Here is a 61,232-nt window from a genome sequence, read left to right on the forward strand (position 1 = left end):
TCTTTCTTTCTTTCTTTCCTTTTTTCTTTCTTTCTTTCTTCCTCCCTCCCTCTCTTTCTTTCCCTCCCTCCTTCCTTCCTTCCCTTCCTTCTTTCTTTCTTTTCTTCTGTTTCTGTCTTAGAATCAATATTAAGTATCAGTTCCAAGTTAGAAGAGCAGAAAAAACTAAGCAATTGGGATTAAGTGACTTGCCCAGGGTCACACAGTTAAGAAGTGTCTGAGTTCAGATTTGAATTCAGGTCCTCTGAACTCCAGGCCTGGATCTCTATCCACTAAGCCACTTAGCTGCCCCTCCTTATTGTTTTTAAAGTCTAAGGTCAGGTGCCACCTCTTCCATTCAGGATTTCCTAATTCCCCAAGTGCTCTCTCCCTCCTCCAATTAGCCTGTATGGTCTCGATACATCTTTATTCTCTCTCTGTAAAAAATAAACCTTTTGAAACAACTGCTTTGCTCATGTCCTTTTATTCCCAATATTTTGCTCAGTATGTAGCATAGAATAGATGCTTAATCAATTTTTGCTCAATTGAATTGAATTCATCTTTAGGGAATACATCTTCCACTTGGACTTTGCACTAGGTATCCTCCATGACTGTGGTGAACATTTTGATGAATCTTTTATGATTTCACAAAATATTTATAATCAGATGATCATTAAGTAGTTATTTTTTTGTGGTCACATTTATAAAGGAAAATCAAATGTTATCAAATGCATGCTACCTTGTAGGAGATCCTTTAGGGTTGTGTTGTACTCTACAAAGTAAAATGCATTTATGGGGGAAAAAAAGCAAATAGTAAACCCAGTCTGACCTTGTATTTTAAACCTTGGCACCATAGGATAGGTGCCCTTTGTGAGTACCATGGACTGGTTTCTGGTTTGGGGGCTTCTCTCACAAATTTCTATTGCTTTGATCTCCCATCCAGGTTTTACCTGTGAACATTAGAATTTAACCCATATCTAGGGCTCAACATTAAAGGAGTTATCAATCCCTTGCAAACACCCTGGTTGAAAAGATAGGGAGCATAGGACCCAAAAGAGAAAGAACATGAATCTGAGCTCATAAACAGTCAAGGTACTTCTTCCCTCCTAAATGAGTTCTTGCCTTCCCAAGGTGCCAATATAGATGCTTATTTTGTAGGACTACCCAGTGGGTGTTCTCCCAAAGAGGCAAGGGACTCTAGAGAATCAAGTAAGTCTCTCCAAGAACTTATATTGTCCTCCAGATTCAGAGTCTAGACAGAGATCTGAAACAGGACCCCTACTTGACAAGAGAAAAGTGTTTGGAATTGATAGGGAATGGTTTCCTCTCTCTTGGACTTCCACAGTTCATATATATTATAGGATCAGGATAGGGCAAGTTCCGAGTTTGCTTCTCTTCATCATAACTTTGTATCTTGGTACCCCTTGATCTGACTCTCATTTAGTTCTAGAACTCCTTTTCTTGGTTCCCTTCATCTGGTGTGAATTCCTTGATGCATATGGCTCCTGGAAGGGTCATGTGGATGTACATATAGTGTTCTGTCCAGGAGAATGAGGAAGAATTTGAATGTATCCCCTTTCCTTTCTATCCTCTATATCCTCTAAGCTCTTGTATAGCCACCTTTCAAATCACAAGGGCATAGTTTAGGTATACAAACTATATAGCCATGAAAGAGTATGTTGGGTAGTGAATAGGTGAGGGATTTGGAACCAAGAATAGATGGATTTAAATTTTATTTATTGTCTCTTGGTCTTGGCTTTCTCATCTGTAAGATATATATGTATGTATATATTTTATATATATGTATATATATATATATATAAAATTACAGTACCTGATTCACAGGTTTATTTTCTGAATCAAATGAGATAATATATAAAAGAGTTTCACAAATTTTAAATTTAATATAAATGTAAATTACTTTTATTAGTCATCATAGATCCAGAGTAGGAAGAGATCTTAATGGTCATTTAAGCCAAACCCCTCACTTTAAAAATGTGGAAACTGATGTCCAAATGTCCGAAGTCATATAAATTATCTATCATCAAACATCAATTATCATCAATTAAAACAAATTGGCAAATAAGAATTCTGGGTAAGGCAAGTTTATATTTATTCAAGTCAATATAATAAATGTCAGAAAAAGGGTCCCATCATGGGACAATAAGGATCTGAAGCAATGTTTCTGCCCTTAGCCAATTATGTTACTGTGATGAGATAGTTTACTGGAGAGATTAATGTACAAAAATCTGTTTGTGCCTGCCTCTAACTTTCATCAAGGATATTCTTAATATACAGTTTGTTGTTATTTAGTTGTTTTCACTTGTATTTGACTCTTCATGATCCCTTTTGGGGTTTTCTTAGTGAAGATTCTTCAATGGTTTGCCATTTCCTTCTCTAGGTAATTTTTCAGAATAGGAAACTAAGGCAAACAGGATTAAGTGAATTGTCAGGGTCATACAACTAGTAAGTGTCTGAGGCTACCTAGCAAGACAAACCCAGGAACTATATAATCTATAATTGGAATTCTATAAATGGATCTTTATAAAGAAATCTTATATCTATACTTATATCTTGAGGCTATCCTAAAAATATAGATTGTAGTCATTTTAATAATAAAAAAAGTTGATCAGAAGAGAGTCGCACAGAGGGGTCTGATTGGGTATCCATCCATCCTGTGGCCTCATTTTCAGACAATAGGGATCAATGTAAGACTTTGCTGTTTTCATTGACTCGATGGACCCTGATGGAGACCCTTATTTTTCTGATGGGCTCCCGGCAATAAAGGAATGGTTGAACAAGTTGTGGTATGTATTTGTAATGGAATACTATTGTTCTATGAGAAATGACAAACAAGATAATCACAAAAAAACCTATGAAGACTTATATGAAGTGATACAAAGTGAAGTGAGCAGAACCAGGAGAATGTTGAACATAGTAATAGCAAAATGTATAATGAATGACTTAACTATTATCAGCTGGGGAAGGCAAGACAACTCCGAGGGACTCATGATGAAAAAGGCCATCCACTACCAGAGAAGGAACTGATGGAATCGGAATGCAGATTGAAATATACCATTCTTCACTTTATTTCCTTCATGAGTTTTTCTCTAGTGTAAGTGATATGTGTTTTCTTTCATGACATGAAGAACATGGAAATATGCATTGGATGATAACACTCATATTGTTTTACCTGCCATCTTGGGGAAGGATTTGGGGTCAGAGGTGGGAGGGAGGAAGAGAACATGGCTTGCAAAATGTCAGAAAACAATGATTAAAAATGGTATCTACATGAAATCTAGAAAAAAAATAAAACATAATACATGAAAAAAAGGGAATGTCTTAGGCCAGTAATAGATTTTTCTGTTGAAGACTTTAGATTGGGGAAAATAAATAAATGAATCTTATGGTATTGTTTTTTTCGTAATCACATTTTATGGTGAAGATATCAGATGGCCTTTCACATTTTTAGATGAAAATTTTCCTTTTTGAATCATGAAAATTGATCGTTGGTTGCACCTCCAGCATTGATTTCCTCCAGATACATTTTGCTAGATCAGGTCTCTTGAGCACAATTTCTATTTTCCCCTAGAACATATTGGTTTCTAAGGTAGTAGATTCCACTTGTGGTGAATCCACTGTGGTTGATAATGAAAATAACTTGTTATCGAAATGCTGGCACATTTGTTCCATTTCACATCTATTTGTTGTCCTCCTTTCAGTTTTATCTATAAACGACCTTGGACTGATTTCATTAGGGTGGGTAGATCCTCCATTGGCTCATTTTTTCTTTCATCAATTTTTGCTGTTTAGTGAAGAGCTGGCACTCATAATTTTCCATATCCTCCCCTTGATAACACACTTTAATTCTAACCCTGGAGTGTTCTTGGAAAGAGAGAGAGAGAGAGAGAGAGAGAGAGAGAGAGAGAGAGAGAGAGAGAGAGAGAGAGAGAAATAACCTACTTGTCCAAAGATCTTTCTTTTTGTAGTGGCAAAGAACTGGAAACTGAAGGCACGTCTATTAACAGGGGAATGGCTGAACCAGCTGTGGTGTATGCTCATAACAGAATACTATTGTGCCATAAGAAATGATGAACTTTGAGATTCATCATAGGAATTGTTTTTATATCATCTAAAATTCTCTAGTAAATGTCTGGAGGGGGCCCTTTGGAGAATGCCCGGATTGCCCAGCATGGAGGCACACTGATGGGTATTGCCTGGGTATGCCCAGAGCTCCTGACATGGAAACACTCTACTCCTGGCAGAAGTTGTTCTACCCCACTCTCAGCCCCCCTCCACACCCCCAGTACTCTCATTCTCTCACACGGGTAGGAGTAGCCTTCAAGAAATGGGTCTGGGGATGTTTGTGTCTGTTCTGTATCATTTGTCCTCAGTTTTAAGCATCCGGTTGTCAGCCCATCAAGCCTGACAGTTCACACTCCGGTGACCTTGGAGCCAGGATCCTAGGAGGAATATTGTAGACATCCAGCCTGGCAGGAATATTCTGAGAAACCACAGTGCCTGCAGCTCAGGGGATTTTGGCTGTGGAACCCTAACTCTAGACTATGTCATAGAGACACTGAGCTATGCTACGAACCTAATCTCCTTCCCAGAGACTGAGGTGGTTTCTCTAAGAGAAGAGGGAGATTATGCTTCTTGTGTTGAGGAATAAGTTTGTGTGTTTGTGATTATAACTTCTGAAGTAAAAGTTAATCCAAATGTTAGTGCTTAAATAGAACTGAGGTGCAGGGGAGCACCCCTTACCTTTAGGGTAGTGCCATTTGCAGGGTTGGAGCCATTGGCTACCTAAACACTCTAACCCTCTTTATGGGTACCTGAGGGTTCCAGAGAAGGGAATTGGGATCTGACCCATCTGGTCTTCTGGCCATGAGAGCCAGGGTATTCATAAGGGGCCGCTGGAGCATTCCTAAATTGACTTCTTTCATGCCAATAATCAGAATTCATGTTATTAGTTACATTCATTCCTCATTTTTCAGAGTCAACAATTTTGAACAAATAGATCAGTTTGGCACAGTTATGTACAACGTCTTCTCATCTTTTTTTATTCTTTTTTCTAAATCATTATCAATTTTGACCTTTTCTCTAACCAATCGATGATCTCACTGCACAGACCCATGTTTCTGAAATGGCTTCCATATTGAAAACCATTTGTTTCCTGTCTTTTAATACATTGTCAATTTTATTTTTATGGTTGTGATGTTTGTCACTTGCCACGGAGAGTACTTTCCAGTTAGAGCTTTCTTGAATTAAGTAGTAGTGATCCTTTTTCATTTCTTAATCCTGAACCATATTTTCCAACATTTTTTACTAGCTTTCTCCTGAACCTTCCTTCATATTGCTATCAGCAAATATTAAGACATATATTGATTAGATTTAGAGAACTGGTCTATGAATGTGATGGACTACTATTGGGCTATATATAGAGGCAACTAGATGGTGCAGTGGATTGAATGCCTGGCATAGAGTCAGAAAGATCTGAGTTCAGGGACAGCTGGGTAGCTCAGTGGATTGAGAGTCAGGCCTAGAGATGGGAGGTCTTAGGTTCAAATCTGGCCTCAGACACTTCCCAGCTGTGTGACCCTAGGCAAGTCACTTGACCCCCATTGCCCACCCTTACAACTCTTCCACCTAGGAGACAATACACAGAAGTTAAGGGTTTAAAAAATAATAAAAAAAAAGAAAGATCTGAGTTCAAATCTGATCTCACTAACTGGGTGATCCCGAGACAATTACTTTGCCTTGTTTGCCTCAGTTTCCTCATCTGTTAAATGAATTGGAGAAGGAATAGCAAACCACTCCAGTATATTTGCTAAGAAACCCCCAAATGGGGTCATAAAGAATTGGACATGGCTAAGAACAACTCAGTAACCACCACTGGGCTGTAAAAAAGTGAAGAAACATGATTTCAAGAAGAAATGGAAAAACTTTAACGAACTGATACAGAATTGAGTGGAACCAGAGGAACAATTTAGACGAGAACAGTAATACTGTGAAAATGAACAATTTTGAAGATGCATAAAATGATGATGAATGAAATGAGTAGAATCAGGAGAACAGTTTACCCAATAACAATGTGAAAACAAACAACTTTGAGTCCTCTAAGTCAGTGATAGCAAACCTTTTGGAGGAGGGGTGGGTGATGTGAGAAATGTCTTCAGACCCCTGTGGAGATGGGGAGGGGAGCAGCCTGGCCCCGGGTCCCTCTGGCTTTCGAGTAGTGAACTTTGGCAACCCTGTGCTGGGGTGACAGCATGCTTGCCCAGAGAGAGGGCTCTGAGTGCCCTGCCTCTGGCATGGGTGCCATAGGTTGGCCACCACGGCCCTAAGACCTCTGATCAGTGATAAGGCGAGACTACTTCTGACTTTACAATGAGAATTCCAGGTATTCCAGTCATCAATTTTAGGTGATATAAGCTCTGCTAAATCCTCCCAGCCAAATACAATACTTCACAAGTTAGAATTTACAGTCGTTTACACAGATTTCAATCTGTGTGACAGTTCTTCTATTCCAAGCCTATTTGAATTCTACCAGTAACATTTTCAAACACTGATTCAAATGTGTTACTAACATCCACACATGTAATTTCTACTGTATCCCCACCAATTTAAAAGCCATCAAAACAAACTACCAAGTGTTGCCTGGCATAGTTTGTTTCTATTTTTATAATGCAGGATGTTTAAAGCTCAAGGCTTTACTAGCCTAAGGAAATTTTACACCTTTCTCCCATTTTGTGACGGGAACTTCACTAATATTAACTACCTTTCTAAAGAAGCAATTTATAGCATCGCACACTTGTCTTTTAAAATAAATAAGCATTCTAGTCATTTTTCTTATACTTCTCACATTTTATGATTGCATCCATGATGCCCAAATCATTATATATGTCAAGTAGGTGGTACAATGCAGAAAACGCTGATTTTGGAGTCAAGAAGACTTGAGTTTGAATCCGACCTCAGACTCTTCCTAGCTGTGTAACCCTGAGTGTTACCTGATTCCTGTCTGCCTCAGTTTCCCCATGTATAAAATGGAGACAACAATGGTGCCTACTTCTCAGGTTGGTTGTGAAGATCAAAAATGATGATATTTGTGAAGCCCTTTGAAATCTCAGAATGCTAAGAGCTCTTGAGAAGTCCACCATATTATCATGATACTTTGGGCCCAGAAAGATTCACTCATGGAGAGTGAGTCTTGAACCTCCTAACCCAGGAATCTGTTTGTGGTCATGAAGTCTGGAGACATCTTTGAGGTTAAAGGCTGAGAAAACAACACTTGGAGCTTATCTGGCTCAGGACAAGCAGGATTTTCTAGCCTGCTGGGATGGTGCTTCAGTTAGCCCACAGAAGAGGATCTTTCAATCCAATACTTTTATTCAAAATTTACATAGATTTAAAAACAAAAAAAAAAAACCCTTACCTTTTGTCTTGGAATCATTACTGCATAGGCAAGAGCTATAAAGGTTAGGCAATGGGAATTAAGTGACTTGCCCAGGGTCATATAGCTAGGATGTATCTGAAGTCATATTTGAACCCAGGACCTCTAGTCTCCAGGCTCTCTATCCACTGAACTACCTACCTGATCCCTAAATAAGTAAAAAAAATAGTCCAACTATGCAATAGTCCATAGAATAATGAATGTTGAGGAATAATATTATTATTTTTTAGTAGGATAATAACTGGAATAGCTAGGTGGCTCAGTGGATAAGAATGCTGGACCTGGAGTCAGAAAGATTTATCTTCATGAGTTCAAATCTGGCCTCAGGCACTTCCTAGTTGTATGACCTTGGCAAGTCATTTAACCCTGTTTGCCTCAGTTTCCTCATCTGTAAAGTGAGCTGGAGAAGGAAGTGGTAAATGCCAGGAAAACCCTAGAAGATGTCACAAAGAGTCAAACATGACCGAAAATGACTGAACTATGACAAATTGGAAATATTATTAGAAAATAGGATATTTTTCTGGGGTTGGAGGCCAGATTTGAATTCAAGTCTTCCTGACTCCAGGCCTGGTATTTTATTCATTGTCCCACTTAGCTGCTCTAAATCTATAGACCTAAATCTAAATCTATCTATATTTATATACCTATACTTTCCCCAAGCTAGATGGTTAGCCAGATAAAAGGCCTTAATATCTTTGTGTATGTATGTATGTGTAAGTAAAAGCTTAGATAAAGGCCTTATATCTAAGATTCACACACATATTTCCATATAACTACAATATAACCATTATACTATATAGAATTATTATAATATAGAAACATGTAAGATTTATACTTATAATGCAGAACTAAATAGAAATAATAATTATCTATATAATATTGCTGATAAAGACTTCATATACTATATATAAACATCTATGATAAGAGATATTATATAACATATCTATATAATCTAACATTATATATTCTTGTCAGAGATATTTGGTACAAAGATTTTCCTTACTTGACAGCTTCTATTCTTTATTGATTTTACTCATGCTTTTCAATTTCTTATAATACAAAAAATCCAATAAAATTTTGTGATCTCCTCTATCCCTTGTACAGATAATAATTCTTCCCCTAGACAAAGCTATGAGATTGCCATTCATTTTCCTTTCCACTTATTAAAAACGATGTGACCTTTTTTATTCAAGTTGAATATTCATTTTGTGGTTACTGTGGCAAATGGCATAAGATGCTGGTCTAAATTAATTATTTGCCAAATTTTTTCCCATTTTTTTACTACAGCTCTTGTCTAAGAGGAGTAATTCTCTTGCACATAGTTTATGATTTACTGAACACTGTGTCACTGAGTTTGATTTTTTATTGATTTTTCCTTATCTAATCTATTTGCTGATCTACGTTTCTATTTTTTTTTAGGCCATTACCAAATAGTTTTCATGGTTATTACTTTAGAAGTCCTGAAAATCCTATTTTTTTCATTTGTTTTCCCCCCATTCTTTTTCTTTACTTCCTAGATCTTTTGTCACTATTTTTCTAACTCTAAAAAGTAATCCCTTTTATTTTGATTGGTATAATGCTAAATCTGTAAATTAATTTATGAAATGTTTCCTTTTTTATTAGACTAGTGTAGCTCAATCATGACCAAAAAATAGGGATAGAAGTAATCAGTCAGTGCAAAAACATTTATTAAGTGTCTACTATGTACAGGCCCTTTGCTAAGACTGTCCCTGTCCTCAAGGAGTTCACACTTTAATTATAAGGGGAAGGGGAAGATAATAAACAAACAAATATGTATGAAGCAAGCAATATATTAGATAAATAAGAAATAATTTAAAAAGTGATGGCATTAGAATTAAGAGGGCTGGGAATGGTTCCTTGTAGGAGATGAAATCTTAGTTGGATAGCATTGATTACATTAGATTTAAAAGGTTTTGCACAAAAAAAATTAATGCAACCGAGATAAGAAGGGAAACAACAAACTAGGAAAAAAATTTTTTAGACCAAGTGTCTCTGACAAAGGCTTAATTTCTCAAATATATAAAGAACTGAGTAAAATTTATGAGAATATAAAGCATCGCCCAATTGACAAATGGTCAAAGAATGTAAACTGGCAATTGTCAGATGAAGAAATCAAAACTATCTTAATCATATGAAAAAAATCACTATTAATTAAAGAAATGCAAATTAAAACAACTCTGAGGTACCACCTCACACCTATCAGATGAGCTAATATGACAGAAATGGAAAATTATAAATGTTGGAAAGGATGTGGGAAAATTGGGACACTATTCGATGCTGGAGGAGTTGTGAACTGGTAGAACCATTATAGAGAACAATTTGAGACCATGTCCAAAGGACCATCAAATTGTGCATACACTTCGACCTAGCAATACCACTACAAGGTCTGTATCCCAAAGAGACCAAAGACAGGGGAAAGGGTCCTAATCTTGTAAAAAATATTTCTAGGAGTTCTTTTTGTGGTGGCAAAGAATTGAAAATTGAAAGGATATCCATCAACAGGAGAATGGATGAACAAGTTGTGGTATATGTTTGTAATGGAATACTATTGTGCCATAAGAAATGATGAACAAGATGATTGCATAAAAACTGGGAAGACTTCTATGGTAATGTAAAGTGAAGTGAGGAGAACCAAGAGCAGGTTGTACACAGTATAAGCAATAATAGACAGTGACCGACTGTGAAGGACTCATATAATCAGCAATTTAAGAATCCAGGACAGCTCCAAGAGAATCATGAAGAAAATGGCTATCCATTGCCATAGAAAGAACTGATGGAGTCTGAACAGAGACTGAAGCACTCTGTTCTTCACTTTATTTCCTTTATGAATTTTTCTTTAGTGTTAGTGATGTGTCTTTTTTGACAACATGATGAAAATGGAATTATGTATTACATGACAGCACAAGCACAACCTATATCATTTTACCTGCCTCCCTTGGAGGTGAAGGGTGGGAAGGAGAGAGAGTGGATCACAAAATGTCAGAAAGAAATTCTTAAAACTGTATCTACATGTGATCTTAAAAAAAATCATATTAACCAAAAAAATACAAGGGGAGAATAAGGAATAAGGAGACTGGAAAGATGTGTGTGTGTGTGTGTGTGTGTGTGTGTGTGTGTGTGTGTGTGTGTGTGTGTGTGTGTGTGATATCAGTTATGAAAGGCTTTGAACTCCAAATAGAACATTTTGTATTTGATCCTGGAGGTCAAAATCTCATGCCTGGACTATTTCATGCTAGAGTCTCCTGAGGAACTTTTATGTTGGTCAAGAAGCAACAGCGAGAATTGAACACGGAATAACTGATTGGTTTCAGATTGGGAATAGAGTAATGGCAAGGTTGTATATTTTTACCTTATTTATTTAACTTGTATGCAGAGTACATCAATGCTAGGCTGGATGAATCCAAAGCCAGAACGAAACTTGCCAGGGGAAATATCAACAATCTTAGATATGCAGATAAAAACTCTCTGATGACAGAAAGCAAGGAAGAATTTACATTCCTCTCAATGAGGGTGAAAGAAGAGAGTGTAAAAGCTGCCTTGAAGCTTAACATTAAAAAAAAACAAACTAAAACACTAAGATCATGACAACTGGTCCCCTCACTTCCTAGCAAATGAAAAGGGAGAAGAAATGGAACCAGTTTTAGATTTTTAAATTCTTGGGCTCAACGGTTACTGCAGATAGTGACTGCTACCATGAAATTAAAAGATACTTGCTTTTTGGCAGAAAACTATAGCAAATCTGGACAGCAGACTAAAGTAGACATATTACCTTTCCAATTAAGGGTCATAGTGTTAAAGTTTTGTTTAATGTATGGCTGCGAGAGCTGGATTATAAGGAAAGATAAGTACAACAGAATCTACACTTTCAAATTGTAGTGCTGCAGAAGATTTTTGAGAGTCTCTTGGACAGCAAGGAGATGAAATTAGACAGTACTTAAAGAAATTAATTCAGACCATTTATTGGAAGGAAAAAGACAAGAACAAAGAGAATTCAGGACTCATTGGAAGACTCTGATGTTGGGAAAGATTGAAGGCAGAAGGGGAAGAGGAAGAGGATGGAAGAAGATAAGATGGATAGATAGTGTCTTGGAAGCATCGAACATAAGTTTGGACAGATTTGGGGGGATAGTGGAGGATAGAAGGGTCTGGTGGGCAATGATGCATTTCATGACTGAATGACTTGAACAACAACAGTTATTTTAAATGTTTTTTTTCTTTCCATTTCTTCCTGCTGAATTTTGTTGGTAATATTTAGAAACAGCGATGATTTATGTAGATTTACTCTATATTCTGCAACTTTACTCAAGTTGTTAATTGTTTCAACTAATTTTTAGTTGATTCTCTAGGATTCTCAAAGTATACGATAATATCATGTGCAAAGAGTAAGTTTATTTCCTCATTACCCATTTTTATTCTTTCAATTTATTTTTCTTGTCTTATTGCTAGCATTACAATATAATATTGAATAATAGTGGTGACAGTGGACATCCTTACTTCACCCCTGATCTTATTTAGAAAGCTTCTAGTTTATCCTCATTACAGATGTGCTTAATTTTGGTTTCAGATAGATGCCACTTATCATTTTAAGAAAGGCTCCATGAATTCCTATGCTTTCTAGTGTTTTTAATAGGAATAAATGTTGTATTTTGCCCAGAGCTCTTTTTTCTGCATCTATTAAGATAATCATGCGATTTTTCTTGTTTTTATTATTGATATGGACAATTACACTGATAGTTTTACTAATACTGAACCAGTCCTGCATTCCTTGTATAAATCCCACTTGGTTATTATGTATGATCTTTGTGATATATTGCTGTAATCTCCTTGCTAGCATTTTATTTAAAATCACTGCATTGATAATTATTAGGGGAATTGACCTACAGTTTTCTTTCTGTTTTTGCTCTCCTTGATTTAGGTATCAAAATCTTATTTGTGTCATAAAGGGAATTTGATAAGACTCCTTCTTTACCTGTTTTTACTTAAAAAAAAAACCATCAATAACACAAACTCTTACCTTCTGTCTTAGAATCAAGAAGAGGGCTAAAGGTTAGGCAATTGGGTTAAGTGACTTGCCTAGGGTCACACAGCCAGGAAGTATGTGGGTTCAGATTTGAAACCAGCTCTTCTTGACTTCAAGGCTGGCACTCTATCCATTGCAGTACTTAGCTTCCCCTTTTACCTACTTAAAAATAGTTTATATAGTATGGGATTAAATTTTTTTCAAATATTTGGTAGAATTCACTTGTAAATGTCTGGTCCAGAAGATTTTTTTGGAGATCATTTATGACTTGTTTAATTTCTTCTTTTTTCTAATATGTGCTATTTAAGTATTCTGTTTCCTCTTCTGTTAAACTGGAAACTTTTTGTTTTTGTAAATCTTCATGCATTTCACTAGATTGTCAGTTTATTGGCATGTATTAATTGGGCAAAACAACTCCTAATAATTGCTTTAATTTCATCTTCATTTGTGGTACATTCACTCTTTTCATTTTTGATACTGGTAATTTGATTTTCTTCTTAAATTAACCAAAGGCTTGTTTATTTTATTGTTTTCCCCTATAAACCCAGATCCTGCTTTTATTTATTAGTTCAATTGTTTTTACTTACAATTATATTTAGCTCTTTCTTTAACTTTATTATTCATCTCTTTCTTTAACTCTTCCAGGAATTATTTTTAGGATTGTGTCCAATTAGTATTTTTTTTCACTTTGAGGGTTCACTTGTAGCTGTTTTCAAATTATTGTCTTCTGAGTTTGTGTCTTGGTCTTTCTTGTCACCATAGTAGACTTTTATTATCACGTTTTTTTTTTTTTCGCTCATTTTCCCAGACTATTTCTTAACTTTAAACTTTATGTTAAAGTTAGCCATTGCTTACTTGGGGATGAGGAGACACTCACTGAGCCTTTAGGCTTTTTCGTATTGCTATTTTCAGAGCATCTCTTTTTGGTCAGTTGTCCAATCGTCTAAATGTCTCTGGTCTGAAAGCTCCTGAAGCTTCTGCCGCTGCTGCTGTTGTTGCATTTGTCTCCAATGTCCACAGCTGGTGTTGCTGTGTGTGCTTCAGTTCCAACTACACTCGAGTGCTACAGACCTCTCCTATCAAACTCCTAAGTTGTCTTGGGCTGGAAAAATTTTTCATCATAACCCCCTTTTGGCTATCCTACTCCAAAATTCAATCTAACACATTATTTTAAAGTTCTTTGGAGGGGAATGTTGGGAGGACTCAGCTGGGTTGCTGCCTCTAATCTTCCATTTTGGTTCCATCCATCCTATCATTATCTTTAATGAAATTATTGATTATTTCTATGATTTATTTTTTGGACTGTCTTCTTTAAAAGAGGTTTTTTTGGTGTACATTTTGTTTTAACATATTATTCACTTCTCTATAAACAATGTGTTTCATTTAAAAGCAAAACAAAGCTATCCAATAAACAACTGAAATGGACAGGCAGAAGAATGAAAAAAAGGCTAGGCATTGAGGTTAAGTGATTTGTCCAAGATCACAGAGTTAGGAAATGTCTGAGGTCAGATTTGAATCTAGGACCTCCTGTCTCTAAGGCTGGCTCTCAGTCCATTGAGTCACCTAGCCGCCTCCCCTTTCCCTGGAATTCTTGACCTGTTATTTTCCCAAATACATTGTATACTCATTTTGTGTAATTCTGTAAAGTAGTTTCTGGGTAGTTTGATTATTTTCTAAAAATAGCACTAAGTCTGTAGATTGATTTTACTCAACATCATTAAAAAAATCATATTGGCGGGTATGTTGAATATCTCTTTAATTATTTAGACCTTCCTTTATTTTTTGTAGAGTTTGCTTTGAAGTTGTAATTACATATAAATGTTCAGTATGTGTCTTTGTAATTAGCTTTCAAATATTTTATTCATTTTGCAGTCTGAAGTGGGATTTCTCTTTATATTATTCCTTCTGGTTTTCATTAGTAATATAGAGAAATAGTGATGATTTTGTGGATTTATTATGTAGCCTACTAGCTTGTTAAAATGATTAAATTTGGTTAGTTTCTTCCTTGATTCTCTAAGGTTCTAAGTACACCATCATCTACAAATAGGGATACTTTTGCCTCCATTTTACTGGTATTTATTGCTTTAGTTCTTTCTTTTGTTTTATTGCTAGGTTTAGTTATTTTTACTGCTAGAGCTCCATGGTACAATAGAAAGAGCATTGACTTTGGAGTTAAAGGACTGGAATAAAATCTTACCTCTGATGATTATGTGATCATAAGTCACTTACCCTCTCTGGGTCTCCATTCATTATTCCCTCATCTATAAAATAGAGGAGTTAGACTAGCTAGCTTCTTTTTTACCTCTAGCTCTATTGTTCAAAAAGTGGGGAAAGAATACTTCTATTCCTAGCTCCCAAACTTGCTAGGAAAGTTTACAGGGTTTGTCCATTATGAATAATAGTTATTAGTTAATGCCCTTAAATTATTTTTAGCATTTTAAAAATGAATGAATGCTGTAGTTTTCACACGCCTTTTCTGTATTTGTGAATAGGAATAATATAGTTTTGTTTTTACTTATATGATTACTTATGCTAATTGTTTTACATCCTTGTAACCTTGGTATAAATCCAGACTGGTTATAATGAATAATTTTTGAACTCATTTCTTTAGTCTTTTGCTAAAATTTTTTTGAAAACATTTGCATCAGTATTAATTAGAGATTTATCTAAAATTCTTTTTCTGTTTTACCCTTCCCTGTTTTGGGTATCCTATCATGTTTATTCCATATAAAAGGAGTTGAGTAGAGTGTTTTCTTTATTAGTCGGAATAATTTATATAATGTAGGGATTATTTATTTTTTAAGTATTTGTTAAATTTCACTTACAAATTCATCTAGATCCACCCTTGTCCCATTGGAGATTTATTTTTTGCTTGTTCAATTTCTCTTTCTGAAATTGGTTATTATTTTTTTTTTCTGTAACCCTTACCTTCTATTCTAGAATCAATACTATATATTGGTTCCAAGGCAGAAGAGTGGTAAGGGCTAGGCAATGGGGGTTAAGTGACTTGGCCAGAGTCACATAGCTAGGAAGTATTTGAGGCCAAATTTGATTGCAATTGGTTATTTTGGAGATCTAGGTTCAAAACCCACACACCAAAATTTACTGGGCTGTGTGATATGAGGCAAACTGTTCTTCCCTGAATCTCATTTGCTTTATCTGTAAATGGGGATAATGCTACTTCTGCTATATACCTGTTCTCTTTGGTGTGAGGAAGTTGTTTTGTAATTCTTAAAGTGATAGGGAAATAGAGATTACTATGGTTCACAGTCACATAGCTATTTAAAACTAGGATTTGAACCCAGTTCTGTCACTATTATACAGTACTGCCTTCATTAGTTAGATAGGAACAATACCCCTTTAAGCAAGATTCTATTTTATTTCATTTTATGAGACACAGAAAATAAGGCATATATTTTAAAAAAAAAGCAAAATCCGTCAGTGTTCTATTATTTATTATTTAAATCAGCTGCCGTTTTATGAATGACAGAAACAAGTTAAAAATTACCCAAAAATATTTACATCATATATAATAAATACAAAGCAGTACATAGAAAATCCACTACAAATTCAGACACCGAGGGCTACTTTTCATCTGAATATATTGGAATTGTATTTGCAAGTTATTCTACTCCTAATGAGCTGGAATTAACCTGGTTAACTCTAGTCTCATCTTGTTGAGTATTTTACCAATCACTCTTCCAGTTTTTGAAAAAAATGTGACAGCCTCTAAAGAAAGACTTTGTCCAGTATGACTTGATTTGTTTATAAAATCTTTCTGGGTGCTTGCATGATTCTTGAGAATGACAGTTGAGATATGGTTCAGCCAGGGGTGTGCTGGAAAATGTTTAGCAACTTATTCCTTGCAAAATTAACAAAAATGTACACAGGATATACTTTTAAATTTAATCTGAATTAGTAACATTTCCTCCATCACTTTCTTTCGTTTAAACACAATTAAGAAAACAATAAATTAATGCCTGATTTGTAGGGGATGCTAATTTCCAAAGTATAAGTACACTCACTGAAATTTAACAATTTAACAATTTAAGCAATTTTAAATTAAATTTTAACAAATTAACAAAACTAAATTTTGACAAATTTAACAATTTAACAAATTCAATGACCCAATTGCTGGTTTCTTTGCATTATACTACAGTACCTCCCTTTGACTTGGCCAGGATGTGCTAGGAAGGTGTGATTTCCCATTTCAATGGTTCAATGTTATTTAATGAAGATTGTTAATTGGATAGCTAGGTCTATCCTACCATTGGCAGGTTTCTGCTAGGATTATTTACAACAACCTTTCCGGAGCCTATGACCAAAGATCTTTGGAAAGAAATTTCAAAGAGCGAAAAGGGATTGGCTAAGGGCATCCATGATGTCACTTTTCTGCAACTCTTTCTCTTTCTGTACTCTTTATTCTAGAACTGGATATCTTAGCCTGGGGACCATGAATATGTTTAAAAATTATTTTCTATACATTAGAGAGGTGAGGAAGTGAATCAGGAGTGTGGGAAAGAGAGAATTTAGAACTCAAAATGTAAAAAAAGATTGTTAAAATTGTTAATTCATGCCATTGGGGAAAAATGTTAAAATTATTATCATAAATGTATTTTGGTGTACTTGGTTTTATTTTTAATCCTATTATGTTTTGTTTTATGCATTTAAAATGTTATTCTGAAGAGGGGTCCACAGGCTTTACCAGACCCTTCCCAAAGGGGCCAGGATACAACAAAAGAGCAACCAAAGTACATCCATAGTATAGTGAGAATAGGGGTGACTGTATTTGTAGGGAGAGTCAAGGGGTGCTCACAAATCTTTATGGTTACTAAGTCCCTCTTGGGAGCCATAGTGTTGGCAGATCTTTTAGAGATCACACACCCAAACTGCACCTTCAAGTGGCCTGTGAGCCGGCCCCCCCCCCCAACCCTATTACCTCAGAGGGCAAAGGGAGGAAGTGCTTGCATTGGTCTGCTGGACAGGGGGGCTGGACACAAGGGCAAAAATGTCCTTGGGGAAGTGGAGAAGGGGAACAGTGCAGCCCCTTCTGTGCCCCTGGGGCATGTGGGCAATATCTTTGCCAACATAGCCTTAAATCATCAATTCTGTCATTCTGTTTCAGTTTGGAAAGGTCAGGACAGGATGACTCAGATGAGGAACCTACTCTTTTTTGTCCTGGTATAGACAAAAGTCTGGATAAATAAGACTGGGAACAGTCAAATCTGAAATCAGAGCCATAACATGATCCAGGAAAGAGAGAGAAATATTTTATGGAAGCAACACCTTATGATGTGAACAAAAACCATTCAGGTAACATTAAATAAATAACAAAATTAATATTTATTGATAGCTATTTATCTATGTTGTAAGTGTATGTACAGGCTTATCATCCACCAATATTCTGTACATGTTCGTCATCATGTGGAGGTGAGCCTGGAGTCTTACAGGATGACTTGGTAAAACATTAACTCTGGGAGTTCCTACCTACCTGGAAAGATTTCAGGAAACAGTCTTGATTTGGGCTGGATACACTGTGTGGTCTTGGGACCAGCTTAAGTTTAGAAGGACTCATCACCAAAGGTTGGCCACAAAGTGATGCATTTTTTTTTTCTTCAATAACTCCTTAAACTGTTTATATTGCAATCTGGATTGGTAGACAAATTGACTGTTCTGATAAATAATGGATCTTTAAAGTAAAATGTATGTATATACATATTTATATATGTATATGTATATGAATATACACACAGACATTCCTATATATGTATGTATACAAATCTGTAATTTCAAGTCCATACAAATATATACAATAACAGATCCAAACAAAAAAACCCAACCTGTGTGTATATATATTCACATATGTACATGGCTCAATGTTTTTTCTACTTCTTCCAAATACATTAGACATTTTAAGAATCGATGCAAGTCAAAAAGAGGCCAGAGTACCACCGACAATGATCAAATAAGTAACCAAAGTTAAGGAAGATCATAAGAAAAGTAACAGTAACAATGACAAAAATGACCATGATTGTAACAACAGTTAAAAAGATGTCACAGCATTTAAAATGTCAAGATCCATCAAGGGTATAAGAAGTAAATGGCAACTTGAGAAACACAAAAAGCATATGAAAGTTTACCTTTCTAACTAAGTTTAACTAAGAATCTGACTTCTGTCTGGGAGATGGGAGAAAGAAAAGCTTGATTGGCAGCAGACTTTTCATAAATCATCATGGAAATATGCTCACATACACTGAAATATATACCTAATAAGAAAAAAAAATGAAAATGAAAACTGGACACATAAAACACCATCACAAAGAATTCTCCTATGTTGAACTGGTTGAAATCATTGAGAAAGTCACTTAGGAAAAAAGAAGTGTACAAGAAAGTCCTCCTTTCTCTTGGTGGCGCTTCCCTATTAAAATAGCATAGAAAACATCTCTGGTGAGGGATGATAAGAGACTATATACCTATAAAGTAGAGACCCTAAAGGAGGGTTTTTGCAGTTCTGTAACCCTAAAGTCACATTGGCAGTCACTCCCAGCCTAAAGCACCATTTGATATCTATATAATTCCAATACTAATTAATACCAAATAATAAGAATTAAAATATTCTGACACTGATTTCAGAAGCCTGGAAGAGAGAGACTTCTGTTTTATGTGGCACAGGAGGTGGAATCTCAGTATTATTGATCATTGGATGATTGATAGTTCTTGTGAAAAAGCCTAACTCGCAATGATACAACAAAGTGCCAAATGTTTCACACTACTGCACTGATAACAAGACCTGACTTAGAGGTTCCCTCTAGGGAGCAAATGAGGACACTTGATAATCCTGACTATTTTCTTGACAGAGTAGAAAAAATACTAGACCTAAATGAGGGAGGCATAGGTTTGTATCCTGACTGTGCCATTGACTAGTTGGGTGATCTGAGCAAGACATTCCTTCTTGAGCTTCTGATACTTCATCTGAGACAATTGAAAGTGACCTTAGAGGTCACGTAGTCTGACCCTTTTCTTCTTTGGTCGAAGTCACTGTGTCCAAAGTGGATGAAGTGACTTGCCTAAGGTCATCCAGTGAGTTTGTCTCTTGATTCTTGAGTCCAGCACTCTTTTTATTCTATTATGGAAAGATGCTCAGAGTGTATTCCAAGTCTAGAATGTGAAGTAATACATGATGTTCAAACTTTAAAATCTGACAGAGAAGCTTAAAGACTTCCTAACAACATGAAGGAAAAGTTTTTTTTCACTGATAGGTCAAAGGAGCAATGACTTGGCAGACATTGGGCAGAAACAAAAACAAGCTTATGGAAACATAATATGGTAAATGTATATCTATTGAAAGACTCTATTTCAATGTAAGTTTTAAAAGCACCAGGCATGTCCAACAGGAAAACAATGCTGTCCTACCACTTTGCAAGAATGGGTTCTTGACTGCATGGGAATGGCTTTATATAAGTAGAAAATAAGGATGCTTACTAAAGAACCCAGGGGAACTCAAGGTTTGGGGATGGGGGAATACCGTGATAGGGATAAAGGGGGGAGAGGACTAGAATCATGGGCAGGGGAAGGAGTGAAGTGGCAAAAAGAATAGGAAGGGGAAGTTATATCCACCAAAAGAGAAAAATAATTAAAGAAAAGAGCAAATAAATGATGATAAGGGAAAGGAAGTTGAAAAATTAGGAGAAAGGAACCAAGAGGAGTCTGGAGTGACAGAGATAAAAGCACCACCATGTATCTGATGGGTTTGGATGCCAGGCCAAGTGATATGCCTTAAGAAAGCCATCTTTGTATGCCTCATAGTCATAGCTAGAGTATCTAGAGTTCTTTGTAGGGCTGCCACATAGAAAGATTAGACTTGTTCCACTTGGCCCCCAAAAGGAAGAAGCAGGACAAATGGGTAGAGATCTCACTAAAGGACATATTTTGGCTTGATCTAAGGAAAAATGTTCCAAGCCATTAGTTGTTCCAAAGTGGAATGGGCTGTTTCAGGAGGTAAGAAGTTCTTCATCATTGGAGATCTCCCATTGTTGACCACTCTTCAAGGATATTGGAGAAGGGATTCCCATTTAGAGAACAGATGGGACTGGATGACCTCTGAAGCCTCTTCCAGTTTTGAGAGACTAGATTTATATGAGATGGTGTCAGGAGTTGGGACATTTTGGTAAAACAATGTAAAACAAACATGGCAGGCGTCTGCAGCCTTCCCCTATTTCTTAGCCTCTGAGAAGAGATGGTCACTTTGGTTGTTGCTTGATTGAGGTGTGAAACTAGAAGAGAAATGCCAGTCTCTGGTTACTCAAATAAATACTTTTCCATTGTACTAGATATTTTTGTGTTCATTGGAGAAAATAGGGGATGGAGGCCACCATAAGAAGTGTGAACAAAAGCAGGTCTGGGAGATATCTGGGGTGAGGAAGGGTTGTGATGTCCAGATTCCAAGAGACTCTCTTTGCTACCCGTTGGAGACAGGATGCAATCCTGACATGCTCATTCAACACATTATTTACAAAAAAAAAATGCTGTCAGTGGAGAATGCAACAAGATATATACATTGATCTCTTGTCTCCAAATTGATCAAAATATTAATAACAAAAACAAAATGTAACATTTCCAAATTATGTATGGTTTCATTGGCTTATGTTTTCATAAAAAGGCACACCGCCGGCAGTTCTGCTGAGATCCTTTACACAAAGTTCTTACAAAGGAAAAAAAAAAAGAGAGAAAATAAATTAACCCTTTTACCAACCCTGACAAAATTCTTCAAAACATTTTCCCAGAGTACAGTGTGCTGTACCAGAGACCTTTGTAAAATAACCACAAAATAACCTTGAAAATGAGGTTAAATCTGATGAGTTCAACCCTTTCCTCACCCATATGTATATACAAGCATGGCTATATACATAAACACACATATGTATATATGTAATACACACATTTTATATACACATATAGTTGTTGTTCAGTTGTTCAGTCATGTTTAACTCTGTAGAGCATGCAATGCTGTCCATGAGGTTTTCTTGACAAAGATATTGGAGAGGTTTGCCATTTCCTTTTTTAATGGATTAAGGCAGAGGTTGTGACTTGTGCAAGTAAGTGACTTGCTCAGGGTCACACAGCAATTGTCAGAAGCTGGGTTTGAACTAAGATCTTCCTCATTCCAGGCCCAGTGCTCTCTCTAATTAGCCACCTCACTACTTTTTTATATGTGTGTGATACATACACACAAACACACATACATATATACATATACCCATCCACCAACAAACACACACATATTTATATTTACCAATATTTCTCAAACTTCTTTATATACGCGCACACATATTCATACATGTTTGTGTGAATATATGTAGGTGTGTATATATATCATATGTTGTATATGTATATATATAGACTATATACATATATGTGTGTGTGTCTATATACTTGGTTCACCCAAATCCAGCTCCCGTGAATAAGAATTCTCTTTTGATGTTGCGTGGAGTATACCCCTGTCTTCTTTCCTTGAGCTCCTCCCTAGTCTGAAAAGTCAGATGAACTTCTGGGGACTCAGGTAGATCGAGGGACCCCTTAGACAGGGGAAGAGGAAGAGAAGAACATTTTAGAACATTTTTAGCCAGGGTGTGAAAAACTTGAGAAGGCAGAGCCCCAAATGAAAACAATACAAACAATCTTTCATGGACATCTGCACAGGAATCTACATGGACACGTCCCCAATTTGATTCTTGATCAGTCCTCAGTTTGTCCTTAGAAGCACTGTCCAGGATTTAGGGAGAGGCTTACTAACCAGTTGATGACAGTCTTGAAAACAAATGCAAATGTCAGGATCAGCCAAAAGCAGCTACAAAATTCCCATTTGTGTTATTTTACATGAGTGTCTTCTTGGTTCTGATCCTTTCCGTGTGGTTCTAGCAAGACCTTTTCTGACCTGGTTAAAATCCTGCTTAGCAGTTCAAGGTCACGGGCTTGATCCTTATATATAGGTCTGTCAGTTTGGTTTGTTTCTTTGGCTTTATCTAGCCTTCGTCAACAAGGAGGTGGTTGCGGCCACGTCAGTCATTTCCACCAATGAAAGATCAGCACTGCGTCTCCTTTGTCTGGAGTGCCAGCATGTCCTTAGAATAGGGCCAGCCTCCAAGTCTATGGCAGTGTTTTTCAGAAGAGTGGTTTCTGGTGATACTACCAACAGAGCTCATCTCAAGAAGTGGAGCATTTCAATTCTGCCAGCCTCGTTTGTCTAGTGATGGAAATGGGGAATACCAACCTTTTAAAATCATCCTAGACTTGGAAACCCCATTCATCAAGAGTTTAAAAGAAATCTCACCTTCTGGGATCCATCGTACCAATCCTCACACAGTCCAAGGGGGGGACATAATTTTTTAAAAAAGATAGCAAAATCTCCGATGGTCCAAGGGCATGAAAAAGTTGTTAAGGCTTGAGGTGAGGAAATAAAAAACTATGGAGGGTTAGTGTGGGATTCTAGGAGGAAAAAGAAAACAATGGGATGATGGATGAAACATTTCAATGCAAGAAAAAACAAGACAAGATAGCTAATTTCTAGTTAAGTCCCAAGAAACTCTGTTCAAAGAGAATAAGGCTAGCCAGTGACCTGCTTGCAAAAATGGAGAGTACTGACTGTTCCTATGTCCTCCTAGTCCAAATTCAGGTTCAGACAGTACACCTCAAGGTAATAGCACCATTTAGCCATTGGGGCCCAGAGCACCAACCAAATGGCCCCTCAGTGTGCCAGCTTAGGTACTGGCTTTGGAAAGGATTCACTCTTCTACTCACTCCATACCTTCCTTTTTCATCCAGAAGAAAAAATGTCTTCTAGTTTTCAAGGCTAGTTTAAGTTGGTTTATGTGTGTCATTTGGGAGTTCCTGGACACCAAAAGGGTCAATATTGGAATCATCCAAGAAAATTGAAGTTTGTCAGCAAGGAGGCAGGAAAAAGGCAGAAGTCACAACTGCAATATTCTGGAACTCCTCTCCAAAAACAAAGACAGGAAATCACTACCACCACCTTTATGCAAGAGCTGAGGATGTCCAAGAAAGGACCTTCATCCTTCAGGAGGGCTTGGGAGCCCTAGCAACTAGTACCACTGCACAGGGACCACAGAACACATACATTGGCTTCCAGAGAGTCAGCTGAAAGTATTATCAGGCCAAGGACACAAGGCTTCTAAGATGGTGAGGGTCATCTTCCTTTTCTAGCTCCTCCAGCTTCTTGGTGGAGGACACAAAGGAAAAAACAAAAGAAACCCCACTCTCGAACCATCAGGTGTCAATAGTAGCCACCTCCTGAAGTTATACCCTGTTCTCCCGACCAAGACAAATTCTTGGTGGAATGGGTGTTGGACTGTAGGGTCTCCCCTTCGAAGGGCAGGTCTGTTTTCTCCCTTCAGGCGTCTTCCCCAAGGCATTTTCACTGGCTTGCTTCACTTCTTGGCAATCAGCCACGGAGTCTGGCCCTTGAGATGGTAAAGAAAGGGTTATATTCCAAAATGAGCTGCTTTGACAATCAGAAACACACAGAAATGTCTTTGTAAACCTCCTCCTGAAGGGAAGAGCCTGCCCTATTAGACTGACCCTGCTACCTGGCCGGACTGTCCTGTGTCGTGGATATAGAGCCTTTACCAGTGATGCTTATCCAATGAGTGGAGAAGCTTTAGAGATTGTGCCTTTCCCTCTACCCATCCGATTCATTCTCAGACATAGCTCCAGCCCAGGTTTAAGTCCCCCCTTCTCCGGTCAGTGGTCCCTGACCATCCCAGCACACAGAGATCACTCTTGCCTTTGAAACTCTATATAATTTAATTCCTGTACACTTTATTTAGCACTTACCGTAGGTCATTTGGCTTTAAAGTGGTGTGTGTGTGTGTGTGTGTGTGTGTTGTTTCTATAATGAGATCATGAGCTTCATTAGGGCAGGGACTCATTGTTGCCTCACCCATGGTACCCAGCTCAGGGACTTGTACAATGTACTTTTTTTTAAACCCTTACCTTCTGCATTAGAATGAAGACTGTGTTTTGGTTCCAGGACAGAAGAGTGGTAAGGGCTGAGCAACAGGGGTTAAGTGACTTGCCCAAGGTCACACAGCTAGGAAGTGTCTGAGACCAGATTTGAACCCAGGACTTCCCATCTCTAGGTCTGGCTCTCAAACCACTGTGCTACCCAGCTGCCCCCTACATTGCAATTTCCTGATAAATGTTTGTGATGGATTGAGAATATTTTTTAGCCATACGATATCTCATGGCATCCTTCACTAAGTTAACAATATCATCTGATTCTTGGCTGTTGCCTAGCTAGAGAATTTCTCTAAGGACTAAAGTGGTGACTTCCATGTTACTTCTCTGGGAAATATAGCCAATCCTCTTTTCTTCTCATTATGCCTGATCCTACAGATAAAGAAATTGAAGCCAAAAGATAGGAAGTGATTTACCCAATGTGGCAAATACGGACAAGGTGGCATAAAGGACAGAGCAATGAACCTGGAGTCAGGAAGACCTGAGTACAAATCTGGCCTCTTGACACTTAGTAGCTGTGTAACCCTGGACAAATCATTTAACCTCTAGGTTTCCTCAACTGTGAAATTAGGATAATAATAGTACTTATCTCCCAAGGGAGTTGTGAGGATCAAATGAAAGGATATGTGTAAAGCACTTAGTCAAGTGCTTGGCACATAGTAGGTGGCATATAAATGGATGTTCCCTCCTCTGCTATGTTACACAATTAGTCAGTGGCAGACCTGGAAATAGATCTAGTTCAGGTCTCTTTTTGGCTATATCATGCATCAGAACTATAACACACTGGCAGATTTGGGTATACTGTCCTATATGGAGATATATAACTCCCATTTGAGAACGCTGTCTCCTAGGCAAGAACTTTTTATATTTTTATATGATCCCAAACTCTTTCTCAGCCTGTATTCATATAAAATTCCTGTATGCTCTTCACAGCATGGTCTTAATTGGTAATCAGCTATTATTGGCACTTGTACTCTTTGCTCCCTTCCTTGTTAACCTTGGAAAGTGTCTGATGTTCTGTGGACATATTGAAAATTTATTAAGATCCAACATGGCCAAGGTTCTGGGATACGTGTGTAAATGAGAGAGAGAGAGAGAGAGAGAGAGAGAGAGAGAGAGAGAGAGAGAGAGAGTAAGTGAGAGACAGAGAGAGACAGAGAGAGAGATTGAGAGAGATTGAGAGAGAGAGAGCCAGACACACAGAGAGACAGAAATAGTTGGGATGAAGGATACAGAGACAGAGACACACACACAGACAGTGTAGAGGGACAGAGAAAGAGAGACAGTAAATATAAAGAGAGAGCAAGGATAAATAAGATCCCTTGGGCTGAAATTCTGGTTGAAGTCTGCCTAGAAGAGATGGGAATCTCTTAACAATAGAATTCTAAAGTTAGAATGAGCAGTAATACTCAGGAAAAGGAAAAATAGACATTGTCTACAGAGAACTGTATAGAGACATAAGGAACTCACTCAACCTATTTGGATTTTCAAAGCTAAGCACATCTGAAGGATGACAGGGTAGGTAACAGAATGAGCACAAAAATGTAACAAGGTCCTGTAAGAATAAAGTCTTGAGGGCGGAAGCTTAAAATGAACTGGGGCAGGTGAGGAAAGCTAAGAAAAAAAACATTTTTGAAAAAGCTGTATTGAGGAAAAGAGAATGATCAAAGAAAGGAGAGAACCACTGAGAAGGGTGGATAGGATAATGATAATTGATGGCAGAGAGGAGGTAGAGTCATTCATTTCATAATTTGCCTTTGTTTTCTCTGCCAAGGAGAACAAATTTTGGACATGAAAGGATAGAACAAATCTGGCTAATAAGGACTTGACATCCAAGATAAATAAAAATATAGTAAGAGAACACTTCCTTCTGTGCTCTGGCAGATGGGATTGCAGTCAATGATCTTCAAATGATCAGAGAACATGGAGGGAAGAAGATTTTCTGGACTGAAACAGGAAAATTTCTGATAAAAAAAAAAGACGAGAGACTAGAATAAAAGTGCAAACTCTTGGCCAGTGACTGGAATGATTTTTGGCAAAATTGGAGAATGCACTAACAAAGGGATGGTGTTTAAACATCCTGAAAGTGACATGGTGGCTACAAAGAAATAACCCGACCTCCTGGAGAACAGTCATTGCTTTCCTTTTTCACAGGGAGATCACAGCCAGATCTAGGGAATTCTATAGATAGAATCAAACTGAGCAAAGCAAAGCATCTGATGGTCTTTTAGGCTATAGTTAAGTACCGATTAGTGCAAACAATGGATCCCTTGAAGTGGTCGCATTATTCAAAATCACTGCATATTTCCATTTGCTGGAACCAATGATCATATTTACATAATGATAACTTCTAATAGCGGGGGTTCACATACATGTGACCACTTCAGGGAATTCATTACTGGGTCCTAGCTATATTCTTGTGGAAAAGATGAATAGAGGTAAGCTAGATGAGGGGATAATTAGGTGAATTGAGAACTGGTTGGGTCAGCTGACACAAAAAAAGCAGTCATTAATGCAAAGTGTCATCTTAGAAGGAGCATGCTAGCAACAGCCCTAGGGATCAGTTTTCGGTCCTGTGTTTAATATTTTCCCATTGACTAGATGAGGTATAGCTGGCATAGTTGTCAAATCTGCACATGATAAAAATGAAGGGGTGAGGGGTGGGGATAGTCAGGCTCCTGAAGAGCTTGACACACTGGAACTCTGGTCTGAATGGAAAAGGATGAAAGGAAATAAGGATCAATGTAAAGTTTTACTCTTCGGTTCAAAAATTCAACTGTACTAGTACAGGATGGTAATGACATGGCGAGCCAGTAGTTTACTAAAAAGCTTTGCTCACTGAAAGCAGTAGCTCATATAGAAAAAGATGTAGGTGGTGGAGAAAGCAAAAGTGTTCTCATTAAAGGACAGGTGGCATCTGGGAATAAGGAGGTGCTAGTCCTGTTCAGAACATATCTGGAATCTGGGTTCAGTTCTGGATGCCACATTTTAGCAGGGATGCTGATAAGCTAGACGGTATCCAGAGGAGGGAAACCAGGATGGTGAGAGGCCACGAGATTCAAAGCAGGGAATGGGAATGTTTAGCCTGAGAAGAGAAGACAAAGGAAGGGTGTGTCTTCAAGTACTCCAGGGTTAAGTGTCTCTGGGAAGAGGGACTTGCTTGATTTTACCCCAGAGAGCTGAACTGGTATCATGTGACAGCTTTCCAACAACGAGAGCCCTCTGAAAGTGGAGTGGGCTGTCTTGGCAGGTAATAGGTTCCCTTTCTTTGAGCAAAGGCTGGCTAACTAGTTGTTAAGTCTATTGTGGAATTAATTTCTTAAATGATATTCTCAGGTAGATCCCTTACAACTTTGAACTTCTATGATTCTGGGGGAGGTAGCTCTGAGGACAGTTGAGTTATGCCAAGAAGCACATATAGACGGGTCTTTCTTCATGGCTGAAAAATTGTAGGAAATTTCAATCTCTGAGGATCAAATCTCTGAGTCTTCAAATGTTAGTTAGTGGCCGGAGGGACGTGAGATTACCTCGGTCCATCCCATTATTTTCCAGAGAAAGGAGCTACTGTATATACAGAGCACAGACAACCTCTGGGATCCAAACCTGCCCAAGGTCACACATATAGCTAGTAATAGCCAGAGCTGGGACTCTAATTGAGGTCTTGTGATTATTAGTCCCATACTCTTTCCACCTCACCAAATCTTGGTCTCATTTTAAATGCGCATTAAAAGAAAGGTCAGTTTGGAAAGCCATTCTCCGGAAAAGGGATTCCCCGCTGGATATCTGGGTATTGGATTTGCATCATCTTTTTGGGGGGCGGCAAGGCTTTCGTTTGGAAGCGCAGGGAAGTGGACCCCTCAATCTCTGTTTCTTTCTGTTGAATCCTGGATAGCTGCCTCTTGCCATCTTGCTATGCTCCAGGGCTTTTGGGAACTCTCTCCTGGGTGCCAGATGGCTCAGCTTATATTGATTTCTCTCCTACAAATTCATCAGCTCCGAAGATGGTGTGAGAAACAAGCCCCATGGGACACACTCATGCTCGTACCCCATCCCCATGCATTGAGAACCCATGCCTGGCTTTGTTATCTAAGATTAAGAAGCACACACACGCCCTGCCACATAGATTATTTTTATTTTTTTTTTTTGGGGGGGGATTTGGAATCCATGCAGAATATGATCATAGGCAAATAGTAACCACATCTATTGGGGAGGAAGGGGGGTTGGAGGTATGAATAGAAAACACACATCTATAAATCTCCTAGGAACTTATCAGTGTCTGGTACTTAATTACAGCCTTGAGCACTCCTGTTTATGGAGCCAGAATGAAGAGGGATTCCCTCAGCCCATCCTATTCCGTGAGATCAATGCCAAAGAGAGGTATAATAGGCTCTTTGTGAGGGGTCAGCCACAGGGGTCGGGGGAGGCAGCTATTCCTACAAAGATCTGAAGCAGAAAGGCACTCCTGGCTTGAGGTGCTAAGGCTAGAAGAGAACCACATTTCGGTGACCTTTCTTAGAGCTGATCAGCTCTAAGAAATTCAAGCCCTGTTTTCCTGTCACACACACGGTGGCTTTTTCCCCCCAGGACAGTTTGTCAGGCCAGGTGGTCCTCTATCTTTGGTAATTAAGGTGGCACTGAGGCAGCTGGTTCCCCTGAGATGGTGGGGGCATTCAGAGCAGCTTGTCAGCAAAGGGAGGGCAGCCACATTTGCTCTCTGGGCACGTAGAGTACCCAGGTATACAAGTAATGCATTTTCCTAGGTCTGTAGTGACATAGTGCCACCCGTCTGAGGTGATGGTCCCAGAAAAGCCCAGCCCAGTCCCTTCTCTGCCAGAAAGTCTCTCCCCTAACTACTTAGCTATTTCTCCTTTTTCTGAACAAGATTTGGAATCAGAAGTTGGAGCTGGTCTCTGTTAATTACTATTCATGTGTCCTCTGTCAAATCACTTCCCTTAACTATCTCCCAAAGGAGGCAGTTGGACCAGATGACCCCTAAAGTCCCTTGTAGCTCTGAATCTTTTGATCTTATATTTCCTTTTTTTTAAAACCCTTAACTTCTGTGTATTGGCTCCTAGGTGGAAGAGTAGTAAGGGTGGGCAATGGGGGGGGGGGGGTCAAGTGACTTGCCCAGGGTCACACAGCTGGGAAGTGTCTGAGGTCACATTTGAACCCAGGACCTCCCATCTCTAGGCCTGACTCTCAATCCACTGAGCTACCCAGCTGCCCCTGATCTTATATTTCTTAAGGTGTCATATATTTAATGCTTGCTTGTGTTCCTAGATTAGATTCAGTCAAAGCACTGTGTTTGGTATGTTTCTCTAATAGGGTAAGGAACTGTTTTAGGGGCTGCTAGGTAGTTCAGTGGAGAATGCTGGACTTGGTGTCAGAAAAACCCAAGTTCAAATCCTGCCACAGACACTTATTAGCTGTGACTCTAGGCAAGTTATGTTAACATTTATTAGCCTCAGTTTCCTCATCTTTAAAATGGGGATAATAGCACCCACCCCATATATTTGTTGTCATTAGACAGTGGTTCCCAAACTTTTTTGGCCTCCCGCCTCCTTTCCAGAAAAAATATTACTTAGCCCCCTGGAAATTAATTTTTAAAAAATTTTAATAGCAATTCATAGGAAAGATAAATGCACCTGTGGCCATCACTGCTCTCCTGGATTGCTACAGCACCCACCAGGGGGTGGTGGCGCCCACTTTGGGAATCACTGGATGAGTTGACATGTAAAATGCTCGGCAAATCTCCAAGCATCAGATAAATACTGGTTGTTATTGTTATAATTCCTCATCACTGGGGGTTTTCAGGGAGAGGCTTGAAGACCCCTTATTAGAGATGATGTAGAGGGATTTCCAATTTTATGAATCTTTTTCTAGTATTAAGATTTGTTGATCAGTGACAGTCTTATGTTCCTGGCTGGATTGTGAGTTCCTCTAGTAGGGAAATAATTTTTTTCCCTTTGTGTTATTTGGAATTTTGGGGGTTCTTTTGAGGGTTATTTGGGGTTCATTTGAGTTTTAAATATTTAAATATATGACATAAACTTCCTGTGGACATTTAGGGGACTTGGAAACTACATTTCCTATGATTCCTCTTGTAATACAGGTAGACAGGAAGTAGAGAACAGTATAAGACTCCTGAGGTCATTGGGGGAGGGCAGCCAGGTGGGCAGAAGGTATGGTGGGCGATTTGAATTAGATCTTAGCAGGCGCGTGATCTATTTTACCAACATGGCTTTAATTAAAATATTAATACTTCTATTTATACCCATCTATATCAATTTTATTCGTAACACCTTTATGGAAGGAGCAAGAGTTCTATACTTAGAGTCTCAGAACAGGAGCACAATTACTTGCTCTGCAACTTACTGGGTAAATCACTTACCCTCTCTGGGACTCAGTTTCCTCATGGGTGAAATGAGATAGTTGGACTAGATGGTCTCTAAAGTCTTTTCCAGTTCTGAGTCTATGATCTTTCTATTTTCATCAATTTTACTCTCAGGATAGAGCAAAGAATTAGTTGTTACACACACATAACATTCCATCTTCTGACTCCATGCATTCATAGCTGCTCTTGCCCATGCTTAGAAGGTTTTCCTTAACTCTCTCAGCTTCTCTAACTACCTTCAAGGACTCAGCTCAGCTCCTCCCTACTGTAATTCCCAAATACCAAATTACACCCTATATCTTGTACATAATTGCAGTTTTGCACATCATCTCCCTCTATTAAAATGTGAGCTCCTCGAGGGCAGGAAGCATGTTCCAGTTTTGGTTTCGTAGCATCAGTGCTTAGTCTAGTAGCAGTGATGATGAACCTTTTAGAGCCCGAGTGCCCAAACTGCCACCCTCACGCTGCATGTGAGCCAACTCCCTCACCCCAGACAGGAGAGGGAGGAAGCACTGCCATTGGGCTGCTGGGCAGGCGATGAGAGAAATGTCCTCAGGTGCGTGGAGACGGGGAGGGGAGCAGTCCACTCCGGCATGCATTCCACAGGTTCACCAACACCAGCCTAGTGTCTGGCACCTAATGAGTGTGTGATGAATGGTTGTTGATGGGAGGACTGGCACACAGGAGTTGCTTAGTGAGTGCTTACTGAAATGCTGAGCCAGATGAAAAGGGATGAATCAAATAAATCCCCAGAATGTTTCCAAATCTCCAGATGTTTGGCCAAATTGAAAATGTAACGATGACCACATTTTTTACCTTTTTTTCAAATAAGCCCATGAGCCTGAGTTAGTGGTCAAGTCCACAGAGCCTAGCAGCAGAATAGACCTTGATGGGCTCCCGAGAATGCCAGCGGCAAAGTGTCTATTTCTGGGCTCTTTGCTGTTTTCTTTCCCCCTCCCAAGTGACCCACAAAATGAATAGAACCCAACCTCTTCCCTTCCATGCTCACCCTCCCGAGCATTCAAGGGGGTCTGTGTGTCAGCCAAAGCCCTTTAAAACTGAGCTGTTCTCCTGAATCGAAGCTGATCCTCATCCGCAATGAGAGAAGTTTATCTTTGCATCTGCCCTCCCACACAGAGAAAAGGTTAGACTTCTCCTCTTCAGAGAGAGCTCAAGGCTGCTTATTAAACTGTGCGGCTGCAGGCCAGAATCAGCGTGATGCTGTCATTGTGTCCTGAAGGGAGGTTAGGATTGAAAGTTCCCAAGGGGTCTGGGGCGCGCAATTAGGAATTGTTAAAGCACACACCAGCCGGCTCGGACATGGGCAGAAGGGCTGATGGCAGAGGAGCTTCGGGGCTGCCCAAATACAAATGTCCATTCCATTCAGGGCAATGTGAGCAGACAATAGGCACACACACACACACACACACACACACATGCACACAATTATGCACGTACACAGCATAGCCTATAATATGAGTGCCAGACTGATGGAGGAGGAAACACAATGACTTGGAAGTCAAAGAGTCCCAGGTTTAAATCCTGGCACTGCAACTGACTTAGGTATGATCAGCCTTTCAAAACTCATTTCCTTTTCTGTAAAATGAGGGCTCTGCCATTATATCTCTCAGGTCCTTCCCAGCTCTCATCTCATTAGATTTGGAAATTATTTTAGAGTTTATCTAGTCTAGGGGTTCTAAACTTGGGGTCCAGGTACCTCTTGTCCCCCAATCCATATAGATAGGCTTCAAAAGGTCCATATAAATCTCTTTAAAAAATTTTGATAACTATTTCTTTTCTTTCCACCTTAGAATCAATACTGTGTATTGGTTCTAAGGCAGAAGAGTGGTAAGGGTAGGCAATGGGGGTCAAATGACTTGCCTAGGGTCACACGGCTGGGAAGTGTCTGGGGCCAGATTTGAACTTAGGACCTCCCATCTCTAAATCCATTGAACCACCCAGCTTCCCCCCCATTTCTTTTCTTTAAACCCTTATCTTCTCTTGGAATTGATAATAAAAATCAGTTCCAAGGCAGAAGAAGTAGTAAAGACCAGGCAATTAGGGCTAAGTGACTCTACCCACTGAACCACCTAGCTCCCTGATGATTATATTTCAATTTAGTTGGTTCTGTGGTATTTTATTTTACACATCTTACAACATGATTCTGAGAAGGGGCCAGAAGCTTCCCCAGACTGCTAAAGGAGCCCAGGACACAAAAAAGATGAAAAAACTTGGATCTGGTTCAGACTATAAATTTAGAATGTGATAAATCTGAGACCTGGAATGAGAAGGATATAAGGACACACAAATTCTGGAACTCGAACTCTAATCTTTAGACTCCCAGACCACTCAATACTCCTTCCAAATATAAACATACATATGTGTCTGTACATATTCATGCATCAGTATAGTATTTAGTAAATAGATATAGTAATATGTAGGATATACATATATGTGTATACACATACAATATAATAAAACATTGAGAAATTGGAAACCAAGAAAGAGGAATCCTAAATTAATCAGATGTCTGCCCCCCCTCCCACTGTCAATTTTGTTTTTAGAAGAAAAGCAGATCATTGGGATAGCTAGGTAGCACAGTGCATAGAGTGCCAGGTCTGGAGTCCAAAGGATCTGGGTTCAAATTTTATCTCAGACACTTAGCCAGCTTTATGGCCATGGGCAAGTCACTTAACCCCTGTTGCTTAGCCCTTACCATTCCTCTGATTTAGAATTGATAATTGTATCAATTCTAAGACAGAAAGTAGGGTTTAAAAAGAAAAGAAAATCCTAAGAAAAACCAAATGGCATTAGGAATTTATTTAAAAAATAAAACAGTGGCTCCCAGGATTTACAGGGGAATTATTCTATATTTAGCTTAGTCTCCTCCTTTGCCTTCATCCACAGTTTTGGACAATATCCAATAGCTTAGGTTGTTTAGAATGGTCCACAAAGCATTTTGCAACAGCCAATCAGAATGATGACTTTGTAGCCCTGCAAAGAACCTCATTCATCCAGGCCAGATTTAGCTATGTCTGCCTTACTGCACTTAACTGAGGCAGGAAATGAAACTTGGGTCTGAGCAAGATTCTCACTAATGGCTTTTTGTTTAATCCTCATGTAATTAGTCCTGGATTTGACTATTGCCTCAAGCTACCGTCCCATATCATTCCTCCTTTTGTAGCCAAATTTCAAAGGGGAAAAACCAGTGTAGACATTTGTTGCTTCTACTTTCTCACAACTCGCCTCCCAGTTCACTTTTTTACCCCTTGTATTCTAGTCTCCAAATGGACCATTTGCCCTTGCCAAGGTAACCAACCGTCTCTTTCATATAATAGTCTCTTTGCTAAATCGACTGGCTTTTTTTCTTGTACTTCTTTTTGACTTCAGCAGCATTTCTATTGTTGACCACCCCCTTGATATTCTCTCTTCTCTCCTCCTTGGGTTTCCCGACGCTCTTCTTCCCTGGTTTTTACCTTTGCCCAGTGTCCTTACTGGAGCTGGGAGGGGGTCATTATCCTCCACGAGTTGATATGATTCAGGGCTCTGTCCTGAACTCTCTTCTCTATCTCTTTTTCTGTGATCTCTTTTCATGATTACATCAGCTACCATGGATTCAGTTATCGTATCTACCTAAACAGATGATGCCCAAATTCTATGGACCCAGTTCACATCTATAAAGTCTTGCATTTCCAATTACTTTCTGGACATTTCTACCTGGATGCTTAATAGACATCTCTAACCCAATATAGTACACAGAGAACTCATTATCTTTCGCCTTAATTCTCCTCTGTGCCCAAATTCCCTATTTTCGTTGAGAGCATCACTATTCTTCTAGTCATCTAGGTTCATAACTTCATTCTCCCTGACTTCCTACATTCATCCCATTGACAGGTCTTACTGATTCTTCTTCTCCAGCTCCCATATCTATCCCCTTCTCTCTATTCATATAGCCCCCATCCTAAATCAGGCTTTTATCACATCTTTCCCAGACTATCGTAATAGCCTCTTAATTGATTTTTCCTCTGGCTCTCCTTTCTCTAATTCATCCTCCACATAACTACCACATTGATATTCCTAGAAAGGAAAGAGGAAGGGACTAAGCATTTAAACAGAGCCAGGTACTATGCTAAGTGCTTTACAAATATTATTTCCTTTGATGCTCACAAGAACTCTGTGATGTAGGTGTTATTGTCATCCCCATTTCAAAGTTGAAGAAACTGAGGCAAGTAAAAGTAAAGTGACTTTCTCGGGGTTATGAAAGATAGTAAGTGAGGCTGGTTTTGAATTCAAGTTTTCTTGATTTCCAACTCCACTGCACCACTTAGCTGCTAACCTTCTGTCTTAGAATCATTACTAGGTATCCATTCCAAGGCAAAAGAGTTGCTAGAGCTAGACAGTTGGGGTTAAGTGACTTGCCCAGGGTCACCCAGGTAGGAAGTATCTGATGTCATATTGAACCCAGGACCTCTCATCTTCAGGCCCGTGTCTCTATCCACTGAGATATCTATTTGTCCCTTAGCTGCCTTTTATTTATTAAAAAACCCAACCAAACAACCCTTACCTTCCACCTTAGAATCAACACTGTGTATTGGTTCCAAGGCAGTAAGGACTAGGCAATGGGGATTAAGTGACTTGCCTGGGATCACGCAGCTAGAAAGTGTATGAGGTCAGATTTGAATTCAGGACCTCCCATCTCTAGGTCTGGCTCTCAATTCATTGAGTCACCTAGCTGTGGCTTTTTAAATATAATTCTGATTGGGTATATTATTTCTCTACTCAAAAAGCTTCAAAGGTTCCCTATCATCCAGAAGAAAATATCAGCTCCCTTTTAGCATTTAAAATTCTTCATGATCTGACTTCTATCTCTCCTTCCAGGCTTGTCATACATTACTCCCCCTCACACACTTTCCCTTCCAGTCAAACTAGTCTACTTGCCACTGCCTGGTATGACATTCTCCCAACTATGGCTCTGCCACCTTCTTTCCTGAGAGGAAATTTCTCTCCTCTCTCCTGCTTCTGGGGGGGCCTCACAATCTTTAAGATTCCACCAAAATACCATCCTTTGCAAGAGTGGCACAACTAGGGTGAGAACATCTCCTAACGCCTGGTCCAACAAGCTTTCCCCTAAGCCAGACTCTCTCTGCTTTCTAGCTAAAAAAAAAAAGAACCCTTACTTTCTATCTCAGAGTCAATCCTGCATATTGTTTCCAAGGCAGAAGAGTGGTAAAGGCTGGGCAATGGAGGTTAAGCAACTTGCCCAAGATCACATAGCTGGGAAGTGTCTGAGGACAGATTTGAACCCAGGACTTCCTGTCTCTAGACCTGACCCATTATCCACCGAGCCACCTAGCTGCCCTCTCCTTTTTAGTTCTGAACCAATAAGGTGAGAGAGCCTAGCTGCATAGTGGTTGCTGGTAGAAGAATTAATGAATGTAGCTTTGCTCTGAGAAACAAACAGAATGTGGGTGAAAAGGTCTTGGCTTTGGGTGAATGCCAGACACATCTTCTGTATGGTCTGCTCTTCAGAAATCCCTTTATGATCCATTAGATTGTAAGCTCCTTGAGGGCAGGGATTCGTTTTATATCCCCAGAGCTTAGCACAGTGCTTGGTGCTGTAATTACTTAATAAATGTTGATCGAACTGAACTGAAATGAACTTTGCCATTTGATGGAACATTTGGAGGATGGCTGCTAATGCAACACAGCACCACTTCACTCGATTGTTCTATAATATCTTTAGGAAACAAATTTGTTTCATTACAACATGTTACCTTAAAAACCAGGGAACTTTCCTGATCTAGTTCCATCCCCTCATTGCAGAAAAGAATCACAGAGCTCAGAGAGATCAAATGACTAACCCAGGATCACCGAGCTAATAAAGAGGCATCTAGGAGAAAAAACTTGGTTGAAAAGCGTGCACTTAGACGAGCCAGGAGGCTTCAGGAGGACTGCTGGATGCTGGGGCCCTGAAGAATTTCGGCTCATTGGAGGTGAGTGAATTCTTATCGATTACTTTGTTTGGGAGCAATATGCAATCCTATTAACATCGTGGGATTCAGATGGGACTTTATCATGATCTTACTATAGAAAGAGAAGAACATATCGTGAACTGAAGTCTACTCATAGGGAATCTGTGGTCAGTCAAGTAGAGTCTGAGTTAGAGTTTAGTTTTCTATGATCTATGACAAAAGGATTTGCAAAACAAATGAACGACATAAACAAGTCCATGGCAGAGATGGAGATTTTTAACCTACCTAGTGAAGATGAAACTTGAAAGCATTTAAGAAGCTTCTTTGTACACACAAATAATTAAAACAAAACTTCTAGAGCACGGCTGTTTATCAAGTACAACAGATCCCATGGAGACCTTTACTAGGCAATACTTTGTTATATTTATTTCTGATTGAACTATGTACATAAAAATAATAAAACTGAGGATTATAGGATTTAAAACTGCAAGGGAGCAGCTAGGTGCATCAGTGGATAGAGGGCTAGGACTGGGGACAGGAGGTCTTGGGTCCAAATCTGGCCTCAAACATTTTCTAGCTGTGTGACCCTGGGCAAGTCTCTTCACCCCCATTGCCTAGCCCTGGAGTGGCTATTCTGCCTTGGAAGCAATACACAGTATTAATTCTAAGACAGAAGGTAAGGGTTTAAAAAGACTGGAAGGGTTTAAAAATCATTGAATTCAATTCTCTCATTTATAGATGAGAAACTAAAGCCCAGAGAAGGGACTAGTTGGCGATGAATTCTATTGCTGGTTCTCCAGCTCCAACCTACTCTCTTTGGGTTTTAGATACTGTGTGTGTGTGTGTGTGTGTGTGTGTGTGTGTGTGTGTGTGTGTGTGTTCTCCTCAAAGCTGAAGTGTCCAAGGTTACATGGATAGGAAGCAGAGGAGCCAGGATTTGAGACCAGGTCTCTGGTCTCTGAATTCACTGAACTTTTTACTCCACTGCCTCCAGCTGTTCTATCAGTCCCTCATTAGCAGGGACAGGAGTCATTGTCTTAGGACTGTAATAATAATAATACCTTTCCTCTGTTAGAATGTGTAAACTCTTAGGAGGCAAGGGTTGTCTGGCTTTTGTATTTTGTGCCCTTTCCACAATGTCTGGCATGAAACCAACAATAAATGCTTTTTCATTGAATCTCTTCTATTTGCATAGCCCCAATTCTACACTAGCATTCTACACTGGTACATAAAATTTTTTTCAAGTAATTCAGTTGTATGTTGGTTTTCTGAACTGTTCTTTGGATACAACAAATGGTAGGCTAGACAAGTCCTGCTTTAGCAGTCAAATTAATATCTATCTAGCTCTTTCTCTCATCTATCTCTCCATCCATCCATCCATCCATCCACCCACCCATCTATCTATCTATCTATCTATCTATCTATCTATCTATCTATCTATCTATCTATCTATCTATCTATCTATCTATCTATCTATCTATCTATCTACCTATCTATCTATATCTGTCTGTCTATTTATCCCTCCTCCCAATACACACACGGAGTATCCAAAACCTAAGGAGTCAGTAATCACGATGGTGACCAAACATTACCAGCATTAACCAGGGCATAATATAAATGGAGCAAGGAGAGCAGATTGTTCTGTGTGAGCCTGAATAGGTATTAACTATGACATGTGGATGGCTTCCCAACTGCATCTCAGGAGCTTAGTTCTGAAGTGTTCTCTCTATTCCATATAGCCAGGATGGCCCTGGATTCACCATATTATTGGTTGAATAGACCTTCATGACTATCTTGCTACAATGTGTTAATAATGATAATAGTAGCCATTTATATAGTGCTTTAAAATTTGAAAAGTGTTGTATATATATACATATAAAATCTCATTTAAGCCTCACAATAGCTCTGAGGTGCTATTATTACTCCATTTTACAGATGAGGAAACTGAGGCTAAATGACTTGTCCAGGATGCCACAGCTACTAAGTGTTGAGGCACAATTTGAACTCAGTTCTTCCTGCTTCCACATCTAATACGTGGACCAGTGCATCACCTAGCTACCTCAGTTTCTACGATATGGACCCTATTGCTGGAGTCTCAGACATTCACAGAAAATGACATGAATTGAAAAGGTTGAAAAAGGTAAATTTTTTTTGTAATTTCCCACATAAAACAAGGGGGTAGATGGTATCTAAGGGTTTTTTTTCCAGTGTTAACATTTTATGATCTCAGGTCTCTCTCAACTCTCATCCTCTGATATGTGTTCTAAGTCCCTTCCAGTCCTCCAATCAGCTGAGAGACCTTCATTAGGATACTACTTTGTGCCAGGTGCTGTGCTACTTGTCAGGTATATAAATAAAAGAGAATTGCAAAGTTTTTTACCCTTAAGAAGTGCCCATAAAATGGGGGAGAAAATACACAGAAAATTGTACATGCAAGCTATATAGAGCATAAGTAAAACATAATCTTATCATCATCATTATTATTAACAGTGGGTGGGTAGGGGGGCAGGAAAGACCTCTGGCAGAACAGAAGATTTGAGCTGAGTTTGAAGGAAGCTATGAAAGTCAGGAGGCAGAGATGATGAAGGAGAGTGTTCTAGACATGGGAGAAAGTCAAGGAAAATTACAAGGAAATTACAAGGAAGCATGTAATGAAGTGACATTTTTTAACGATGGTCAGTATGCTGGTGCAGTTGGATCTTAGAGTATAACAAGGGAGTAAAGTGTAAGAAAATTGGAAGGAGAGAGCAGGTTGTGAAAAGTGATAAATGCAAAATACATGATTTTACAAATTGATCCTAAAAGTAATAGGGAGTCATTATAGTTGATAGAATGAGGGAGGGAGGTCCGCCACAAACTTTAGAAAGATCATTTTAACAGCTGAGTGGAGAATGAAAAGAGACTTGAGGTAGAGACCAAGCAGAAGGCTAGCACAATAGTTCAGGAATGAGGTGATAAGATCTGCTACCAGAGTAGCAGCTATCTAAGTTGGAGAAGAGGATTTATATGAGAGATGTCGTGAAGGCAGAATCGATAAGCCTTGGCAACGGATCGAATACATAGGATGAACGCAAGTGTGACCTTAAGGATAATGCCAAGTTGGTGAGACTGAGAGAATTGTGGTGCCCTCAAAAACTATAGGAAGTTTCAGAAGAAGGGAGGTTTTGGGAAAGAAAGATAATTATTTTCTATTTTGGACATGTTGTTTTCAGTTGTCCTGGAGGTCAATGAGAGTGGAGCTCAGTTGAGAGGTTAGGATTGGATATTGAGATCATGGAATCATCTGCAGGGAACTGACAATTGAACACCATTGATAATTGGATTCAGTAGGAATTGATGAGATCACCAAGTAAGTTAGTATGGAGGAAAAAGAGAAGAAGGCCTAGGAGAGAGGATTGGGTGGATGCCCACAGTTAATGGTCATGACTTGGAAGAAGATATAGCAAAGGAGCCTGAGAAGGAATAGCTGGATGGATAGGAAAAGAGCTGGGAGAGAGCAGTGCTAGGAAAACCTAGAGAGGAGGGAGTATACAGGAGTAAAAGGTGATCCACAGTGTCAAAAATCTACAGAGAGGTCAAGAAGGATGAGGATGGAGAAAATCATCCCCACTCAGGTTCTATAAGTTATGCTTCCTGACCACACTTTTATCCATCATTTTAATAGTAGCAACCGCTGAACCTCTAGAGGTTTTGGTTTAATAAACACAAATGCACGCATATACACATACACAAACATCATACCCACGAGAATTTCAAAGCAGAAGTTGGCTGGTCCACTTAACAGTTGATTGACACATTGCTCATAGATTATGCTTATCTATTCATTAGAAAAGGTCCCTTAGAAAATACTTCAGTAGCAAATTTCCATCTGAAGTATGCATTTGAAAACTGTTCTCTCTTTTTGGAATGTCTTCTTTCTCCTCATCCCATGATTCTTTCCTATCTTTTAAAGTCTGATTCAAATGATACCTTTCTCTGATCTCTAGTCAATAATGGCCTTTCCCCTTCAGACTTCACATAGCCCTCTGTTTTTACCAGGCTCTATTGTACTTATCTTTAATAGTGTAATATGGTTGTTTTATGTCATATCCCTCAATTAGACTATTAGCTCCATTAAGGCCTGAGCTATATCATATCTAATTTTTTTTTACTTCTACCATGTCTAGCAAAGTACTCTGATACATAACACTTAATTAGATGTTTAATACATGGCTGTTGATTTTGTTTGGTTGATCAAAGCAATAGCATTTAGGATCACAGAGAAATGCAGGTATGCTATTTTTTTTATATATCTCTAAAACAGACCTCTTGATGTATTTAATGACCAAAAAAAGGATCAGAAGTTGTCATCTTCCATTTTTAATAATGAAAAATCCACACGTTTAGAATATTCTCAGGCATGCCCAGCTTGGCAAATACCCCTGACCTTCATATTATTTCTCTGGACTCACTCATGAACCAGCCAGCACTTTGGTGCTGGACAGCTCCCTTTGGCACTTGGTAATGCAATAATTTATTAAAACTCCAAAGTTAACGAGGGTGCACAAATATCATGCAAACATTGCAGCTGTGCTCACAAACAAAACGTGCGTCATGGACAAAGAATGATACCAACAAATCTTGGAGCCGGGAAGGGGGATGGAATGTTCGATAATTTCTGTACAAAAATGCAGGGTGCTTTTTTGGTGGGGGATAATCTGTAAAAGATGCATCATAACGTCTGGCATTTCCAAAAAGAGAAAACTGTATAAAAATAAATATCCTATGTACAAACACACACACAGCCAATCCAAGGTTAGGGCCATCACTGCAAGAGAAAACATAGATGCAGGTTAGTTTCATGTCAGTCCTGGACTTATTTAAAATGCTGGTAAGGGCAGGATCCCATGTCATTATGGGAACGAGGCTGAGAACGGATTCTTGTTAGACTGCAGGTTTCTTTGGGCAGGGACTCGTGGATGCTCGATAGTCTTTGCCTGGACCCTCTGTCCTCATACAAGTCTCTGGACCCATTACATGTTCTTGTGATTTTCTAGCTAAGACTGAGGACAGTGAGTTGTTCTACAAGGGCAGATCTTCTCTCTCCCAAATCTCCTGCTTCCTAGAAATGGATTTGTCTCTCCTGCACCTCAGTAAGATCTCCAGCCATCGGAGGCAACTTTAGGAACCTGTGTCAGAAGGCGATGGATGCTCTTCCCATGCCATCCATCTATTACTGGGCACAACCAGAGATAGCATATTGCAGATAATAGCCCCAGGCATAACCTGCTCGGGGCTCCCTTTCCTTTTTAAAACTCAGCTCACATATCACCTCTTCCAGAGAACCTTCTCTAAGCCACTTATGTCTCTTTCTTTTTAAAATCCTTAACCTTCTGTCTTAGAATCAATACTAAGGATCGACTCTAAGGCAGAAAAGGGTCAAGGCTAGGTGACTGGGGTTAAGAGACTTGCCCAGGGTCACACATCTGAGAGAGAAGTGTCTGAAGTCAGATTTGAACCCAGGTCTTCCTGACTCCAGGCTTAGTGGTCTATCCACTGAACCACAAAATACCCCTGCCACTTAGGTCTTAGTCCAAGGAGTTAACTGATAATTATTGTACTCCTCTAATGCATTTGCCATAGCTGCCTGTATGTTATAGTTATCTTGCTCTGGGGATTGGGACAGGGATTGGACCTGAGATTCCATTGGTATAGGGAACTCATGGAGGATAGGACTTGCTATACCAAGGGAAGCTGGAATCTTCTTTGTGTCTTTTAGTATTTGATTGAATGTTCATCATTTGACAAGCATTTATTGAGTTCTCACTATGTACTAGGTACCATACTAAGTCCTGAAGATAAAAAGAAAGTCAAAAACATGGTGCCTAGAACCCTAAGAGGCATAGTGACTTGGTCAGGGTCACATAGCCAGCATGTGTCAGATATAAGACTTGGATCCACATCTGCCTGGCTCAGAGGTCAGCTCTCTGCCCACTACAATATGTTCTTTCTATTTGTTCAACAAAAGTAAGTTGTTGAGGGCATTTAGGTGGCTCAGTGGATAGACAGACAGGTCTAGAGATGGGAGGTCCTGAGTTCAAATTTGTCCTCAGACACTTCCTAGTTGTGTGACCCTGGGCAAGTCACTTGACCCCAAATGCCTAGTTTTCACTGCTATTCTGCCTTGGAACCAATACACCAGTGATTCCCAAAGTGGGCGCTACCGCCCCCTGGTGGGTGCTGCAGCTATCCAGGGAAGCAGTGATGGCCACAGGTGCATTTATCTTTCCTATTAATTGCTATTAAAATTAAAAAAAAATTTAATTTCCAGGGGGCTAAGTAATATTTTTTCTGGAAAGGGGGTGGTAGGCCAAAAAAGTTTGGGAACCACTGCAATACACAGTACTAATTCTAAGACAGAAGGGAAGGGTTTTTTTTTAAAAAAAGTAGGTTGTTGGGGCAACTAGGTAGCACAATGAATGGGGTGCAAGGCCTGGAGTTAGGAGGACATAGGTTCAATTCTGTCCTCAGATATTTCCTAGTTGTATGACCTTGGGCAAGTCACTTAATCTCAAATGCCTGGTCCTTACCAGTCTTCTGCTTTGGGATGGATACCAACATCCACTTTAAGACAGAAGGTAAGGATTAAAAAAATAAAAAGTTGTTATTACCCTCTCCTTTAGATAATAAGCTCTTTGAAAGCAAAAACTATAATAGATGTTTCTCTTCCCTGCACCTAACATGGTACTTCTGACATGTGAGGTACTTAATGATTTTTGTTGAATGAATGAATGAATATGGGTTTGTTTCATACCCCACTGCCAGACTTCCATCTCGTTGAGAGCACGAGATACATCTTAACTACATTTTTCTATGTCCTCTAGCACCCAGCATTTCATCTGCACACAGTTGGGGCTTCATGAATTTTTACTGAATTATTGACTTCTGGTTGAAGTTGGTGAGGGAGTGTAGTAGGTGTCCCTAGGCTTGGCATCCTGAGATCTGCCCAATTAGCCTAGAACAGGCTAATTCCTGCACTTCTGGGGAATGAAGGCGAGCAAGGGGAGCTTCTGAATTCCTTAGGAGCGAGGATGCCCCTTCTCATGCTTTGACTTGGCCATCATGGAGACTGGGTTGAGCGTGGACAGTTCTTTTAGATTTTTAGGAGAAGGAGCTAAAACTTGTCTGAAGCCATCACCCCCCTAGAGGATGTGGGGAGCACAATGTATATTGTGTCCTTGAGTGAACTGTTGTGGAGGGGTGAAGAGATGGCAAGTGGCTGCTCTGGAAACTGGGGCAAGAGCTGTTCCAGAATCCCCTTCTCTTGCCAGAAGTGCCCACGAGTCAGAACCTGCTGATCCTGTAATTAGTGTGAGATTAGAGAAGGAACACAGGGATTGGAGCCAGAGGGTCTGGGTTTGAATTCTACATCTTCTACTTCCTGGCTGTGTGGTCTAGGGCAAGTAAGTTCGTCATTCTAGACCTGTTTCCTCCTCTGTGAAAATGAGGGAGTTGGAGGAGGTGATCTCAAAGGTCTCTTCTGACTCTAAATCGTTTTAGAATTTTACTTTAGAACTTTAATTACCTCTTAAGATCAGTGAGTTAATTGCTATCCATGGGTTAGGAAACACTCCATAAGCAGAATAACTCTCATTTCTCTTGGCAATACAGAGAGGATTTTGGGGTAAGAATTATTAGTCCTTTTTTACAGATGAGGAAACTGAGGCTGACTTGTTATATGTAGGCTCATAGAGATTCAGAGTCCAGATTTGAACTCACTTCTTTCTTGATTCTAAACCCACTTAAAATCCACTTTTCAAGGGCTAAGACTTATTATTTTTTAAACCATTACTTTCTATCTTAGAATCCATACTATGTATTGGTTCCAAGGCAGAAGAGGGGTAAGGGATAGGCAATGGGGGTTAAGTGACTTGCCCAGGGTCACACAGCTAGAAAGTGTCTGAGGCCAGGCTTGAACTCAGGACCTCCTGTTTTCAGGCCTGGCTCTCTATCCATTGGGCCACCTAGCTTCCTCCAGGGATGAATGACATATAATTTGAGTAGCTACTGCCATGAAGAGCTAAAATGATCTAAGTGAATTTACACAGTATTCTGAGTATTAACAGTTAATTCACAACCATTTTTAAGTATCTCTCAGAACTCCTTGGAGAATATAGGTGAATTTAATTGGCATGGGAACTCCATGAATTAGAGCTACCCGAGTGCCAAAGGAGGAGGCATCTAAAAATATAGCTTGAAATTGCTTGCTGGGAAGTGGAAGGTGGTGGTGGTGGGGGTTGAGAGGAATAGATTTATCTGGAAATGAAGGAGATATAAAAATGAGATATGAATAAAAATCAAAAGGAATGCATCCTGAATACTGCTTACGGAATGCAACAGGGAATGATAGATAGGTGGCTCTTCTGCAGAGCTAGCTGGGTTTGCTTATATGGCTATAGAATGTGTGTGTGTGTGTGTGTGTGTGTGTGTGTGTGTGCATGAGTGTGCATGTCAATGCCACATCTCCAAGTGTACCCATACCCCTCAGGCCATGAGGAAACCCTACCTTATTCCAGCAGCCCTGGACTGGCAAGCCATCTTCCCCCTGGAATGGAGAAGGACAAAAGTAGGGCTCAGACTCTTAGGCAGGTGGGAGAAGTTTAATAATCCTGGGCACTTGCAACCTATATTGGAGGCTGGTTAGGGTGGGACTAAATGACATTTCTTTTCTCTGACTTAGGGATGGAGAGTCCAGATAGTTTGGTCTTGTGGGTTTTGGGAAGCCAGGGCCCCTGTGTGGATGAGGGGAGTAGGGCTTTCTAAGAGAAGGATCTAGGAAATTAAGTTGCTCTAGATCCCTTGGCACTGGACACATCCATGGCTCTGGGGCCGTGTTCTAAGACTCTGAAGGAGATGATGGCTAGCCTCAGGTCTCTCTTGGGATGGGAATCTCTGAAGGGCTGGGAAAAGCTGGGCGGGAACCATTGGTTCTGATCAATTTAACCCAAGTACAATGAATGGAACCTAGTGCTCAATGCTTCTCCTTAAGCTAGTGGTGACCTCCACTGATAGGTGTGCAGTTTTTGAAGAGTAGGAGGCTTCAGTATTAGGTATCTTATTATCATAACGATGGTGATAATTATGCTTTTAAATTTAATTGTTTTGTCTAAAAATAAATCTATTTTTCTTCCCCTCACCTCCTCTATTGCTTTTTTTTTTAAACCCTTAACTTCTGTGTATTGACTTATAGGTGGAAGATTGGTAAGGGTAGGCAATGGGGGTCAAGTGACTTGCCCAGGGTCACACAGCTGGGAAGTGTCTGAGGCCGGATTTGAACCTAGGACCTCCTGTCTCTAGGCCTGGCTCTCCATCCACTGAGCTACCCAGCTGCCCCCTCCTCTATTGCTTTTAAATTTAATATTTTTCCTAAATAAAAATCTTTTTTCTCACCTTCCCTCCTCCCCATCTGCCAATAAAACAAACCTTCATAACAAATATGCATAGTCAAGCAAAACAGATTCCCACACTGGCCATGTCCAAAAGATACGTCTTATTTTGCATCGTCAGTCCATCCCCTCTCCATCAAGAGGCGGGGAGCATGCTTCAGATGATAATTATGATTTAAAAAACCCACAACAAGAACAACAAATATGAAAGCAGTAGAAATAGCAAAGGGAAAAAAACATCTATAGGATGTTATTGGGGGGGAGACACCTCTTTGTGGTAAGAATAGAACATTGCCTCAATTTGACTTGTTTTTGAGGGAGGAGGAGGAAGGAGAAAATAGTGCATAGTTTTTCACAGAGTCATCCTCCCACCCCTTGACATATAGGGTTCAGGAAACAACTCGAACACGGACTCTTCAAGAGGGAAAGGAGCCACCACTGGCCCGAGTGGCATTTCCATTGGCACACGAGTGATGGGGGGAATGAGAAGGAATGATGTGATGTGGAGCTTAGGGCAGAGCGAAATGAGATGTTAGGTGTGTGGGTAGGAGCAAGGGGGTTGAGGAGTTATGACTTGCAGATCCCAAGATGACCTGGGGAGTCATGGGAAGAGTGTGGCAGGTGAGTTTGGCAGAGGAAAGGGCCCTTGCTGGTTACTGATGGGGGTTTGTGGGAGAGATGGAAGAATTCCCTATGGAGAAATATTAGTTGGCATGCTGCATGCTTAGGGTTTAGCAGAATGGGGGGCCTGAAAAGGGGCTGTGATGCATTTTAGTGGGCTCACGTTCACTTGGCACCTCATCCTGATTTATCTCTAGTTTGAAAAGTTTCTGAACTCTCATAGCAGGGACCCTCCACACATGGGACCTAAGAGGCATTCCTTGTAAAAGCATTGCTAGCACCCCTCTCTTACCCCCATCAATCCTCTCCATTTGAAGACTTCTTCTATTTGATCTTGCATGACAACATCTGTGTGTGTGTGTGTGTGTGTGTGTGTGTGTGTGTGTGTGTGTAGGGGAAGATGGAATGATGAAATGGGATGAAACTGAGACAATCAAGGATTCTAGCCCTGGCTTATTGGTCTAAGTGGGATGAAAAGACCATCAAGGAGTCCAGAATTAGCTTGTGATATTGAGAAAGAGCACCCCTATGCACAGGAATAGTTAGGTGCAAAAGTGTGAGGAACAGGGGGCCTAGAGTTATATTGTCTAGATAATAAGGATAAAACTAGTTAACTAATAATAATAATACTAGCTAACATTTATATAGCTCCTACTATGTGCTAAGTGCTTTACGATGATTATCTCATTTGATTCTCACAATGACCCTAAGAGGTAAGTGCTATTATTATCCTCACTTAACATACAAGGAAACTGAGGCAAAAGTTAAATGATTTGCTCAGGGTCACACAGCTAGCAAGTGTCTAAATTCAGATTTGAACTCAGGTCTTCTGAACTGCAGGTCTGGCTCCTAGATGTCTAGAGGTGACTTGTTGGATTGGTCTAACATCTCCTTTATTGCTTTCTTTCTTTCCTTTCTTATCTCTCAACTATTCTTTTTCTCCTTGTTCATCTTCAGGTACCTTTGCCTAGAGTATTCGATAGGGAACAAAATACTTCAAAAAGAAGACAATTTGGGAACGAAGAGAGGAAGGGTCTTATGGGATATTCTTGACTTCAGTCAAAGAGGATTAGCTGTTCTGTTACCTCAGTCTAGACTCTAGAGCATTTCTAATTGGCTGGCTGGTTCCTAGATTTTGGAGAATGAAGTCAGTGGTATGAGGAGGCCAGGGTGACTGACACCAATTGCCTCAGACATAAACTAGAAGAAGGTACAGGGCTCTAGGACCTCTCAAGCCAATTCATAGCCACACATAGAACTTTGGGGATGAAGAATTCTGATGGGAACAGGTGAGGGTCAGAAATAGGAGAGTCAGGTGGAGCAGTAGAAAACTTGGAACCCAGAGACCCAGTCCTTGCTTTTCTTTGCTGTGTGACTCTAGATAAATAATTTTACCTCTCTGAAATCTAGCTTCCTCATCTATAACATAGGAGGAATAATATTTGCCTTCTTTAACTCTAAAGAGGTTATAAGAGAAATATTTTATAAACCTTTAAGTGCTATGGAAATGTGAGTTATTATTAGGATGAGCCCAAGTGGGAAGAGAGAAATAATCTCTCCTCTTAGAACTGAGGCAACACAGCTTGGTGGTAAAGACCGCTGGCTCTTGAGCAAAACATCTATGTTCAAATGTTGCCTCAGATGCTAACTACCTGTGGTGATGTTGGGCAAGTTATTCAACTCTGTTGGGCTGCAGCTGCCCTTATTTTAAAAATGAAGGCATTGGACTAGATGGCCACTGATAACTCTAGATCTATGATCTTTAATTCTAAATCACTCAACCTTTCTGGGGCTCAGTTTCCCCATCTGTAAAACGAGCAGCTTGGGTTGGATGACCTTTCAGCCATATGCCTGTGGTCCTACACTTTTATGGACTTTTCCAGCATAACAAATTTCTGAGTCTCAGTGCAATGTCTGAAGGTAAAACAGCTTATATAGTCAAGGTCTACATTTATTAATGACTCTTCAAGTAAAGGGAGTGGGAGGGAAGAGGAAGTATATCCAAGGGTTAACTCACAATTTCAGGTCACATGGTCCAGAAGAGAAAGCCAAAGGAAGACAAGGAAAGGCTGAATATCCATTAGAGAGACAGATCCAAGCAATAAGTTCCCCCACGACTGGGGTTGTTAGGAAGCAGCAATGAAGGATGGAGGGAGGAGGCATGCAGGAGAAAGGTCCATGAAAACTAATACAAACCAAGCAGGAAAGGGAAGGTAATGCCATACCAATGGGCATGGGGCATCCAGTCCGTCCAGCCCTGGTAACCCCGGCTCCCCCTTCTCTCCTTTAAAACCTCGATGTCCCTGTTCACAAAATCAACCACGATGATTATTTGGGTCAGAGATGGCCAGCTCCATCCCAGTGGAGGAAAGGCTCAGTCCTCCCCTGGCCAGGACACAAGACACTAGAGATGCCACACCCAGGAAGCAACCTGGGGCAAATCTCAGTTCATCCCTCCTTCCTGACATAACTATGGTTAGTTCTTTGATTTCTTGAGGAATTTAGCATTTTAGCTTTGGGAAAGTAGACTCAGGAAAGGTCTTGAGTTCTCTTTCCATCTTCACTCCTACCATACCTAAACCTGGTCCAATTTTTTAGCAGAATTTTAATGAAAAATTATAATTACAATTAGATTAGAAGCCCTTTGAGGACAGGGACCGTCCTGTTCTGTAATCTTTGTATGCCTGGTCTTACCCACAGGATTATTTAGCAAATACATCTTGATTTAGGATGAAAAAAAAGCTTTTAAGCCCAACAAATTGCTGAGTTGATTGATTGATATGAGGGGCCTCTGATAAGCTCTTGGCCTATTTTGAACAAAGGTTGTAAAAGACCTCCATTTCTCTTTAAGAATCTCTGCCACTACTGCTAACTCTTTGGGACCTGGGGCTTTCTTTGCTGTAGGCAGAAGGAATCAGCCTAATTGCTAGATTTTATTCTAGCTAGGTTTGAGATAGATGGTCTCCCTGGGGAGCTCAACCCTAGTGTCCTGTGTACCCAGACCAAGTGAGGACCCGAACTGTTGGTAGCTGTTCGGAGGTGGGAAAGAAACAAGGAAGGGCCACTCCATCGTTGGCAGCCAATTCTCAGATTCTCAAAGTCAGTCCCAGCTGAGAGCATGGACCTCCTCTTGGCCAATCTCTTTCCTCCTGGCTTCCTCCCATCTAGCACTTTATTTACAAAGCTGCTGAAGAGAGAGGGATTTCAACCAGAATTTTGTATTGCTGTGGCTTTGAGCCCAAATCAACAGCATCTGGAATTCTTCTAGTCCAAAGTGTAACAGAGGAACTTTAGTACCAGGGCTGTAATTAATCATTTCACATTTTAATCTGAGTTTTCCTTCTTTCTTCCCAACTTGTGAACCTCAAGGAAAAAAATTAAACAAACAACGAGAAACCACAATACAAGCGATTAAATTAGAACATACCAATGGGCAGGGGGCATCTAATCCAGGCGCTCCTTGGTCTCCCTTATCCCCTTTAGGCCCCCTAGAGCCTTTCTTCCCCCTCTCCCCCTGTAAATAATGGTTTAGGCCAAGAAAAAAATAACATCAAAATTTTAGGATCATTCACTATATCAAAGTTAGAGAAAGAAAAATAAAAAATAAAACAGAAAACCAGAAAAAAAAGGATCCTTCTAGTTAATAATATTCTGTAGGGGTGGAGATAAGAACTCTGGGCATCTGTAAGCATATAGGGGTGTGTGTGTGTGTGTGTGTGTGTGTGTGTGTGTGTGTTTTGGGGGGGGGGCAGGAGAATGTCCATAAATGGATCAGAGAAGGCAAAAGGACACAGAGTTGGTGATGGAGTGGAGGGACTGTCCAAGGTAGCTCTTGCCACTCTCCTTGCTGTGTCTGTGAAGTTCATTTTGAGTTAGTTAGTTCTTAGCCTGGCCACAAAGCCACTTCTTTCTCAAGTGTTTGGATCCTGTGCTACTTTATTTTGATGGCAATTTACCCTCAACTAGCTTTGACTTCTACTGGTGGTTAATCATTTCCTAATGATGTTTGGCCCTTGTAAATGAGTTTGTCTTTCCTAACCATACATGATGGGTGGAGTTGGTGGAAGAGCAGCTAGCCTGAGGGTGGAAATGGATTATAGATAATTCACAAACAAGATTAACCACATGTGAGCAGCTAAGGGGTGACAAGGTGTCAAACTCGTGTTCCACATAAAAGAACTAGGAGGTCTTAACTTCAACAGGAAGAAGTCATCCTAAAACTGGGGGTATTTTCAGGATCCATTTACAAAGAGCAGAAAATCTCCCAATGCACCTCCTCCCAAACCCTCGGTTACATAAAATAAGATGAAGGAGGATTGGCCAAAGAGAGGGTTTTATTCAGCAGAGTTAGAAGGTACAAATAAAATCAAGCAACAGAAATGTCCAAAAAAAGTGGAAAATAAAAGTTTAGATAAAATCAAAACAAAATCAAAATTGGCTGGGAAAGGGATATAACTAGGGGAGATTGACTACAGGGGAAAAAGTCTCTAGGAATATTGAAGGAAGAGGAAGGAAGATCCAGGCCAAAAAAAAAAAAAAAAAAAAGGCAGGAGGGATTGAGGTAAGGAGACAAGGGGGACCTGTAGAAGAAACTAACACACAACACATGTTCACACATGCCAGATAGAACATTTCAGAAAGTGACTAGCTTATCTTGGATGTATGACCATTGGACCTTTTCTGTTGGATGATCCAAAAGCTATATACCATGGCACCTATGCCAGTTTGGTGGGCATCACTATTTTTACACAGATGATGCTGTTCCTTTCTCAGGCATTTCTCAAACTAAAATCGTACATGGGCCAAATTCCCAGACAACTTCTGGGTAGAGAAGACAGATATTTAGATAACTTCAATTTAGGAATGGAACATTATTATGTTTGCCTGGTGTCTGTTCTACTTGGAAAATGTTGATATTCTTGGCAGTGAGTCTTGGAATGACTACTGTGACTCTCTTTACCAAAAGAGGACAAAAGCCTCTTTTTAAAAAAAAGAATGACAGTCTTGAGGACCAGGGAATGTTTAATTTCTGTCTTGGTAACCTCAGGGCCTGGCACAGAGTAGGCACTTAAAATGCCTGTTAAATTTGATTAATATGACCCTGGGAAAGTCACTTAACCCACATTGCTTAGCACTTATCATTCTTCTGCCTTGGAACCAATACATAGTATTGATTCTAAGATGGAAGGTAAAAGTTTATAAAAATTTAATTGAATTAATAGAGAGGAAAGGAACATCCTTTTTAGGATGGACTTTCATTAAATCACATGAACATCAGAATCTCCCTTCTTTGGATCAGTCCCATGATCTATCGAGGCCAGCAGAGAAAATTAAGATCTTGATTGCCAAACTTGGGGGCTAAAAAGAATACTTCCAAATGACTTAGAAGTATTGTCTTTGAAGAAAGTCAGCGGATCCTTTAAAGGACTTTCAGATGAGGGGTTGAGCAATTTCCTACCATTCCTAGGCTTTTCTTTTGTTAAATAACCCATTCCTAATGTGCAAATAGGAAGTGAAAGATCATTGTCAAATTCTAAGAGAGGTAAAGAGAAGGTGCCCCCTCTATGTGCCATCATAGTCTTTACATTAATAGGAATTTCATGAATTTCACCACCACTGTACCATCTTTGACAAGGTGGAATAACAGCTCTAACCCCTGCTTCTCTGGCCTTGCCATTCCCACAGGGCAGCGCATGAATCCCATGAAATATATCATGGCCACTATGGCTTACTCTGACCTCAAACCAACAGAAAGAGTCAAAGGAATTTAGTTTGAATAATTTAGCAATAGCAATAACAATTAGGTGAAATCAAATTCAAAAGAAAAGAGATAGGAAGGAAATTAATGAGCCAAATCAAGGGTGGAATGATCACATTTGCTTGGAACCGTAAAGTCTTTGTGACTTTGCCCATAGGAGAAACTCATTTTCCATCTTGCCTGAAATGCTAATTCTGTTTCTGACAGTTTTGTCTTCTCCTGCATGAGGAGTTCTCTGGCCTTATCACCTGGGGTTGGGGATGTGGGGGAAGGAGGCTGAAGAGAGAGGCAGCATGGTGCATGGGAAGAGTGCTGGAGAGTTGGAGCCAGGAAGACTGAGGCTCAAATTCTGCCTCTGATACTTAACTGTGTAACCTTGGGCAAGTTGCTTAACCTCTCTGAATCTGTTTCCTTATCTGTAAAGTGAAGTAGTTGGATTCAATGGCCTCTAAGGTCCCTTGTAGCTTTAAATTTGTCATATGAACCACACAGGTTACCTTCCTTCTTTCCTCCTCCCCAACCCTGTTAAAGGTCAGGATTAATAGGACCAACCCTACCTATATTGTCTGTGATGAGCCATCAGTATATGGGCATGCTATAAATATTTGCTGAATTGAAATGAAATTCTATTCATTTTCATTGGCAATGAAAAGAAGAAGACAGGGTCTATAAAGCCCCATCATCTGCATTCATGTCATTAGAGACTTGCCTATGAACTAGGTGGGCAACCAGGGGACCAAGGCAACCAGCAGTCATTCACAGAGTGAGAGTGTAGCTTCCAGTGCTAGCTACCTCCCTCCCTTCCCAGCCCTTCAAGCTGTCTTTTCTTATTAGAATACAAGCTCCTTGAGGACAGGGTCTGTATCTTGTTGTTTGTATTTGTAACCCTAGCTATTAGCATACTGCTTGGAACATACTAAATACTCAGCAAATGCTTGCTTCTATCTATCTATCTATCTATCTATCTATCTATCTATCTATCTATCTATCTATCTATCTACCTACCTACCAACCAACGTATGTACCTCTGCCTCTCTAGCATTAATCTGTATATGTATGCATGTACATATGTATGTATGTATGTAGCTATCTATATCTCTTGCTGGAGCAATGCTATATGTGTGGATGCCTAAAGGTCATGCCTTTGCACAGTGCCATGCTTCTAGGGAACAAAGAGCAGACAAGAGCCTATGAAAACACAATAGATAGAAGCAACAATAAGAGAGCTGGGAGAGACTAATTTTTCTTGGGAAGGGTGTCTCTCCTGCCAGGACTCTGTCATCTGGGATAAAGAAAAGGAAAAAGGGTCACCATTTCCAACTTTCATAGACTAAACACAGTCTCATTATTTTGACCAGGGCATCCAAGTTTTTTTGAGTAGTAGCCCTATGATGAGAAAGTCAAATGTGTGTGGCTAAATGCATTTAAAAAATAAGTTTAGGGGGCAGCTGGGTCGCTCAGTGGATTGAGAGCCAGACCTAGAGACGGGAGGTCCTGGTTTCAAATCTGGCGTCAGATAATTCCCAGCTGCATGACTCTGGGCAAGTCACTTGACCCCCATTGCCTACCCTTACCACTCTTCTGCCTTGACGGAAGGTGAGGGTATAATAAAAAAAATAAGTTTAATTATTAGTTGAGTCAAACCTCTTAGTATGACCTCTGTTTATACAAAGCTATGGATGGGCAGATGATTAAACCCTACTAGCCTACTAACTAGTTTATGTGTGTTGGCTAACTAGATAAAATACATTTTTTTTTTTTTTTTTTTGCTGAAAATTTCAGACAGGCCATACCTTGGGTTTAGGCAGGTTCCAGATTGGACACCTGAGTTTAGACCATTCTAGACTAATTTCTCTAAGAGGAATTCCAGCTGTAATTTCACAAAGGGATGGCTGCTTAAATCACCTGCACTCTCAGACTTTGACCTGGAATTCTTTCCCCTCCTGGCCAGTGATTTCCAATTTAATTTGATGCTTGTTTGTGAGTTTTGTACTGCTGCATTTAGACATAACACTGAGGATCATAGAACTGGTACTAGAAGTAGCCTCAGAGGGCATCTAGTTCAACCCCTTTTACAGATGAGGAAATCAAGACTTCCCGTACGTCATACAAGAACTAAATGTCAGAGGTGAGATTCCAATCCATTTCCTCTGATTCCAGGGTCAACACCTTTCCTACTGTCCTGTATTGCCTTCCAAGCTTGGCTAGTGGGCTATGAGCTCTGGCAAGTCTTCCTAAGCCTTTGAAAAGAGGCCAAGCAACATGCCTGTTGTGCAAGAATCAGTCTTGGAAGGCTCATCGCCAGGACGCTGGCTAATACAAATTGAATTTTGGGGTCCCAATTCATGAAACCATCTATTAAGATGTAGATGGTAGAGACGGCACTTATACTGATGATGAAATCACAGATTCTTGAAATATTGGAGCTTAATTATTTAGGATAACTTGGCCAGAGAGATTTAGAAAGAAGCTTATTGTTTGTGGACAGTTAATAAGAATATAAATGTGTGCCAAGAGGGCTTACATCTTCCTATATTGCATTAAGATCACATCCTTTTGAGTATCCACTGGGACTTCAACCTCAGCATGTATTATAATGTTAAGCATCTCCCTGGAAAGCCCTCTAATTTAGGGTGATTTATCAAGGAAACTTGAACTTCCTCCTTGGGCAGGTCATTTCAAATCGATCATTCCACCACATCCTGAAGACATTAGTAACCAAATACAAGGAATTCGGCTTCTGACTCACCCGATTTCCTTTGTCACCGGGTGGTCCGTGCAAACCCTAGAATAAATCAGAGACAAAGTCATATTAACAAGAATAACTCCTGGATGGTCCCTGGGCCATTTCTCTTCCAAGCTTCTGAAAGCTCTTTATTGACATAGAACTCTGCATGTATGTGTGTGGGGTGGGAATGGAGGGGAGCACAGGGAGAAAATTTAATTATCCCCATTTTACTGACTGGAAACCAAAGGGAAGAGAGCCCAAGTAAAATGCCCTATAAAATATAGGATGAGTTATGGGCAGAGCTGTGAAGGCTACCCTTGTTTCCTGGCTCCATGGGGTGGAAATGGGCTCTGTCCAGGTGGCCTTCTCATCACCTCATTCTGAACTTATTTAAATGGATGAATAACTGGCCCTGAGGGTATGTCTTTGGAGCAAATAAAAGGCAAGTAGGCCAATGACTCCTGTAGGAAGGGCCCACATGTTTCTTCCTCCTTTTCAGACATGTTCTTGTTTTCTTGCTATTAATCTCAAAGATGCCAGTTCAACCTTTGGTTCTGGTTGGTGGGTCAACGACTAGCCAAAGTGTAGAGTTGTCTTGCATCACTATAAAAATGGCTTGAGCAGCCTGACCCAATAAACTGGGTACAATATAAGGAATCCCACAATTGGACCTTGCTAAATTGTTTCTTTTAAACTTGGAAAGACGAATACGAACTGATGCAAAGTGAAATGAGCAGAACCAGGAAAAATTGTACCCAGTAACAGCAACATTGTACAATGATTAACTGTGAACGATTTAGCTGTTATCAGCAACATAATGATTCAAAACAATTCTGAAGGACTACAGATGAAAAAAGCTATCTTCCTCCAGAGAAAGAGCTGATGGAGTCTGAAAGCATATTGAGACACACTTTTTTGAAACTTTATTTTTCTTGTTTTTTAAATCTATATTTTCTTTTATAACATGACCAACATGGACATATGTTTTCCATGACTGCACATGTATAACCTATATCAAATTGCTTGCCTTCTCAAGGATAAGGAGGAGAGGAAGAGAGGGAGGAAGAAAATTGGCATCTCAAATTTTTAAAAACAAATGTTAAAATGTTTTATATATAATTTAAAAAATTAAAATAGTTGAAGGAAAAAATGTCTCTTTTAACTAGGTGGGACTTACCCATAGGTGAAGTAGGTGGCTGGCTATATAGGAGCTCTAAGGAGTTTGAGGAAGTATCTCTGTTCAATAATATCTTTGCTGTCTCTTCTGGACTTACTGAAATAGCCATTAAAATCTGAGTATGAAGTACTAGATTCCTAGCAATTAAGGCTAAGAAGTTTAGAGAAGGATTTTAGAAAGAATTCTGGGTCTGCAGTGAGGAGAGATCTTGGTTCAAATCCTGGCTCTGATATTTACTATTTAACTCTAGGCAAAGGGGAGAATCCCTTCCCTTGTTACATCAGACCATTTTAACCTCTCTGGACCTCTGTCTCCCTTATCTGTAAAATAAGGGTAATAGTACCAGTCTTCATGATTTATTGAAGCTTGGCCATGTAAAGACGAGTTAAGACCCTGTTGGCTCTAGTGATTCAGAAAAAGATGCCAATGGGCCATGTTGAGCTGGGGAGTGATCTCACCCTAGGTCTGAGGATCAGGAGACACAACTTCCCCTTCTCCCCCACCACCTTCTAACTGTCTGACCTTAAGCATTATTGCTCACTGAGTCCATTTCATTCTTTGCAAAATGAAAGGTTTGGGGCTTGGTGATTGAAACCTGTCTTTCTAGCTCAGGGATGCTTTGGCTCTCTCCCCGGGATAGTTCCCTAAAGTTTCAATGGAGGAGAAGATGAAGGGATATGACAGCGAGAAGCAAGACTGTCTTTTTGAATGCATTGGATTGAGTGAGGAGGGATGACTTCCAGTAGTCTGACCTTAGACTGACTTATGGGCAACATGATCTTAGCCAACAGGTGGAGATGAGAGAGGGATAGGTTTACAGCCTGTAGACTTGGGTTCAAATCAAATTTCATGATTAGGACATCTGTGTATCTTTGGGAAGCTCACTTAATGTCTTAGAAATAGATTCCCTCCTCAATGAGTGAAGAGGTTTGATTAAATGCTCTCTGAGATCCTTTCTAAGTCTGAATTTTATGAACCAATGAGTGGGAGCATGGTGGGTGCTGAGACTGGGCTATTTATGGCCCCGCTACTCACTACAGAATCATGCAATGAACAGGTATATTGGCCAACTCCAAAAACTCATCAGGACGGGAGCCAGAGCCTCCACTCTGCCCTTTCCCCCACCAAGATCAGTGTCCTCACTTGTGACCTCTATAACAGCAGTAAGAGAGAATGCCTAGAGTGAGTGATAATGCTGAGGGCAATGGGAGGGTGAAGGAAAGCTGCCCAAGCTGCCCAACTTACAGGAAGCCCAACTGCTCCCATTGGTCCTGTGATCCCAGGGTCTCCTTTGCTGCCCTGAAAGAAACAGAGAACAAAGCAACATGTGATCCTGCCTGCCTAGGTGATTCATGTTCACTGACCCTCAGAGAAAACCATCTGAAGGGGAGTGTCCTCTTGGCCAGAACCACCCCATCCTAGTCCACCTTGAGTCGGTTCTTCAAGGTTCTGCTTATCTAACCTGGGACTGTGAGATCTGGAATTAGAAGAAACCTTAAAGATCTTTCAGTTCACCCTTCGATGATCATTTTATAGAGAGGGGAAAAGAATCAAGAAGAAGAGAAGAGATTTGCCCAAGGGCACACAGCTAGTAAACAACAGAGCCAAGATTCTTCCAGGAGGTCTTCTCTGCTTCTCTGGCACCGGATAGCCAGCTGCTTCTCCATCATCACTATTATCTTGCATTTAATTAGCTACAGCATGGATTGGTAGATGCGAGTATTGGACTCTTGGTAGATAGAGTTAGGATGATCTACATTGAATCCCATCTGCAACACTAGCTATGTGTCCCATGGCAAGTTACTTAATCTCTCTTTGCCTCGGTTTCCTCATCTGTAAGGATAATAGCACCTACCTGAGAAGGGCGATGGGAGGATCAAGTTTGAGGACCTCTCGATGGCTTGCCCCATAGACCTGAACCTTTGAGTTAGTACAACATGATTAAGTTGCCTTAATATTGTGTATTCTGCCTGTCTGGGCTTGCAGCTCATGGATTAGGGTAATGTGATCTTCCTTCAGTCAGGGACTGTGGCTTAGCCAAAGTTGGGATCTCCAGTTCAATGTCTTGTCGCAGGTCACACAGTTTGGAGGTATCAAATTTTAACACAGATCTTAAAACCAGTGATTCCCATTTCCCAAGCTTCTTTGGTGCCCACCACAACCTCTGGGCCAGGGAGAGGAGATAGACAACTGGAAAGCATTCTGGGAAGTCTCCCTGGATGAAAATAGACAACATGGGTGCGAGCGATCTTCACTATTGACTAGTTTGAGGAGTAAGGTGGGGTGGGCAGAGAAGGAGGAGAAGAAGAAAGGTTTATAAATGTATTTTATCTCATAGGATTCTTACAAGAACCCTGTGAGGCAGCTGCTAGTATGTTGTCCTTATTTTACAGATGAGGAAACTGAGGCTGAGATATTAAATAAGTTGGCAAGAGTCTCACATCTAGGATGTGTCTGAGACAGGATTTGAAATTGAGTCTTCTTGACTCAAAATCCAATACTATCCATCAAATGATAAGGTGCCAATTAGCAGTGATGTTGTAGGAGATGGAGATGAGGGTGGGCTGCAGTTACCAAGAAGGGGTGAGAATGGGAGGAGGCTTGCCATGATTTCAGATATCACTCAGGGGTCTCAGAGTCACAGAAGACACCATCGTGCTGTTGGAAGAGCACCAGATTTGGAGTCAGGGATCTGAGTTCAGATTCTGGCTCTGACCCTTACCAGCCAGTGCGTTGCTTCAGTTTTTTGAGTTTTTAGATAGGGAAAGAAACTCGGATTTCGTTGATCTAGGGAACTCTCAGAGGAGGAAGCTCCCTTTATCAATGCAGATTGGCACCATCTCCTGCCACTTTGAGACACCAGCGGTGTCAAACACACGGATTGCTGGCCCACAACCCTCCCGAGGGCGGCATGAACCAGATGTGATCGGGAATGTCATATAATGTAATTGGGAAACACTGAATGAAATCAACTAACTACAATAAAACATGGATGTTGGTAGAGGTAGTTTTTGGAATCAATATGCGGCCTTCAGGGATCCTTATGTCCAGTTTAGTGGCCCTTGTCTGTAGCTGAGTTTGATATTACAATCCTGGAGCCCTGAGGGTAAGTGACTCACCCAGGGTCACACAGCCAGGATCTTATCAAAGAGAAGACTTCAAGATGGAGAGAATAATACCTGAAACTCAGAGGATTGTGGTAGGAAATGTGCTTCGTAAATATAAAATCATCATGAAGGTCTGGCCCATTATTACTACTACATATTATTGTATGTTATTATTACGTGCTATTATATATTTCCTGAGTCTGGTACATTAGGATGATCACCCTGGAGCACTGCAGAGAGGGGGAGGAAAAGGCTTCACCAGCCAGGGCTGGCCAGGCACACTCACCCTTTCTCCTTTTGGTCCTGCTGGGCCTGGGACTCCAACTGGTCCTGGAGTACCCTGTAGGGTTTGAAAAGAAAAAAGAGGCCGGTCATGGCCTGGTGATCTGGGCAAATCTCATTAGGGGGCAACTGACTCCTGAAGGCAAAACCACAGCGGACATGGAAGAAAATCTGGGGAGCCGAGGCTTGGTTTATTTGCCGACAGTTTTCAGGGTTGGCAAGGCCAAGGTCATGGATGGTTATGTAGCTGCAGTATAGTCCATTTGGGCTTGGGGGCCGGGGCCGGATTGCTGATCTCAATCTCCCAATTCTGCAGAATTTAACCCTTTTGCCTCACAGCCAAGCCAGCCAAGCTGAAAACAAGAGGAGAAGAACGGCTCATTTCTGGAAGCATTTGAGAGGGAAGTCCCCAGAGCCTCTGGTGAAGAGCTGGGGTCCCCCCGGGCTGGTAGGCTGAATATCATGCAGGCGGGTGGGCAGGTCTCCATGCCATGGGGACAAAGGCAAGATGCACACACAGACAGAAGCAGGCATGAGAGGGTTCCATTCATTCCACCTCCCTGAGAAGCCCTCTCCTGTTTACACCAACCCCACTAGAACAACTGCACGGCTTCATCCTCTGGAAAGTGTGGGCCTTTTCCTTTTGTCTAGTACCTCTATGGCCACCACAACAGGAACTGCCTGGGGAAGGTGTCTAAGCCGTTCCCTTAGTGGGGTGGAGGAGAAAGGAGGCTGGGGCCAGGGTCAAGACCCCCGTGTCTGACACGGCCTCACTGGGGTCTTCCTTTTCCTTTTCCTAATCTGTAAAATGAAGGGGTTGGATGGGACCCTCTAGAAAGCCTCCTGTTCCTCACTCACGCTATTCCATCTCCTGTCTTTGCCCAAGCCTCACTGAAACTGTCTCTTCCTTTAAGATGCAGCTCATGTACCACCTTCTCCAGGAAGCCTCTCTGGATCCCTCCACCGCTAGAACCCTCCCTTCCTTCCTTCTCTCCCTCCCTATATCAGTTTGTATTTGCTCACTTTATGCTGTGGGTATCTTTAGATGTACATCTGGTCTTCCCTATTGGGAGTCTTCTTGCAAGTAGGAGAAAAGGTTTCATTCATTGTATTTGTACCCCAAGCACAAAAAAATTACAGGGCAAGGTACGTGGCAGGTGCTAATAAATACTTGACTGATCGGATGTTTCCTTCTAGCGCGCTCTCTCTCTGTCTCTCTCTGTCTCTGTCTCTCTCTGTCTCTCTCTGTCTCTCTCTCTCTC

The 61,232-nt window shown here is 40.2% G+C and overlaps 2 long non-coding RNA genes across 2 annotated transcripts; both read right to left on the reverse strand.

Annotated features, from left to right (window-relative positions):
* Nucleotides 1-41,215: 41,215 nt before the first annotated feature.
* LOC123233017 lies at nt 41,216-50,422 on the reverse strand. Its single transcript, XR_006505335.1, has 3 exons — nt 50,346-50,422; nt 45,418-45,456; nt 41,216-41,679 (listed from the first exon to the last, which is right to left on the reverse strand). It is a non-coding gene; the product is annotated as an uncharacterized LOC123233017 (long non-coding RNA).
* Nucleotides 50,423-55,373: 4,951 nt separating this feature from the next.
* Nucleotides 55,374-60,028, reverse strand: LOC123233018. The gene is made up of 3 exons (XR_006505336.1): nt 59,975-60,028; nt 57,827-57,880; nt 55,374-55,461 (listed from the first exon to the last, which is right to left on the reverse strand). It is a non-coding gene; the product is annotated as an uncharacterized LOC123233018 (long non-coding RNA).
* Between the last annotated feature and the right edge of the window lie 1,204 nt (nt 60,029-61,232).

This window comes from Gracilinanus agilis, chromosome 2 (assembly GCF_016433145.1).
Source record: "Gracilinanus agilis isolate LMUSP501 chromosome 2, AgileGrace, whole genome shotgun sequence".
Lineage (NCBI taxonomy): Eukaryota > Metazoa > Chordata > Mammalia > Didelphimorphia > Didelphidae > Gracilinanus > Gracilinanus agilis.